The sequence below is a fragment of the Monodon monoceros genome, unplaced genomic scaffold, assembly GCF_005190385.1.
Source record: "Monodon monoceros isolate NGI ecotype Baffin Bay Population unplaced genomic scaffold, NGI_Narwhal_1 Super_Scaffold_1, whole genome shotgun sequence".
In the NCBI taxonomy this organism is placed as follows: domain Eukaryota; kingdom Metazoa; phylum Chordata; class Mammalia; order Artiodactyla; family Monodontidae; genus Monodon; species Monodon monoceros.
In genome coordinates, this window is record NW_021703765.1 from 60,290,749 (window position 1) to 60,356,693 (window position 65,945).

A 65,945-nucleotide genomic window follows, 5' to 3' on the forward strand; every position below is an offset into this window, starting at 1 on the left:
AGCCCCCCACCCTCTGGGCCATTCTCAAGCTCAGGGGCACTTCACAAGGACCACAGGGAGGGTGTGAGGAAGGTTTCAGGGTGTTGGGTTCTTCAGGGCTGGGCTGTGAGCCACCAGCAAACTTCCCAGATGGGGCGCAGCCAGGGTAAAGGTTGCATCCAGGAACATGGGGTTCCAGGCCGGGACACGGTGGGTGCGGCCAAGGCTCCTGTGTCATGGGGTGTCCCAAGCACCCCCTCCTGCAGCCCCGCCTGGGTGCCCTGCCTGGCTCCTGAGACTTGAGGCCTCTGCTAGCAGCTCCCGGGTTGCAGCCACTGTCCTTGCTGTTATTACAGGGGGTCCCCAGTCTCCATGAGGAGATCCCCTCTCCCCATTTAACGTTCCCAGGCACCTGCTGGCACCTGACAGGGCGCCGCTCCCCGCCCCACCCCAGAGGCCCCCTCTTCCCCTGGTGGCTAAGCAGAGTCTGCTCAGGGGAGAGCTCAGGGGACCGCTGATGCCTGAGTGGGGCTCCAGGCCCATCTTTCCCAGCCCATCCCCAGCCAGAGCCTGTTGCTAATGCTTCACAGATGCAACCCTAGAAACAGAGTGACCTCCTGGGGCTGGGCCACCTGTGTCCAGGTAGACACAGCCTGTGAGCTGTGCATGCCCCCTCCTCTGTGGGTGGCCCCCGTCCAGCAGCCCCTGTAGTGTATCTGTCCTACAAAGAGGACAGGAGTGAGACCATCAGCAGATAAGGGATTTTGACAGACTTCTTCAGACAGGAAGCAGGAAGCGGGGGCTGACATAGCAGGACAGGGGCTGACATCACCTGGGTGTGGACGAGGCAGGGCATAAAAACTGGGCTGGCTAGGAGACGGCTTGGGGTGGCCTCCAGCACGTGTGAGGGACGGCAGGTGACACGGGGACTGCCAGGCAAACTCCCCAAGCTGTCCCCTTCTCCAGACGTCTGCCCAGAGGCAGGAGGCCTTCCTTCCAGGGGACTGACTTTGGGACACCCCGGGTGCTAACGGGGAGAGAAACTCCTCAGCTCCATCCTGCCTCCCTATGCACAGGAGTAGAAAGGCCAGACATTTGAGGACAGGGACTAATAGGAAGTCCTACCAAACAGAAAAAAAGAACCACAAAGAGAAAAAGCAGGAAGCAAAAGTTCCCCTCCCTGCAAAATCCACGTTATCCCTAAAACAGAACAGGAAGCTCTGAAAAAAGAATAAGGGCACACAAAGAACAATGGAGATGTCTTGAAATTTTAAAGCACGATTGCAGCACGGCCTGCGGGCAGCAGCTCCAGGGACTGTGGAGCCCCTGAATTCCTGTGGGAAAATGCCCTCCGAGCTGACTCTGCCCAAACTCAGCCAACAAGCGTGAGGTCAGAGTAAGATGCTTTCAGACTTGTGAGGTGTCTCATGATCTAGTCACAAGGGGCAGATGGCTCCCAATCTCAGAGGCTAAAACAAGCACAAGTCAGTCGCGCCTCGGCGACTTGGCCGGCCCCACGTGGTGGGTCTCTGTGGTCTCGCTGGGCTCTTCAACCCAGCTCCTGGCAGCTGGGGACCCGCTGGGATGACCAGAGCCTCCCTCCCCACAACCTGGTATCTGAGAGCAAGGTCGTGCCCCCCTCCCACCACAGAGGGTCCCCAGAGCAGCAAGACAGTCACAGCCCAACACACAAGCACTGTTCAGGTCTCTGCTGGTAAGACTCCACTGGCCCTATCGAACCCCCAGGCTAGCCCAGAGCCCAGGGTCACATTGCAGAGGGCCAAGGACCCGGGGACAGGAGGGATTTGCGGCTGTTTCCACCACACAGGCACTCGGGTTTCCACCGACCCACCTTTCTGAGGACGCTGCTTGAGGATGTGCTTCCACAGAACAAGGGAGGGAACTGAGAAAGAGGAGGATGTGAGGCAGGGGCTCCAGGAGCAGCGGGGGTGCAGTGGGACAGATAGCACCACACGATGTTGTAGGAAGGGAGGAGAAACCATTGTGGGGCGGGGGCTGGATCTGTTTCCGCATGGGAGGCACGCTCTGCTGTCACTGAAAAGACCCCTAAAGTGGTGAAGAGCAGGCTGGACTCTGGTCCCATCACTGAATAGGCCATGGCCTCGGGCAAGTGTCTTCACACCTCAGTCCCCCGCCTACAGGGAGAGGATAATAATAGTCCTTGCAGGACCATCGAATGTTCAATAAATGATTTTTTTAAAAAAACTTGGAGATACGTTAGGTGAAAAGGCCAGGCTGTAGGATGATCTCTTCTGTGTGAAGAGAGACCATGAGACGTGCGGCCACCTCCAGAAAGGTCTCAGCCACGGGGATCACAGGCTGGGGACAGGGTCACACTGGACACTTCCTGTTGTTTGACTTTGTTCTAACCACATGTCTGCATGATCTGCTGTACATTTTAAGAAAATAGCTGAGGTGGGTGTGGTGGGGACGATGCAGAGGGGGTGACCCCCTGAGGTTACTTGAGGAACAGGGACATGGTGGGAGGGGCCCTGCCAGCCCTGCTCTGACCACCACCCCAGCCCATTATGACCTCCCTGGCCATGCCCAGGCCTTTGTGACAGGTGCCCCTGAGGCACCTGTGAGCCATGACACCCAGAGGGCCCTCAGACTTGTGAGGTGTCTCATGATCTAGCCCCAAGGGGCAGATGGCTCACAGGGCCATCTGTAAGAGGGTGGCAGCTCAGGCCAGGCCAAAGCCTAGACCTGGGGTCAGGAAGGGGTCACAGGGAGGTATGGAGGGGCCGAAAACCCTGGGACCCCGTGGCCACTCCCACCCCCAGTGCCCCCAACCCCCAGCTTTGAGCAGCCATGGAGGATGCCTGGACCCACCCTGCCAGGGGTTTGTAAGGTGGCCCTGCATGGTGCCTCTCAGCTCCACCCACTCAGTGGAGTCTGCCAGGCCTTTCCCAGCCCCGGGGACAGGGGGTGGGGGGCCCAGGGTTGGTGACGAGGTACCTGGGAACTTTATCACAGCTGAAGAGGGAGAGATGCAGCGACAGAGGCCACGAGACCACCCGGCGGGGGTGAGACAAGGACAAGTAGAGACGGGGCTGGGGTGGGGCTGGCCCCTGCACTCAGGCCGAGAGCAGGGGACACCCATGCAGGGGGCGGGGCCCAGCTCAGGGCCCAGACCCTGCCCTTGCCCGCCCCTGACCCCGGGGGCAGGGACCCCGGCCTCGCCCAGGGCAGCCCCCTCCCAGCTCCAGAGCGTGCTCCTGGGGCCTGCAGAGCAGTCCTTTCTCCAGCTGGAGCAGGAGAACCAGAATTTGGTGAGTGCGCTCCCAGCCCTCCCAGGCCCCAAGCCCTCCACCACCGCCCGCTTAGACCTCCTGCCTGCGAAGTGGCTGTTCCCATCTCTCTGCCCCCACCCCCAGAAAAGGCAGAACCAGGACCTGCGGGAGCAGCTGGGGGCCCTCCTGGGGCCGGGGCAGCAGTTCCTGCCCTTGTGCCCGGAGCACTTGAGCTGCACGGCCCTGACCTGGGTGAGTGCGTGGCGGGGTGCAGCCCCAGTAGGACAATGGGAGGCTCTGGGGAGCTCCCTGCCACTCCATGCGCTACCCCCACCCCACTCCTAAGCAGTCCTTGACCACGGATGCTGCTGATGGCCTTGGGGCTGAGCCGGTGGATCCTCTGCAGCCCCTTGAGCAGGCCAGCGCCCGGCCCCTGAAGGACAGGGCCCCTCCGCAGCTGCTGCAGCAGGAGCTGTGCCGGGGAAAAGAGTCCTTCGTGCAGCAGTCCCAGGTGGGCCCTGGAGGCCGGGGGCGTGCGGGGAGGAAGGAGCTGACCACCCGCCAGCCCTCCCTCTGCCCACACTGTGCCTTCCCCCAGAACGAGCTGCAGCAGATCCGACTGTCCTTTGAGAGGAAGAAGATGGCCATCACCGAGGTGCCCACCTGCAAGGGTGGGAGGGGGCGCTGGGGCAGCCACCTGTGACGTGCATCCTGCATGGGTCCTGCTCCTTGGGGCGTGACCCAGCCTCCACCCTTCACCAGGTGTGGGACGGCGTGGCCGAAGTACACATGGCCCTGAACAACCAGGCCACCGGGCTCCTGGTAGGTTCCTAAAGGCAACACACAGAGGATGAGGGGGCTGGGTGGGGGCAGTGGGGTTGGGGGACCAGCTTTACCCTTTCTGCCCCCCAGAACCTCAAGAAGGACATCCGGGGGGTGCTGAACCAGATGAAGGACATCCAGCTGGAGATTCTGGGGTGATGTGCAGGGTTGGGAGCCAGTGGGGCCTGGCTGAGCCGGGATAGGGGTAGGTGTCCAGGTCAGGATGGGGTGGACCAATCCCTGACCCCTCCCCAATTCCCCTGCACCAGACCAGGTGGCGCCAGGCTGAGGCGGGGGGTACATGTGGCGCTGACTGTGCGCTGTCCCCCCCCCACCCCCGCTAGGGAACGGGCCCAGTGCCGCAGCCAGGTCAGGAAGGAGCAGCAGATGGCGTGCATAGGGGTAAGTCCCCCACCCCACCCTCTCCCTGGAGGCCCCGCTTAGGGAGCTGGAGAGGATCCCTGTGACCAGAATCACCCTTGTCCTGGGGGAGAGCAGGAGCTCGCTCTGACTCAGCCCCTCTCCCGCAGAAGGCGCGGCCGCAGCTGGGATGTTCCGAGGGCCTCAAAGGCCAGCTCTGGTAGGTGGCCGTCCGAGCTCAGGGGCAGAGCCCAGTCCCCAGGGACTGTCCCCTGGGCGCCCCCGCCCCCTGACCACAGCCGTCCACAGGCTGCTGGCCCTGAGGTTGCTGCTGGGCGCCCTCCTAGCCTGCACCACCGCCTACGTGTACGTGGTGGACCCCGCGCCCTTCGAGGGGCTGGTGCCGCCCCTGCTGAGCCGCGCAACAGTCTGGAAGCTCCGGACCCTGCTGGGCCCATTCTTGCGCCTTGAGGTAGACGACTTCCTGCCCTTCTAGGCCAGAGGCCCAGCAGCCCCAGCGAGGAGGAAGCAAGGCGGCTGGTGTGGCCCAGGGTGCCCAGCGGCCGTGCCAGCCCCCACCCATGGCACTGCCACGCACCGTCCCAGCCCAGAGCCTTGGAGGAGGGTGGAGGTGGGGTCTGTCCTGAGGGCTGGGCCTGCGACTGGACATATAGTAGTGACACAAGGCCTGTGCACTTGTTTCCATGGAAATGGGGGCGGGGCACAGGAGGCTTTGCCGCCTTCTGAGGCGGATCTTGCAGTGAGGGTCCCTGCCTCATCCCTAGGGTCCCACTTGCAGTGGCGCCCCTGCCTCGTCCCCCAAGCCCCATCCACTGCCAGGGCAGCCTCTCCACAGGACGCCCCCAGACCGCCCTGGCCACCAGAAGGGCTCTGAGCAGAGGGTGTGCAGAAGGGGCTCCACTGAAAGTGAGGCCCTCAGGCCTCATCCCTGGGACTGGCGGACCTCGGAGATCAGGGACCCTTCACATAAGCCTGCGGCTCTGCTGTCCCTTCACATAAGCCACGTCCCTGTCTGGCTGACCACCCCCCTTCCCAAACCAGCCCAGCCACCACCCGTCCCCCGGCTCCTGTTCCCTCCCCACCCCAGGGTCCCTGTCCAGTCCAGCCTCCTGGCACTTCCCAGAGGCTTGGAGGACAGGGGGACCACGCTGGTGGACAGAGCCATGGAGGTAAACACCAAAAATTTTATTTAGTGCATTAAACTGGGGCAGGGCAATACCTTTTAGAACAATAGAGAATAGCTTTGTGGCTGCTCACCCCCAAGTGGGAGAAACAGAGCCGCTGCCCAGGCAGAGGGGACGGCCAGGGCCCAGCCCTGCCCCTGGGAGCGTCCAGGCCCAGCCGGCTGGGGGCTGCAAGGCTGGGGGTGGCAGGGCCCTCTGAGCTCGCCAGGTGCAACATCTCAGAGTGAAGGAGTGAAGACCACCGGGCAGGGCCGGTGGGCTGGGGTCTCCTCCAGCTGGCAGCTCCAGGAGCTTAAGGCATCTGTTCATGTGCTGGGTGCAGGGAGGGGGGAGTGTAGCGACCTGCAGGGGCGACCTGAGACCCCCACCCAGCCCAACCCACAGAGGCCGGGGCTCCCTGGGAGGAAGTGGCATGTAAAGTGCTTGGTCAGGCAGGGGGATCAGGTGATGGTGACACCCGGGAAGGCTGTGCTGGTCCCAGCAGCTCCAGGGCCCCCACCTAGGGTTTCGAACCCTCTGCAGCAGGTGGGGACTTCCTGAGCTGGGAGGGCACAGGGTCACGGGCCCTGGTGGGCTCGGGGTCAGTCAAGGTGCAGCTGGTGGAGAGGGGACGCCCAGCCCACACTCTAGGGTCCGCGGCAGCCTGGTCTCTTGGGCCCCGGAGTCTCCTACTTGGTGTCCCGCTCGGGCCCTGAGAGGCTGGGGAAGAGGCTGGAGGCGGCCAAGTGTAGACGGCACACGGCCCCTCGGGGGGGCGCCCCAGTGGCCGGGCTCCAGGGGACCCGCAGTGACGGGCGGTCCACCGGGAGGCCGAGGTGGCACAGGTGCAGGCCGGGGGGCACCCTGGGCTGGCCACGCCGCCCCCATCCACGGCTGCAGGTACCGATCCGCCCCCTGCGGGTTGCAGCGTCCCGTGAGAGAGAAGCAGAAAGGCGGAGGTCAGCAAGGGGCAGAGCTGCCCGGTTCAGGGTCTGAGGACCCACTGGCCTCCCACGCATGGCCAGCCCCTGCCCCGGTCCCCCAGCCCCTGAAAAGCTGTGGATTCCCGACGCCCCCACCCCGGACACTTGCAGGGGGGACGGGAGATGAGTTCCAGTCCGCGCAGCTGCAGGACGGGCGGGCACTCCCTGCTCCTGGGATCCCGGGGCCCCTGGGGCAACTGCAGTCCCAGCTTCTCTCCAAACGTCCTGTTACTGCCAGGGATGACGCAGACCCAGGGAAACCTCACGCTGGTCAGCCAGAGAACCGCCGGCCAGCCCCCACCCCCCAGGCCTCCAACTTGGCTTAAGTCCACGGAAATGCCCACGCAGAACGTCCACGCCCAGACTATCTGGCACCACCTCTCCCGGAGCCTGACCCCCTCTGCCCCCGCCCGGAGCCCCTGGCCTTGCTCAAGGAAAGGATCGAAATGACTCTTTTTCTTTTTTTAATAAAATTATAGATATATAGATGTAGATATAAAAACATAAAACAGACACAACGCAAGCGGACGCTGCCGTGTGCTTACTCTCGGGTCCCTGGCGCCAGACAAAACTCCGACCCCTCCCCGATGTGCTTTCCACGTGGGTGCCCAGGCTCCAGCAGGGCCTGGACTTTGCATGCCTCGGGTGGGGGTCTCCAGTTTGCAGGGAGGGGACTCGGGGTCGCGTGGGCCCCCTGTGGCGGCATCCGGCCTCCTGTGCCCACTCCCCCTGCCCCCGTCACCTCCCACAAGAGCATAAAGCAAAGATTAAGGCTTCAATTAAAGCGAGTTTCCGGGCAGTGGGGGCAGCGGGGGCCCGAGCGTGAACACATGGGACGTGGCATGGCAGCTCAGCGCACAGACACGGGGACGCGCCCACCAGCTGGGCGAGACGAGACACACGGAGCCAGGACCCCACCCACAGCTGGCTGTCCGTCCGTCTGTCCATTTGTGCACCTGTCCGTCAGAACCCAGAGCAGTCCCGAAGCTGGGTGCCTGTGGGCCGGGCCTGGACTCCCTGCAGAAGAGTGGGCCTTGCCAAGCTACAAGCTTCCAGCGGGTCCCTGAAAGGCAATGGTTAGGAGCAGCTGGGCGGTGGGGCCCTCGGTCTGGGAGGACGGCCAGGGGCCCAGGCCTCTCTGTCCATCTGTGGGCCACAGTGACCCATGTGTAAGGGAAGTGGGTAGGGACTGGCCTGGTGACAACCTGTGCAGTCCACGCCCCCTTGCTGCCCCAGCTCGCGGGAGCAGGGCCACCAACACGCAGATCCTGCAGCCTCATGGCCCTTGGCCCAGCCGTGCCCTGGTGAGCAGATGAGTGGATGCACGGGCTGAGGACGAGGGATAGGCCCGTGGAGGCGTAGTTCTCCTCCCGCGGATGCGTCCACACCAAGCCTGGGCCTCCTCTCCCGGGGTAGAGAAGTTGGGAGGGGGGGCAGCCGCTGTGGGGGGGGGTCCTGGCTCCCATGGCACCATGGCGACGGGTGGCAGTCAGTCCTCACACCGAGATCTCGTATGTGGTCCCACCCACGCCGGACACCTTCTTAACGAGCGTGTGCCGGGCGGGGCTGGCGGAGGGCCCTGGGGGGCCGGTGGCAGGCCCCAAGCGGGCCAGGCCCGGGGACTGCCCATTAAGCTTACTTGGGGGGGTCTTCAGCTGAGGGTGGTCCCTGCATCAAAACAAGCACACACACGCACACACACGGTGAACACGGGACCATGGCAGGACAGGGGCCAGCGGAGGCAAGAGGACAGAGGACACAGACACAGACGGAGCACTGGGCAGCCCCTGCCTCTGACCCTGGACGGTCCCACACGGAAGTGGGTGGGGGAGCAGAACCTGCCAGGGGAGGGCCGTGCTGTCACAGGACAGACAGATGTCAGAATGGCTGCCGTCCCCTCCCAGGCCTCTCGGCACAGACCACAGAACACAGGGAGGCCAGGTGGATGCTGGCCAGGCGAGTCCCTAGACCCTGCCCTGTCCTGGTGCCCTGAGCTGGGAAGCCCAGCAGTGACGATGTGGCCTCTTCCCTGCTCCCTCCAAGGGAAACGAGGGGCTGCCCTTCTGCCCTCCAGCCTGCCCAGCACTGACCAGTAGCATGGACCTCGCTGCCCAGCATTCATGCGGGCAGGAGCCCCTCCCTCCCTGGGCTGCCTCACAGCTGCCCCCTCTGGGCCTGTCACACGCACAACAGGAACCTCCTCGTCAACTGAGCCTGTGCTCACGGCAGCCAGGTGAAGCCCTGGTGAGCAAACGTGCCCAGCAGGTGCTCAGCTCTTGTACTTGGGCCTGGGACCAGCCTGTCCTTCTGAGACTCAGTTTGCCCATCTCTGAGCAGGGAAGCTCTTGCTTCCTGGGGCTGTGTGCCCCCCGAGGGCCAGGACCGTGGTGCCCAGAGTGGTATGTTTTGCTGTGGGAGGAGGGTCACCCAGACCTGGCCTTCTGGACATGGACAGTGGCACCCTCTCTAGAGGAAGAACCCTAGGGTCCCCCACATGCTGGGTCTGTGCCAGCCAGGGGAGAGTGTGGGTGTTGGGCTCAAGATGCAAATTCTCCTGCCCCTGGTCCCAGGACATGCCAAGGCGCCCTTGGAGCCGGGCTACCCTCACACTGGCCGCCAGGATCCTCCAAGGTGGGTGAGGCCCACCCCCCTAGGTAGCCTCAGGCCTCCTGGGCAGCCCCCATGTGCTTGGCCAAGAGGCCCTGCAGGCAGCCAGCCACCTGCCCTGTGCCCGGCAGCTGACCGCACCCTGAGCACCCACCTCTGCACAGACAGCGAGGGCGGCGGTTCTGGGAGCTCCGCTTGGATGAAGGCGACGGCTTTGGGGCCCACGTAGGAGGGCGAGCGGGGAGTGCTAGGTGGGGACGGAGGGACCTGGCGCACGGGCGACCTGTGCGAGCCGCTGGCAGGCCGGGCCCCTGGGGCGCCACTGTTGGCCAGGTCTGCCTGCAGGGAGGAAGAGGAGGTCCGCGGCGCTCGGCTCACGGCGCTGGACAGCGAGGACAGCGACGCCTGCAGTGCGGGGTTGCGGGCGCCCCCGAAGCCGGGCCCGGCCACCAGGTCGTCCCTGGAGCTGCAGCGCAGCGCGGGGCCGCGGGGGCCCTCGGACAGCACGCTGGCCTGCTGCAGGCTATAGGAGCTGGGTGCGTCGTAGACGCCCGAGTCGCCAAAGAGCGAGTCAGCCTGAGAGCGCAGCAGCCGCTCACGCTCCTCCCTGTCCTTGCGCTCCTGGATGGAGGCCATGATGGTCCTGGACAGGTTGTCGTAGCGCACAGGCGAGGGCTCCCGAGGCCGCAGGCCCAGCACGGGGCTGAAGCTGCGGGGCGGGGGCCGTGGTGGGTCGCCCGCTGCCCCCGCGTGCAGGTAGGGCGAGCGGTAGCTAGCTGTGCCAGCTGAGGGGTGGGCCGGGCACGTGTGGCCCCCAGGAGAGCCAGGGTTCAGCAGGCTGTCGTAGGACAGGCTGCCGTTGCGGTTGGGCAGTGCGTGGGGGGCAAAGAGGCCACGGTGGGGTGTGGGGGGCCCACCCTCAGAGCGCAGGGGCTGCAGGGCCACGTGGTCCCCGCCCCGCCGGCTGGCGGCTTTGAGGCTCAGGGAGCGCAAGGCGCCTGAGAAGGTGTCAGCAGCACTGAGTGGTGGGGATGGCGGGTAGGCCGCATGCAGGCCACTGGGCGGGTAGTCAGGGACGTCCAGGCTGGGCTCGGATGCAAAGTCCAGGCTGTGGATGCTGTCCTCCCCCAGCGTCAGGGAGTCAGTGCCTGTGACCTGCAGGGGGAGATGGCGCACATCCATCTTGGCCCACCCACCGTGCCCTGCCCGCTCACCAGGTGCTCTGTGCCCACTAGGAAGTTGCAATCCCGGTGGCATCAGGGATGGCGGCAGGTGCAACCGACGAGCTGTTCCCAGAAGCTCTCTATCCCCTGCGCCCCACGGAGGGAAGCGGGGACAGGGTGGAGCAGAGTGGGGGGCCCCAGTATCTCTCCAGGGAAGGCTGTGCATCTGCTCCAGCCCAACTCCCCAGGGAGAGGAAGGGGCCTTGGGGCAGCCTTGGGATCAGGACCTCAAAGAGGCTTAATAACCACACAGTGACCCAGGGCCTCTCCCAGGCAGCCCACAGCTGAGGGTCTGGGCGGGTAGTGCAAAGCAGACAGCAGGGCAGTGCCCTCAGAGCCCAGCAACCCAGGGGGTAGCCACAGTGACAGAGAGGAGCCTTTTTGATTCTCCGTGATTCCAGGCACACAGACTTGGACTGGGACAAGAGCCTGCAGAACCTCAAAACCCAGAAGGCGCATGGGTGGGGACAAATGTGGCCTCAGGGCACTTGGCCAACCAGCCGGACCCTTCATGGGATCCAGGACAATCCCAGGAAGGAGGCAACCCACCTAAGCCCCCTCATTCCAAGAAGGGCCACCGGACACTGGCCAGGGAGGCCCAGACTCACTGCCCTGACCAGCAGGCCCCAGAGGCAGGGTCAGGAAGGATATCAGTCCTGGAGGGAGTTCCCTGGGAGAGAGGGGCTGGTCCAAGTGTGCTGGCTCAGCCATGGGCCTGCCCTCTGGTGGCACGAAGGAGGCAGGCAGCCTGGGAACCTCAGGGGTCTGGGTGTCTGCTCAGGCCGCCCGCTGCTCCACGTGAACGCAGAGAATAAATGTGCTTCCTCAAACAATCTCAAATTCCTCTGAAGCCTTCCCGAGGGCCCTGAGGACCTTACAGAGTGACTAATTGTGGAATTCCAGGCATCCTGGCACACAGTGCCCCCGGGGGCAGCGCCTAGAGCCAGCAGGCAACACTGGCCAAGGGCCGGGTGTCTAGGGCTGCCTGCGCCAGCCCCTCCCAGGACACCTGGCCCTGCTCCCCTCTACCAGCCCCAGCTGGGATGCCCACACCCTCTGCGACCCAGGCGGGTCTTTCAGGGGTGAGACCTGGGGCGTGGCCTCTGATAGGATTCCTTGGGAAGTGGCCTCCAGGGTGTGGCGAAGTCTGGAGGCGGGGCTCTGGAGCTTCCCGGGCGGGGCCTCTTGGGTGGAGCCTGCGGGGCGGGACCTCGGGACCTCTGGGCAGGGCCAGGCCTCCTCACCTGCTCGCCCGGCCCACAGAAGGGCGCCTTGGTACCCGTGGAAAAGGCGGGCCGGAACTTGTACATGGCGGGTGTCGGGGGGCTGGTCCTCTGCGCCGACAGGGCGCTCTCTGGGGAAGATGGACCACTGTCAGACTGGGATCAGTCTGTGCCCCTCCCTCCGTTTGGCCGCCCCCGCCTCACCAGCACTGCCGGGGCGTGGGGTCTGCAGGTCGCTGCCAAATGTGCCAGCCTCCGCCTTGGGGGGCAGCGGCGGCCCCAGGTCCAGCGGCTTCTCATCCAGCCGGTCCAGGCTGCCCTTGGACTGGGAGGGGGCGCAGTCAGTGGTGTGTAGGGTACAGGCCACGGGCAGGGCTTAACTGGGGACTCCATCCTGAGGCCTGGGACCTAGACCCCTCCCCCATTCCACCCAGTCCTTCCCCCTTCTACTTTCAGGCCCCTCCAACCTGACCACTTCCCACCTCACCCCATCCCTTACCCCACCCCTGGGCCCCCACCTTGCTGTGGCCCAGGCCAGCCTTCAGCCCGTTGTCACTAAGCTTGACCTTGAGTGGTGCGGCTCGCTCCAGGAGCTCCGGCCGAAGGAAGGGCGGCTTCAGGCGAGCAGCGAGCGGCAGCCGGGGCGGCTCCACCACATACCTGCACCAGGGCCAGAGGGGTCAGTGGCCAGGGCAACCTGGCCTGAATGCATGCCAAGGGCAGGACCCCACCTGCCAAAAGCAGAAGTGGATCAGGCTGAGGGCCCATGGCTGCCCACCCCAAACCCCGAGGAGGCCCACTGGACACCCGCCGGGCCTCACCGGGGCGCCAGGGGGCTGCACAGCACGTGCTCCACGTTCCCATAGCAGCCGCGGGTGAAGGGGTTCACACCCCCACGGAACTTCCCCGTAACCTGTGGACATGGGACCCCTCAGCCAGCCTGGCCAGCCAGGGTCTGGCCAAGGAGGGCAGGGGGACAGGCAGGGACAGCAGGGGTTCCACAGAGGTGAGTTAGGCAGGGTTAGCCCAGGGGTGCCCCCAACCCAGGTCACCAGGGTCTGCCCCTGCTGTGGAATTTCTGGGCTCTGATTCACTGGTGGCTGCAGTGCCCACAGATGGGGGCAAGGAGGGGGACAGGGCAGGTGAGACCCCACATGCCAAACCCCACCTGGGGTCTCCAGGGCCAGAGCTTCCCCTACCCATCAGCCGAGGGCCCCGGCCCTGCCCTGCCCCACCCCACCCCAGTCCCTGTGCAGCCCTGGCTCCTCGCTCAGCCCATCGGGGACCCTCCCATGCCCAACCCCATCACTGCATGGCCCCACCCAGGGTCTGCACCTGCTCATTGGTGGTGCGGCCCCGAGTGACCAGCACCACGTGGAAGCCAGTGAGGCCGATGACAGGGATGAAGAAGAGGCCGGCCACACACATGACGGCCATGCTGGCCCGTTAAGGCCAACGGCCGTGGGTGAGGATGGAGCAGGCACCTGTGGACAGACTACCCGCCCCTCCCCACCGCCCACTCAGGGAAGGAGACCCACTCCCTGGGGACTTCTGGGCTGCCGACCCACCCCTCCAAGCCTCGACTTCCCCTGTGAGAAGCGTCCCCGGTCCACACCGCCTTTGTGGTCAGGCCAAGGATACGTGATGGTGGTGTGCGCAGCGCCCAGCCCCTCGGCGTGGTTCAGCACGTAGACCAGGCCGAAGGCTACGACGCCCACCATGTGCGCACTGAGCGACAGCAGGAACAGGAAGAAGTAGCGGTAGTTGCGGCGCCCAATGCAGTTGTTGACCCAGGGGCAGTGGTGGTCGAAGTCCTGGGCAGGAACAGCGCGTCAGGGCACACGGCGGGCAGGGGAGGAGGGCGTGGGCTGGGGGCGGGGCAGGCGGTCACCTCCACGCAGTTGTCGCAGACGCTGCAGTGGGAGCAGCGCGGCGGGCGGTAGAAGTGGCAGGTGGCGCACCATTTCATACGGACCTGGATGCCCCGCACATCCACGTTCTTGTACAGCGGGGCCCGGAAGTCATCCTCCTTATCCTCGTCCTCATCCGCTGTGGGCCGGGGGCAGCATGAAAGTGACTTCCCTGGCAGGAGAGCCCCTCTCTAGCCAGCCCTTCCCACCCACCCCCCACACCGCCCCCAGCCAGGCTCTCTTTTGTCAGCCACTCACACTCTAGCAAAAGTCAGCCAGATGAGCTGCCCCAGCACAGGGCCCTACCTCGGGGGAAGACGCCAGGGTCCATGAAGGTGGCCATGCTGAAGTTGGCCAGCACAAAGAGGAAGAGGATGCCATTGTAGACAGGAACGGCTGGGGACACAGCTCGTGTCAACCATGGGCACCTGTGTTGGACAGCAGTGCAGAGCTGGGTCTGGGGGTGTGGCAGGTGTGTGGGGAGGTGACGCGGGGCAGAGGAATTAGGCTTGGCCACACGCGTGCAGCGCTCAGCATGGCAGTCAGGGAGACCACTGTTGCCACGGGCCCACTGCTTCTCTGCTCAACCCTCAGGGGCTGTGCACAGGCTCCGTGTGTGCCAGCCCTGACCCAGACACCCCTGAGCACCTGTTAGGAGCTCAACCCCCAGTTGAGCAGACTGAGGCTCAGAGAGGCCCATAGGCCACAGCCAAGCCGCGTCCTCCTGCCCCAGCTGGGAATCGTTCCGGGTCCCCTGCCCTCGATGGGGAGATACAGACAGGAGGTGGGAGCCCAGGATGGGAAAGGAGCTGGCTCTGCCCATGTGCTCTGACGGGTAGAGGCCAGTGACCTGCCGGGCAGCTCAGGCCAGTCCTGGGCCTCACCCAGACCTGTCCCCAGCTTGGCAGGGTCCTGTTGCCAGGGAGATTCTGGGGTGTGGTGTGGGGAGCCCCAATCCTCGGTCGGTAAATGCGTGGGGGGTTCTGCCCTGCTTTTCCCTGAGGGGTGCAGTCTCAGGGCCTGGGACCTGGGTGCATCCCCACCCAGGCTGCCTCTTCTTTTTAGTTTGTCACCTTACTCTCCATAGGGCAGTGCAGAATATTTGGAGACTCTAAAAGCATGGCGCCTCCCACCCCTCCGCCATCTCTCATCACCCCTCGCCACTTGGCTCCAAGGCTGCCCCCTCTTCCATGAAGCCTTCTCAGACTGATGGCTCCCTGCAAAGGTCTCACACGCCTCCCTGGTGGACACTCTGGCACAGAGAGCATCTTCCTCAGGCCTCGCAGGACCTGACCAGAGCGCCCCCTCACTGGAGACTCGCCAGTCCTCAGGCACATGGCCTGTGACCCCCTGCCCCAACTCTGTGGTGGGTTTCTGCCCACTAGGCTACTACGAAGCCCCTCTGGCTTCAGGCTCACCATCTCTCCCATGGCTGCTGTGATAAGCAGGGGGCACCCAGTGGGTCTGCTTCCCTCCCCGCACTCAGGCCCTCTGTGTAGCTGGGGGGCTGGTGGGGATCCCCTACACCAGACCTGACCATGTGGACAGGGCATTGTGGCCACCTGCAGAGTGAGTCGTGCCCGTGGCCCTGCCCGCCCCCATGGCATACGCCGGCCACACTGGTGCCCACGCCTGCCTTGGCCAGGAGCCAGCCCTGCCACCCCAGCAACCACCTCCATGGTAGCGGAACTTCTCTATTTTTAGTGGAAAGCAAGAGGCTATTTAAAGATTCCGCTCCCACGGCAGGCAGCACACTCGGCAGGCTGGGAGCCATGAGTTGCCCCTACCTCTTCTCCAGAACCCGCCGTGGAAGTGATGCATAGTCTGAGGACACGGGGTCCTCTGCCAGGAGGCCTTCCTCCACCACCCCTGCCCAGGCGGCCCAGAGCAGATACCTTCCATACTCCCCACCCCTGCACGCTGGAGCCTGGCGTGCAGACAGCGCTCAATGTATGTTTGTGACCTCAGATCCAATGTCATTTGGCAGGATGACGGTGGGTCCCTGATGCATGGTCTGCCCAAATGGGCGGGAGGGGGCTAGGAGCCCAGATGCCGGTTAAGACAGGTGAGAGAGAGCCAGGCACAGCCAGAACCTGGGAGAGGTGGGCACCGCGGACCCACCCTGGTGCTGCGAGCCAGCTCCCCACGCGCCTGCTGGGAGGGCTGACCATGTAGTCTGTGCAAAAGGAAAACGTGGCTCTCAGGCACCTGCACTGTCGCACATTGGGAGCCAGCCTGCTCTCGAGAGGAAGGAACCGGCCGAGAACGGACAGACATGCAGACACGAAGTGCAGCAGGCAGGCGGGCGCTGAAGGCGGGAGGACGTGGGACGGGGGCCGAGCGCGGCCCTTCATCATTGCCCTCCAAGTTTTACCGGCGGATGTTGAGAGCCCACTGCCCACCGGCCTGCTCAGTGAACCATGCATCCCACCCTTCAGGCTGGGGGGCGGCGCTTCTGTCATCCCCATTTTACAATCAAGGGTATCTGAGGGCTTGTCACCCAAGGCAGGGACTGAACCCCCGCCCCGGAGGCCCACATTGTTTTGTCCTCCCTGGGCCTTGATGACCCTGAGTGACACGGTTGGGGCTGGGGAGAGCAGCAGCTGCAAGGTGATGGAGTAACGCTTGCAATGAGGCTCTAGACGGCCTCTACCCAGGGTGGACACTACACACCCACTGCATGCGTGGGCAGCACATACCGGGGAGGGCAGGGTGGGGCTTTAGCCGGTGCTGGGCAAGTCTGGGAGGGCACGGGTTCTCTGACTGGGACCTGAGCCACTGCACCCTCCACTCACCACCTCCAGCCCCCCAGGCTTCACTCAGACCCAGGATCAGGCACTGGCACGCATTCTGTCCCCCCATCCTCGCCCCAGGGGCCTCTACCCCCAGGCTGTGCCATAAGAGGGGCTGAGGCCTGGGTCATGCCCAACAAGGACTGGCTCACTAGCCAATGCTGCCAGGGCCCAGGAACGGCTAAGTAGGGGAGAAGACAAAAGAACACACGCACATCCACATGAACATGCAGGGACCCATGCATGCACACGTGTGTAGCACACATGCAGACACACACAATGCTCCAGGCGTACATGTGTGGATACTGCACAAGCATGCATACACACACGCACATGTGATCAACACAAAAGGCACGTGTGTGCTGACGTGTGTATGGATATGCACACTCGTGCACACAATGGCACATTTGTACCCTCATTCACACACAAACACAGATGCAGACTTGCCCCTCCTCCACTGACCCACACACCCCAGCCCTCTCTGGACATCTCTCAGCTCCCTGTGGGCTGGGTAAGTGTGAGGATGTGTGAGGACACACGAGCTCCGTGGGCGAGGCCTGGCAGGCAGCACTGCTCCGGCCGCCTGAGTCTGTGCCAGGCTCCAGGAGCACCTCTCTGCCCTCAGGGATGACACCCCACTCCCCTCCCAGGGAATGGTGTGTTCCAGGCTCGCCCTGCCAGGCAGGGGTTGTACACTGCCCACTGGTGGCAGACACACTGCAGGCCCCTCTCCCGGGCCGGCCCCCCTCCTGAGCCCCCACCACGGCCCCACCTGGGCCGGCGGGAGACACCGCCCAGCAGAATGGGGCTCTGCAGCGTAGCATGCCGCCTCGGCTAAGTGCAGAATGGAAAATTTTAACTCAGACGTTTTCACTTAAATCAGGTTCTTCATTATCATTGACTAATGAAGCTCACACACGGGACACCCAGAACCAGAGGGTCTGCGGCTACTCTGCCTGGTCCAGCCAGGCAGGGCCTCTGGCCACATGCACCCACCCTACAGACACCCAAGCGGATGGGGAAACTGAAGCTCAGGGGACCAGGGGTACACACAGCAAGTCCTGGCAGGGGGCTAACACCAAGTGTCCCCCTCCCCATATGGTCCCTGCCAGCGGCTCCATCCACCTAGGCCCGCCGCAGGCTGGCTTGGTCTTGGACTGGAACTCTCACTGTCCTAGGCTGGGCCTTGTGGCTGACTGGGCCTTTAAGCATAGGGAGGGCTCAGGCCCATCCTGGGGACCTGCCATGACATCCCAGAAGTCAGCCCACTGGCCCCAGACAGAGACAAGACAGCCCAGTGTGGGCCCCAGGCATGGGTATCCCACCAAGCAGCCCTGGTCCTCTGATGTTCACAGGGTCTCTGTCGTTCCGTAAGGTGGCTCCAGGAGGAGGAAGGGGAAGGGGCAGAGACCTGGCCTCAGCACTCTCGGACACCTCCCAGCACCTGACCCGGCCTGACACTGAGCCTTCTGGGGTCCAGGGGGACAGAACTGTACCAAGAACCCAGGAAGGCTTCCTGGAGGAGGAGGGCCACCAGGAACCTACCCTGAGGCATGCTACCCATCCTCGTGGGGGGACACCCCCAGCTCTGGGCCTCCTCCCCACACCCCAGCCTTTCCTGGTGACATGTCTGAATGTCCTGCTGGCCGAGCCCCTCAGAGAGCTGGCCCAAGGGAGGGGTCTTTGGTCCTCTAGGCCTGGGCTCCCCACCCTGAGTGACACCCGGAGCTGCTGCCTACGTGGACCTGTCTCAAAGGGGCAACTCATATTTACTGAGTATAGAGCGGGGGCCGGGGACCACTCAGCTTCCAGTGAAGTCCAAGGAGCAGAGCAGACAGAATCCTGTGGGGCCCCGAGGGCAGGGTAGGAAGGGCCCAGGAGCAGGTGTCTGAGTCTGCAGTGGGCCTGGGATCAGAAACAGGGCAGAGGTGTGGGTACCGGGGTGACGAGAGGCCTGTCCCAAGAAGGGGACTGCTTGGCCCCCTGCTTACCCGGAATCAGCCCACTGTGGGTGGTGTCATTGGGCCTGGGCTACCCAGCAGACCCCCTCAGGAACTACAACGCCAGCAGAACTGGGCTGGGCGCCAGCCAGGGTCCTCAATGGCCATTCAGCCAAGGAATGTGGCTGTGGGGTGCAGGGATCCCTGTTCCAGGGGGCGAGTGAGGGTCCCTTGGCAAGATGATTGCTGCACCTGGACGCCGGCTAGCACCCCTGCACTTCCATCTTCCGCATGGTCTCTCAGGCAGAGTGAGTCACTCAGGGCAGGATGCAGGGCACACCTGTGCTGCCCTGAGGCAACCCCGAACCTCTCAGCGCTGGATCACTGAACCCAGAACCCAGAACCCCAGCAGTGAGAGCAGAGGGAGGGTAGGCAGCCTCCATGCCCAGCCCCTGGGGCAGGTCGAGTTCACAGGACAGTAAGGACCCTCTGAGATCAAGGGAAGGCTCAGGACAAGCACCCTTCAGGGGGCCTGTGTGCACCTAAGGGGAGAGGAGGTGGGTGAGCTCCCTGGGGTGGGGTTGATCTCAGTTGCTTGTTGAACTTTTTCCCAGCGTTTCACAAGTTCTCATCAGAGAACACATATTCCTTTTAAAGTCAGGACAAATGCTGAATTGCATTTGGGGAGTGAGAAACCAGAACCAGCACGTGGAGGCCAGGCTGCAGGGAAGCAGGGCCCAGACTCCCGCAAGACCCCTGCCCAGGCCCCACCCTCCAGAAGCCTCAGCGGGACGCATCCCACTTCGGCCCGCACCCGCTGCCCACAGCCTCATAGCCAGCAGCATCTGAGTGACAAGAACAAGTCTGCTCGCCAAAGCCAGAAATAAGCCTGTCCACACAGGCCTTTTTTAAACACGCTGTTGGCAGCCTGTGGTGCCCACCCAGCCCAGCCTCCAGGTCGGGGCTCGCCTACCTCCAAGGTGCCCAATGCAGCCTTCCATCCTTGTGCTGCTGCCCTCGCCCCGGCTAAGGTGAAAGGGTACCCGGCTGGCTTCTGCCCACCCCCGCCTTGGAACAGATGCCCCACTGGCTGCGGCCACCCCAAGCCTCAGGTCCCCAGGAAGGCTAGAGTGGTTGTTACTCTGGTGACCTGGCTGTGTCCCAGCCTGGGACTTGTGGCAGGAGGTGGTCGCAGACCTGCATGGCTGAAGCCTGGGGTCCCCAACCCTTCCCTGTGCCTGAGGAGCCCTGGGGAGGGGGGTGGCACAACAATGCAGAGGGAACTGTGGTCAGCGCCTGCCCTGGTCTGCATGGGCCCGGGACCTACCTGCCCTCTGCCTCAAGGGTCCCAGTGCCCACTGAGGCCAGTGTCCCTGGGTGTGGCCTGACCTGGGCCCTCCAGCTGTGACCACTGGACCTTCCTGAGAAGGAGGTCAAGAGAAGGCAGAGGGCACTGCCAGGCCAGCGTCGGCGGTGGCCATGGGGCAGGCACGTGGCGGCCGGGCCAGGCCACACCTACGCGGGAACTTGGCTCTGGCCTGGGGCCGGACGGCTGGGAGGGCACTCAAGAGTCGTCCTTGGCTCCTAGCAAGGAGGGCTGGTGGCTCTGGGCGGCCCCCCTCCCCTCGTGGGGAGGGCAGGGCTGCAGCCACACCCTGGGTAGCCCCCGCACGCACTCCCTTGCCCGGGACGGCGCCTCGCACCCAGGGCCTGCCCGGTATGCTCACAGGGTGGCCATCGGACACCGGTGTCCTCACACCCAGGTCTCACCTGTCCCTGACACCCCAGGAAGGGCACGCTCGTGGCATCATCCTTGGCCCAGAGTGGGGTCTCACATTGCCCACGGCCCTGGTGCCCCCACCCAGCCCGGCCCGCCAGCCCAACCCCGGCCCTGGTCTCACCAGGCCGCGTCCACCGCTGTGCGCAGCCCTGCCCCTTCTGGCCCCAGCGCCGCGGCCGACTCACGTGAACACGAAGAACAGGGTGCTGGAGCCGACCAGCAGTGCGGCCGCCGTGGCCACCGGGATGTACTTGGCGGGTTTGAGGCGCGTCCCGGGGCTGCGGGGCATCCTGGGCACCGCGCCGCCGCATCCCTCCCCGGAGCCGGGCGGGCGGGGCCGGCTGGACGGGCAGGACCCAGGCAGCAGCGGTGGCAGCAGAGGAAATCCCACCTCCCGGGCGGCGGCGGAGACAGCGTGCTGATGTCAGCGCGCCCCTTAAGGTGGACCAGCGGTGAGGGGCCGTGGGGCCGGGCGGGGCCCCCTCGCGACAGCCGGCCCCTCCCACCTGCCGGGCCTGCAACCTCCCTCCTCCTCTTCCTCCTCCCTCTGAGCTCGGGGCAGAGCCGGCGGCGGACCTTCCCGCAGCGGGGCCTCTCCTCCAACTCCAGGCTGGGAGCCCGTGACCCTCAGAGGGCATGCGGCCGCCGCACACCTGAGGTCTTGCCCACCGGGGTACACACGGTGACCGCCAGGCCTCCTGTCCCCAGCCCAGAGGCCGCGGCGCTGGAGCATGTAGGTCCCTTCCGGGTCCCTGTTTGCACAGATCTTTCCCTAAACACCTCGGAGCTCTTCCTGGAGGGCCAGGCCCCTCCCATCTGGAGCAACACCCTGCCTGCCCCACCCCACCCGCAGCATTTATGAGGGTGGGGGATTGTGACACTGCAGGGGCACCTTGGTTGTTTATCCCCTGCCCACCTCACAGCCCTTGAGCCACAGGGCCAGCGGGCAGGGTAAGGAGGGCAGGTCTGCTGGTCCCTCTGCATCCCAGCCCAGGCTGCAGGCCTCCCAGGACCGAAAGGAGTGCCCCTCAGGAAGGGCCGGGCACCCTGCCCGTGCCTGGGATAGGCCCGCGGGCGGGCCCACCTCCTGCAGGAAATCCCACCCCGCCAGCACCGCCACTGCTGTCGCTTAAGGTGGACCAGCAGCCTCGCAGCGCTGGGCCGCGCGTGGGCAGACCACAACCTCCACAGTGAGGACCGGTCCCTGGGTCCTCTGTTCTGAAACCAAGACCCATCTGCCCCCTCCCCACGTCAGAATCCATGTGGGGCCCTCGCCCTCCCTGGCCCTGGCCATCTGCTTCTCTACAGCCAGAACCCCCGCGCAGGCCAGCGGCCACCTCCTCGGGCCACCTCCTTGGGCCACACTGCACAGGCCCTGGGACTCCTCAGACTGGAAGACCCCACCTCGCCTTAAGGTCCTAGCCCAGCAGGCAGGGCCGTGAGCTGTTAGAAAGGAACCTGGGCTTGGGGGCCAGAACAGAGGCATTAATGCAGCTGCTGGACAGCAGAGGTGGTAATGGGCTTCCTCCCACCACCCCAGTTACAGCCTCTGCCCATCGGGGAGCCCACCCACCCCAGGAGGCCCAGGGCCCAGAGGTGAGCGGAGAGCAGACACCTCCTTGCTCTGCCCGGGCTGCCTCAGCCTCTGGTGGCCTCAGGGCCTGAGGACACACTGTAGCCCTCCGCCACCCCCTGGGCCTGGCTGGCCCTGGCTCCGGCTCTTCTGTGGCCCGCACACGGAGGCCCCCAGAGGGCCTCCAGGTCTGTGAGGGGTGAGAGCTGTGCAGTGAGCACCTGTCGCTGGGCGTGGGCAGGAAGGGCACGTGTCCCCCTTGAAGAGGTCCCTGCCGACTGCCTGGGCAGAGGGGTCCCGGGTGGGGCGGACCCAGTGAGGCCATGGCCCAGGTGTCCTCTCCTGAGCACAGCAGAGAGTGCCTGAGCTGCAGGCCAGGGGACTGACCTGGAACAGAGTGGCCATTTCGCGCCCCACCCCCACCCCATCACACACCCTAGCCTCAGGGAGTCCACCTGGACATACACTGGCTGGGGGCTCAGAGGAGCCCCCACAGTGTCCCTGATCGTCCTGGCTGTCACACCTTGCAGTGCAGCCTGGTCACAGCCTGGCTGTGCCCCAGCCACCCTGAGGGGCCACCCCGCTCAGGGTTCCCCCCTTGGAGACACATCTCCTCACCCAAGAGGAGGGAAGTCAGTCTGGCGTTTTACAGCAAGTGGGATTCACCATGTACTACAGCCCAAAGCAGAGACGTTCCACGTCCCTTCTCTGCTGGCAGGGGTGTCTGACCACCCTTCCCTGGAGGACCACGGCCCAGCACCAGCCTTTCCGGTCAATGCATCGTGACCTCCACCAGCATCACGACTGAAATGGGGAGGTGCAAAAGCTTCCACGTCCCTCCCTGGGCCTCCCTGGGAGGCAAGGACCACCACAGGTGCCTGGTGGGCAAGCGAGGGCTTGGGATGCCAGCACGTGACCAAGGCCAGTGGTCTTCAGTTTGGCTTCCTTTGGAGGTGCCTCCACCAGAGATGCCAAGGAAGTGAGGTTTAAATGGGACACAGGGAAGACAGGCCAGGGCCGGGCCATGATGGAAGCCTCTGATAGATGCTCCAGGGTCGGCTCCTGCCAGGCTCCTTCCCCTCCCCTGTGGGAGCTCCTCCGAGCCCGGGTGGTCTCCCGGGACACAGGCCATTAGACCGTGTGCTTGGAGAACCTCTCTGCTGCTTAGGCCTACCTGCCTTACAGGACAAACTCCAAATGGCACTAACCCGCTTGCATCTCTGAAGTCCTCCCTTACTGAAAGCTCTTGCAGATGTCCCCAGCCTCCACCCAGACGGAGGGCCAGGAGCACGCAGACAGGTCTTCTCCGAGGATGGCTGTGGGGCTGAGCCCCGCCTGCACCCAGCACCAGGCCAGATGTGCGAGCTGTGGACGGGTGGCTCTGCCAGGACTGAGGGCCAACGAAAGATGCCCAGCCGAAGGCAGGGGACCCACTAGGTCTCTTTGTGCTACAGCCAAGGGGACCTGGTGGGCTTCCTCTCTCCCCCAAAGGCCAGGAAAAAACCTCCCTGCTCCTGGCCATGGGGCAAAGCAGGGCTGTTTAGGTCTCCAGGACAGCACTGGCTTCCCCAGGCCACCTGCCCCACCAGCACCAGCTCAGACGCACCGCGGCCCAAAGGCCACACAGCAGAGCGTGTGTGACAGCCAACGGGGCAGGAACCCACTGTCCCAGGATGGGGCCGACGCACACATGGTCCTGCCTCCATGCAAGTTTCAAACGTGTTGTTTATTTGCTATTTTGATGACTATAAATAAGTGTTTCCACTATGGAAAAGAAAGTTAGCACAGTACATTCTCACGACTGGGTAATGGATTTTCTGAAGTCGTCTTCATTAGGGCAAAAACTTAGAAAAAAACAACCTGAATGTTGGAAGTCAGTTCTTTATATAAAGTCCCTTGTAAAAACAAAACAGAATAAAAACAAACCAAAAAGAAGGGTGCAGGGCAAAATTTAAAAAAAGAAAAAGGGAAAAGACAGGAAGAAAGAATACAACGGGAGCCGACTCATTGCTCCTCCTCAGCCACCTCCTTGGTCTCGTTCTCAGGCTCCTTGCCCTCCTTCACCGAAAGAGCTTCTAGCTTCTCAGCTACTTTCTCGGCACTATCATTTTTGCCAGATCCTGCCAAGACACAGGAACGCAGTAAGAAAGAATCACCGCTCTGCCCAGCCCCGTGGCAGCGGACAGACCACTTCCCTGTGTGCCTCCAGGTAAACACGTGCTCACGCCTGGGACCCCGCTCAGGATGCTTGGCGACCAGCATGGGGCCCTGAGTAAGCAGGTGACCACGAGGACCTCTCCAAGCCTCTGCAGCCCCTGGGAGAGTCCAGGAGACGTCGTGACTTGGCTGCTAGGCCAGGCCAGAAAGCACATGCACGGGGCCCCAGTGGCCGGCTTGCCCCTCAGAAAGCACCCATGTACCGGGGTGGCTGCATTGCCCTTAACAGGTCAAAGTGGTCACAGCCTCCCGGAATGCTGCTGTGGCAGACAGAAAAAGCACCCGCCTGGGGCTGCAGTCAGGTGCAGAGTGAGTCTGCAGAGCCCCCCCGGGCGCCCGCCACCCCATGGGCATCTGGCACCTTTCTTTTCTCTCTCTTCAATCTCTTTCCTGCATTCTTCAAACTTCGTTTTGAATTTCTGTGCATCTGCAGAGGTGAGAAAAGATACCCCCTTAAGGTCCCTGAGCAGTGAGGAGTACGTGTCCTGGTGGGTCTGAAACTCCAAGATTCATAAGGCCTTTCCCAGGCTGCCCCAACCCTCCACCTCCCTGCCTGACTTGGCACCCATCTGGGCAGGGCAGGGTAGTCTTGCTCCTGCCAGGCGCTCTGCTCTCTGCTCCTGCAGGCCCCATTCCCAGAAAAGAGGCGAGGTCCACTCAGCACTGGATGTTCAGTTACTGGGGTGCTGAGCCCCAGCACCCAACCAACCCCCCAGGGCCCACTGGGTGCTGCTTTTGACAACCCGAGCTGGAAAGATGTCCCAGCAGGGGAGAGGTCTGCCTGGGCACTGCCCTTGCTGGCACTCAGGCCATGGTGAGAGAACAGGTCGGCCCTGGGCAGACTGCCAGCACAGGCCTCTGTGAACTCAGCAAAGGAACCACACTGTCATGGACTCAAGAGTCTGGGCAAGACCTCGAGGGCACCGAGATCCCTTCCCCGAGGGCCCATCAGGCAGGGCAGGAACAGTCCCCACCACACGCTTCCCAGCTGCCGTCAACTCTCCCAGGAAAGCAACAGCACTGGCGTCTGCAACCAAACCGCTACACCATTAAGAAGCAGCGGCAGGCTGGCCCAGGCCTGCTTACTCTCGGCGTTAAGGAAGCGGATGGCCAGCAACTCCTGCTTGGGGCACTCGTCAGCGAAGTCTGCGTGGGTATTCCAGACCCAGGCACGGTCACTGCCTGCGTTCGGCTTCAGCTCCATCATTGGCGTGACTGGAGAGAGAAGCCCCATGAGGATGGTGCAGCTATCAAGCTGGCCCACCCACCCTGACCCCTGAAGGCCCGAATTGGGGCAAAACAGGCCTGGTTTGGGGTTTGCCAACCAGGCTCAGACAAAGTCCTGTGGGGTCTGGATTTTACCCAAACCTCTGAAAACATCCTATGTTCACTTAAAACCAGGACCGCCCTGAATCTGGGAACAGGGTGGCCCATTCCCTGACCACGAGGACACCTCAGCGAGGGTTTCCAATCCCAACTCAGCCAAGGCCTCCAATGCCACCATGGTTGCTCACGCCCAGCCCCACGGCCCTGCCCCTGTCTGAGCAGCCCCCAGACCCAGCGCAGACATGGGCCACAAGGCCTGGTGCGCCCAGCCCTTCCAGTGAAGGGCACCCACCACGTGGCTGTGTCCATGCTTGGCCGCTCCATCTGGGACCTGGCCCACAGAAAGTGGGGAGCGGCAGAGGAGCGGAAGCCAGGAAGTGGAGTGATCACTCAGGAAGGCCATGGTCAGACCAGGGCAACCACTCTCAGCCTTGCACTGTCCAGGGACACCACAGGGAACGAGGCCACCAGAAGTGGACACTGAGGGCCTCGTGACCTGCTCGTACGTCACAGAAGGTTGAGCCACGGCCGGGAATAAGCACAGCTGTCCATCTCCTCAGACCTCGCACAGACTCAAGGGGGACGAGCTCCCCAAGAAACAGGAGCACCCCAGAGCCACGCTCACCCCACGGCCCTGGCAGAAGCCTCCTGAGATACAGGACATGCCCAGCCTCAGGAATACGTCACATTCTAAACCGAGAGCGTCATCCCAGCCCACAGACACCCAGTGATCCCGCATTCCTACAGGGCACCAGGCCTGGGACCCACCTGCAGCTCACAGCAAACAACCCAGTGACTGGCCTGGCTCTGAGAAAAGCAGGGGGTCAGGGAAAACCCCCGGGGAAACACCTCAAATTGGGTTGGAAGACAAGGACCAGGCCAGAGCCGATGGCCTGGGCAGGGTGGGAGGACCATGGGGCAGGGACATGGAGTCTGGCCCGTGAAGGCCAGGGGGACTGTGGTGCCAGGAGGCCCCTCCCTGCTCATCTGGCCACATCACCCTCCAGGGCTGCTCCCTCTGGTTCCTGCCAGGGTCACCTGTGTGCCCAGAGGAGGGGCCCTGCCCCGCCGGACACTTTTGCTTCCAGACACACACTCGCGGCTCCAGAGCAGCCCAGTAACCAAGGGACTGAAATGGGGGGAATCTTACTGTCACCCCTTCGCCAGCCAAGCTGCAGGTGGCTTTCCCTGGACGCCCCACACTGTGCCCGGGGCCACCTACTGTAGTGGTTGGCGCAGATCTTGAGGGTCTTGTCCCTGCGCATGAGGAGGCGGATGGTCCCCTTCTCCTTGTGCTTCAGCAGTTTGACGTCCCCAGTGCCCCGCTCCTTCCACTCCGGGAGGTCGTTCTCTGAAGCGAACCGGAACAGCTTGGCCCGCCTTTGAGGAAAGCCATTGAGCGAGGGGTTAGGCAAGCACGGAAGGGGACGAATGAGCCTGCGCCCGCGGTGTCACGAGACACCCTTGCCTTTCTTTTTACTCCCAGAACCACAAGTCAAGACGTCAACAAAAGAGTGAGGCGGCTCAACAAACTCCAGGTTTTTACTTCACAATAAAAAAATTTCCTAGAAGTTGCAACATATTCCAACAGAAAGACCTGACCTCTCAGAGAGCCCACCACGTCCTGGGCAAGGCTGCAATCACGGGACGGGGGGCTCCCTGGCGTCCCCGGCGCCACAAGGGCAGCACGAAAGTAGGCAGGAGCCGAGGAGCCTTCCCTCTGCTGGGAAGACAGGGCTGCAGGCCTCTGCTCAGGCTGCCAGGCTCTGGCCCAACAGCCCGCCTTCCTGTCCAGAGCAGCCCTGCCCTTTGCTTCCCCACAGGACCCCAGCTCAGCCGGTCCCTTTCCTGTGGAAGACTCTGCTCTCCGAACTCAACTCTGTCAAGGGAGATGCATCCTCAGGAAGAAGTCCCAGGCCCATCATGAGGGCCCCGACCCCCTCAGGATGCCAGGAGGTGCAGCAGCATTTCTATGCAGATCAGAGACCCAGAAAACCAGTATCTTTATGGAGCCGCCCAGCACCCTCTGAGACCCAAGGGGTGCAGACAGCTTCTCCTTCCCCAGACCCTTGGGAGTGGTGGGGAGGGGCTGGTCTCTCCAGCCTCCCTGTCTTAGAGGGAGGAGTCGCAGTGCTGGGATCCCCTCTGCTTCCCTCCCCTGACCCACAGCAAAGCACTCAAACCATAACCTGGCATCTTGGACAGAATTTGAATGGGTGGAGAGTTTGCTTCCCCCTGATTTCCACTAACTTGTAGCTACATTAGCGTCTCCTGCGATCCTGCGTGTCCGCGCGGTGCCGTCACTTTGTTGCACACATCTGGATGCACGGCTTCTGTGACCACTGCTTCAAAGTGACACGGCCACCGTAGCTTCTTGTTGAAAGCACCAAGAATCACGTATGATTTTTAAAGAGTAACTTTAATGACTATAGCACCGCCCACTCTCATTTGTAATTCCAAGCATTGTTTTGTATACTAAAAGTATTGAATTGGAAATTCATAAACTTCAAAGTACGCCCACACTTAAGGAAAAAAGATAATAGTAAAGACCCGATGCTCAACCAGCGGCAGGGGGCTGAGAGAGTCTTAGAGGCAAGGACAGGGGTCTTGGGGAGATGTCCCTTGTGGACAGAGCAGTGGTAACATGACACCTGGGAGTGCCCATGCCCTCCCCAGGACTGGCCTCAGGGCAGCAGGAACACCCAGGACCTAGGAATGAGTTGATTCTAACAACAGCCTTGATTTCCACGTGGGAGTAGCCATCACAAAACTCTCCGTGTGGTTAAAGGTCAAGCCAAGACCTTGACACCCGTAAAAACCAGTTACTATCTTATACTAAAAATGCCTACTTCTGAAAAGACACCAACTTACTTACATTTTAAAAAGCTCCTCTTCATCTTCTTCCAGCGTTTTAATTTCTTGCTCAGGAAGAGAAACTATTGGTTCAAACTGGGGGTCATGGTTGGACTCGTCGGCATTCTCGGTGGAGGTGTCGTGGTCCTCGTGAGTGTCCTGTGGAGGAGGGTGGAGATATGACCCTACTGGCCACGCCAGAGCTCACCAGTGGCCACAGCCATCATCCCCACTAGTGAAGGGCCTCACCACAAAGCAAGGGATTAAAAAAGCCTTTCAACCCAAAGCTTTTCTCCGGGATCTGCAGTGAGACACCAGACTCCGACACCCTCCCCCAGATGCAACAACCACACCTGCACAAACTGACTGGTCTCCCTAAACCCTGAAGCTCCCAGTGCCGGGGAGAAACTGCCCCAGGCTCCTCATCTGCAAGATGCAGATGCTGGTACTGCCACGCACAGACTACGGACACGATGATGGAGGAAAGAGGGCCTAGAAAGAAACACTACCGCTAAAACAAAGCAACCCTTTGAGCTTTTGCTGGTTGAGAAAAATCTGTGTTCTTGCTTAAGAGGAGAAAAAGTTGTGATGGGTCTGCTAGCGTTTATACAGGACTCACATTTCTGCCGGCAGTTATACCTAGGTTGGGAAAATTACGTTTAAAATTCAAAAGAATTCACACAAGAGCCACAGAATTCTAATCCAGTACAAAGAACTAACTGTAGAGCACAAAGGATCATGTTTTAGGTTGTCTCACGGAGCACGTGGCTTGGCAATCCATAGCCCGGGAGGATAAGACACCCAGACTTAGCTCCCGGGCTCTGCCCAGAAACGCAGGCCTTCGCCGACTCCTCGGCCGGATCGCACCGGGCCGCACGGCCACCCCCGGGCCCCCGCTGCCACAGGCCACCCGCCGGGTCGCGCGGGAGCGGAGGCCGGTGGCGGCTCGGGGACCAGCACCGGATGAATGGGGCTTTGCGCGGGCCGCGGGCGGGCGGGGGCCGTCTCGGTGTGGGGCCCTCGGGGATCGAGCGGGAGGCCTGCGCCTGCCCGCGGCCCGGCGGCCAGGAGTGAGAGCGAGGCCCGGCCGCCCCAAGGTCACGCGGCCCCGCGCCTGAGCCCGCTGGCCGGCGGGGGTTGGCGGCGGCACGGGCCTCCCACGTGGCCGCCGGCAGCGGCCCCGGCCCGCCCGGCCCCCGGCCCAGTCCGCCCAGCCCGGCCCACCTTGGCGGCCGCCATGGGCGCGGCGGCGGCGGCGGCTCGGCTGACTCGGTCGTCGCGGGCTCCGCGGCCTCTCGGCGACTGGTCGCAGCTCCTTCCTCCGCGTCTGGCGCCGGCACCTCCCGCCCGCCCTCTCTTCCCTCCGCCCCGCGACCCGAACCCCGACCCCTGACCCCGGCGGCGGGAAACGCGCCGCGATTCAAAACCAGCGCAGCTTTATTGGCTCAGGAGGCGGACACTCTCATTGTCCAGCCCGCCCCGCGCTTCCCGCCAAAACGCCCGCAGCGCATGCCCGGCCCGCCCGGAGGCCGGGGAGCGCGCACTCCCGGCGGCCCTCGCGCGCACTTCCGTCCGCGGCCGCGCGCGCCCCTAGAGCTCGCGGACAGTGCTGGGGGTCCTAGCGGCGCGTGGCGATGACGTCGGCGGAAGCGGGGACGATAGAGACGCGCCGCCTCAGCTGCGCGCGCCGGCTGACGAGAGAGCGGCAGGCGAGGAGAGTGGTGAGCGCGGGACCCTGCCTGTCTGGCTGCGCAGCCCGTGCCTGAGACCCGGACCTGAGCGCAGAGGGTACGAGTCCCGCCCCTGCCCGGGCCGGAGCAGGGCCGGCCTCGCCGAGTCGCAGCCGCTCTCCGCGCGCCGCCCGTGTGCCAGGCCCCGAGCGAGGCGGCGGACGGAGCGGACGATGGGTGACGAGCTCGACGGCGAAGTACGGTGAAGGGAGACCCTGGCGGAGCCGGGGGCGGGTGGTGAGATGGGACGGGGAGGGAGAAGCTCGGAGCGCGCGGGCCCCAGCCAGCCCGCCTGTCTGCTGTCTCCACGCAGGGCCGGGCGTGCGTGGGGGGCCCCGGCCAGGACGGCCCCAGCGTGCCGGGCAGCCCCGCGGCCCCGGGCCCCCATCAGGGGGAGGAGCAGGCCACGGGGGCCGGGGCCGCGGGACCGGGTGCTCAGCCGGGGCCCTACGGCTACATCCGGGCTGGCCTGTTCACCTCGGAGATCTTCAAGCTGGAGCTTCAGAACGTGCCGCGCCACGCCAGCTTTAGCGACGTCCGGCGCTTCCTGGGCCGCTTCGGGCTGCAGCCCCACAAGACGAAGCTGTTCGGGCAGCCTCCCTGCGCCTTCGTGACCTTTCGCAGCGCCGCCGAGCGCGACAAAGCCCTGTGTGTGCTGCACGGCGCCCTGTGGAAGGGCCGGCCGCTCAGCGTGCGCCTGGCCAGGCCCAAGGCTGACCCCTTGGCCCGGAAGAGGCAACGGGAGGACCAAGGGGAGCCACCTGCCACCCCCGCCACGTGCATTGCTGATGTGGTGACCCCTCTTTGGACGATGCCCTACGCGGAGCAACTTGAACGGAAGCGGTTGGAGTGTGAGCAGGTGCTGCAGAAGCTTGCCAAGTGAGTGTGGGTGCAGGCACTCCTGGGCAGAGCGCCCATCGGCGGCTCCCTGTGCGCTCAGCCTGCGCAGATACCCCTTTGGGGAGCCAACCAGTAAAAACCCTGTGTTACCCGGTCGGGACAGTGAGGTCCCAAAAAGGGGCCCAGGTGCTTGGGCAATTGGAGCCTGACCTCTGCCCCTCCTTTGCCCCGCAGGGAAATCGGGAGCACCAACCGCGCCCTGCTCCCTTGGCTGCTCTTACAGAGGCACAAACACAACAAGGCCTGCTGCCCACTGGAGGGGGTCCGGCCATCACCTCAGCAGGTCAGGGCCTCTGCTCTCACAGAAGCTCCTCCCTCCTGGCTCTTCCATCTCTCTTCCTGCTGCGCATCTGCTTATGGTTCTCATCAAGTGCTTGTTGGTTGTAAGCCTTTTGCTCGGGGCTGCCAGGGCCTGCAGGGGAACCAGGGCCTTGGTCACTGCTGTCTTTTGCTGTGCACCCTCCATGCACGAGTGCTGGACCGCTGGGGTAAGGGTGGGCATCTCTGTTTCCTTCTCCTCTCCTTGCAGACCGAGTATCGGAACAAATGTGAGTTTCTTGTTGGCGTTGGGGTGGATGGGGAAGACAACACAGTCGGCTGCCGGCTTGGCAAGTACAAGGGCGGGACGTGTGCTGTGGCAGCCCCCTTCGACACCGTGCATATCCCTGGGGCCACCAAGCAGGTGGTGAAGGCTTTCCAGGAGTTCATCCGGTGAGGACACGTGGCTGGGCTGGTGGCTCCGGGACATCCCGAGGCAGTCTGGGAGCAGAAGACCTGGGTCCTATCTGGGGGGTCTGGTGGGTGTGGCTGGAGGAGAGAGCAGGGACGCTGCTCACCCTATCTTGGTTGGCAGATGTCAGGGACTTAGGGCCATCTGTGGCTCCCACAGGTCCACTCCCTACTCGGCGTATGACCCGGAGACATACTCGGGTCACTGGAAGCAGCTGACCGTGCGCATCAGCCGCCGTGGCCAAGCCATGGCCATTGCCTACTTCCACCCGCAGGTCTCAAGCGGGTGGCTTGCTGGGGGAGGGGTGTCTGGGCCAGAGCAGACTTCGACACAGTCTCATGGGCTTTTTCTACTGCCTGCTCCAGAATCTGAGCCCTGAGGAGCTGGAGGGGCTGAAGGCTTCTTTGGCACAGCACTTCATGGAGGGGTCAGGCAAGACCAGCGGGGTGACTTGCCTCTACTTCGTGGAGGAGGGACAGCGGTTAGTAGTCCAGGTGGGGCTGGGCGGGTTTCTCCGAGGACTGGTGACACCAATAGACCCACCTTCCCGCCCACAGAAAGACCCCCAGCCAAGAGGGCCTGCCTCTGGAGCACGTGGCCGGGGACGAGTGCATCCGCGAGGACCTGCTGGGGCTGACCTTCCGGATTTCCCCTCACGCCTTCTTCCAGGTGACCAGATCCCTGGGCTCCGGGCTGGTGCAGCAGAGAGGGGAGAGCATCCAGGCAGGGAGCTGCCAGGGCTGTGAGGTCGGCCACCTGGAAGAAGGGCTACTAACCGTGGCCACTCGCTAGACCCTGGTGACCACCCTGTGGGAGGGTGGCTTGTGGGCACGACACCAGGCTCTGGCACTGGTGGGGTCTGGTATCTGCTGCTGCAGGGGTCTCATGGGTCCAGCTTTCAAGGAGGTGGGAGGGGGGCAGCATTGAGTTGCTTTCTTGGGCCGGGAGACTGGGTGTGGACGGAGGGGCCCTGGGGCCCTCAGGCAGTTAGAGGTGGAGAAGGGAGTCGGGGGGGGGGCGACCAAGAGCACAAGCGCCTGGGGATGCAGACACTGGGGGGCTGGTGGGCAGCGGATAGGCTGCTCTGATGCGTAACCCACGCCCAGGTGAACACCCCCGCGGCTGAGGTGCTCTACACGCTCATCCAGGACTGGGCCCAGCTGGACGCAGGGAGCACGGTGCTGGACGTGTGCTGCGGCACCGGCACCATCGGCCTGGCTCTGGCCCGGGTGAGCCCTCCTACCCCGGTCAAGAGCATGCTCTCCCCCACCCCACCCTTGTGTCATCACCCGTCCTGTCTGTCATGATCCCCCTAAGATGACTTCAGACTGTTCCAGGTCCTCTTCCGCTGCCCCCCAGAAGGTCCAGGGGTGGGGAGGGGTGCCATCAGTCTGCCCTGTTTTTGCTCCAGAAGGTAAAGAGAGTCGTGGGGATCGAGCTGTGCCAGGAGGCTGTGGAGGACGCCCGGGTGAATGCCCTGGACAACGGTGAGAGCTAGCGGGCCTCACAGTGGGTGGCAGGCCCTGTGTGTCCCTCCACAGGGCACCTGGGACCCACCCAGTGGCTCCTAGGGCTCATGGGGTGGGGGCAGAAAGGGCCCCTACTGCGCGGACCTATTGGGCGCCCACGATGCCTGGGGCTGCCCCGCAGGGAAGGGTTTTCTTGAGGTGTCTTCTGGGGGCTTCTGGACATGGCTGGGCAGATCTCTGGGGGGTGTCCCGGGCCTCATGGCAGGGCTGCTGCTCTGTCACCTCCAGAGTTGAGCAACGTTGAGTTCCATTGTGGGAGGGCCGAGGACCTGGTGCCTGCACTGGTGAGCAGACTGGCATCCCAGCAGCTCATGGCCATCCTGGACCCACCCCGCGCCGGTCTACGTGAGTGGTGTCCACCTGAGGGGTGGTGTGGGGAGGCAGAGGGTGGCCCACTAGGCTGCCTGGTCTCGGGCCCCTGTCTGCTCCTTGAGGGGGAGCCATTGGGGACTCTCCCTTGAGGGGTCTGTGCCTCCCCAGATTCCAAAGTGATCCTGGCTGTCCGCAGAGCTGAGAACCTCAAGCGACTCCTATATGTCTCCTGCAACCCCCGAGCAGCCATGGGCAACTTTGTGGAGTGAGTGTGGGGCATGGGTGGACGGGGCCTCACCCCAGGAGACCCGGCTGTACCCACGCAGTTGACCATGGCACTCCCTCCCATACAGTCTCTGCAGGGCCCCGTCGAACCGGGTGAAGGGCAGTCCCTTCCGGCCAGTTAAGGCTGTGGCCGTGGACCTGTTCCCACAGACCCCACACTGTGAGATGCTCATCCTGTTTGAGAGAGTGGAGCACCCCAATGGTATGGGGGCCCTGGAGCCCCAGGATCCTCCAGTCCAGCCCCCACCAGGGCCCCCAGGTGACACCCCACCAGAAACCAGGGCCTCCCCTGCTTCTTAGTCCTCTGGGGCAGCAGAAACCAGCCTTTCCAGAACAGCACCCAGACTGCATCATGGGCAGAATCCTGGGGCTCCCCAAGTCCTTGCCCTGCCCGGCCTGGCATACTCAGGCAGTAGCCACAGAGGGTACAAGACCCGTGTCCCCGTGGGCTCCTGTGGCCTGCTCTCCCCTCACCCCCAAAATGGGCCGCAAGGGCTGGAATAAACAAGTGCTGAACTACCAATGTTTGTGATAAGAACTCAGAGCCTGGCACACAGGGACTCTCCTCTACCCTCACCACAGGTGCAACGGGGCAGGGCCAGAAGCGCTCATAAGAATTGGCCCAGTTGGAACAGTTCTCCCAGCTCTTCGCGTGGCCAAAAGTCCCGGTGTCCCAGCAGAGAGCCTGCTGTCTGACAAGAGACACAGGCCTTGCGGCCAAAGGCCAACTGTACACATGGTGTGGGGAGCACAGAACGAGATGCTGCCCTACTGCCCTTCCCCACCCTCATTGCAGTCCCATCCCCAAAGGGACATACCTCCCAGTGACCACAAGAGCTAGGGGTGGGGTTGGGACACCACTCAGCTGCTCTGGCCTTCAGGGCAGCTCTAGCCAATTACGGACCACCTCATGGCCAGAAGAAAGACAGACCAGCCATTTCCTTTTGGACATTTTGCTTTATGCGTTCAGACAATCAAGGCTCACCCCTATAGCCATGGCCCAGCTGCCACCTGGGAGGTACACGAAGGGTGGTGGCCACCCAGAAGTGGCCTCAGCATAGGCTCCCCCTGCCCTCTGCCCCCTCAGTACGGCTGTGTTCACAGGATACTTGCACCCATACACGGGACAGAGGAAGGACTCGGGGAGACCTCAGTGAGGCTCACCTGCCTCCAGTGTGCACAAAGCTTTGGTTCGAGGTGGTGCATCTAACTGTTTTAAGGGCAAACAGTTATAGTCAAATGGTTATTCACAACTGCAGACAGGGCAGGACAGAAGCAAGTGTGTAATTATAGCAACTCGATTTGCGGACTCTCTTTTACAAAGGTCGGCACAGGCGCCAACCTCAGTCACGGGGGGTGGCAGGGCATAGAGAATACTGTCCTGTAAAAACACCACCCATAGGGGAGGTGTCAAGCACTGTGCCATGAGCACACGGTGCCCTGAACAGGTGCCGGGGGCGGGGAGCCAACGGCTCACAACCAACTTGGACTGCTGGGACTCAGTGGGAACAAATCTACCCCACACCTGTCCATAGGGGCCACCTAGTCACCTGGCTGCACCAGACGGCTGCTCTCAAGACCCAGTGCCGCCCCAACATGCTCGCACCAGCTCTGGACAAGAGCACCAGCATGTGAACACACTGCACTGAGGGTCATCGTTTCCTCTCAAGTCCACAAGCTAAAATGCATTAACTGTTCACATCTGCTACGTGATTCCAAATCTATCTTCTACTCTCACTGTAAAAGTTTCTTTCCAAACGCTAAAATATCATAAAAGCTTTAAAAATTGATGGGTGGACAGACTTGACTGTGCAAAAATTTAGTAAAAAATTGCCAGAGGCCAGCGAAGGTGAGGGGCCTCAGTGTCTAAGAAGGCATGTTTTGGGGGCATTAAGACTTACTCAGAAGAATGGACTGCACCCCCCAGCCCAGGCAGGGGCAGCAAGCTGGGCAGGGACAGGTGCCTTCATCCACGTCACGGGCAATGCATTTCAAGGCAAAGAATGATCACCTTGGTGGTTTGCCTACAGCCTCTGAAAAATAGTTCTGATACTAAGTTGTGTTTATTTTAAACCAAAGAGGTCTGAAATACTCCTTCCTCTTCCTAACTATAACTTTTTTGGAGAAAAAAGGAAAACCCAGGAGGCGGGGAAGGGGATGGGGTGCCAGCGTGCATCTTCTGGCCAGGTCCCTGCGGTGCCCGCGGGAGCACCAGGCACAGGGCTTTCTCATTTCATGTCATCCAACTATCATTTCTTGTCAGCGCCTGTTACATACTAAAATTCATGAAAACCTTCATAACACCAGTCTGCAGCATGTCCACACAAGCAGAGGTCCATGGCGACCTCCCACCTTTCTGTGTCCACCTGTGTGGCAGGCTGAGTCGATGCTTTAACATGGCCACCCAGACCTGTGGGTGGCCCCCAAGGAAGAGCTGCGTGGACCTGGCTGTCAGACACGCAGTGGCAGGGGACCGTGGACTGGAGACCCGGGGCTGCAGAGTGAGGGCAGGTCTCCCCCGCAGCAGAGCTGGCAGCCCCTGAGCCCGGACCACCAGCCATCACACGTCCACAGTGCACAGGGGCTCGCCGCCAGGCTGCGCAGATGCCACAATGGACATCTTGGGCTTCTTCCGCGTCTCCTCCTGGAAGAACAGCCAAGGTCAGGGATGTGGGCGACATGGGAACCTGCAGCCCAACCTCGGTGAAAGGCCGGTGGCGGGGCTGCAGAATGTGCGCGATCGCAAGGCACCGCGTGCTGGCACTTCTGTGGGCATCAAGACGCATGCTCGGGAGTGGAGGGTCAAGGAGGTCACAGCCACCAGGGGTTTGAAGCTGCCCCGACAAGCCCTACAGGGACCCCACATCAGTGCACAGGAGGCCAGGGCCACCAGCTCTCCAGCACTGCCACAGCCTGAGGGCATGCGGACAGGCCTCACCCTCTCCTCCGCCAGCCTCCGCATCTCCTCCTGCAGTTTGCTCAGGATGTGCAGGTTGGGCTTGTTCTTCCGGGCAAACTGCTGCAGCTCGATCACACTCTTGTCCGACGTCTCCTGGGGAGCAGAGTCCGCTCGCAGGACCGTCTGGGGTCACCCCTCCCTTGACCCGCCTGGCTGGCTGCCTGCCAGCTGTTCCCCACTTCCGCCACTGCCTCTTGCGCAGGGTGCTCCCCCGGCCCCCTTGGCCTCTGACATAGCCACTGGCCAGGCACTTGACATGCCCAGAGCCCTCAGGCAGGAGCAACCAGGACACAGCCTCAGCCGGGGGGACAGCACACTGCAGGACAGGACTCGCCCCGGCACTGCGGCCCCTGGGAGCCTGTGGGGCCCAGACGCTGAGCTCCCTGCAGGCCCATCGAGGGTGAAGAAGCCATATCTGAGGATGCCTGCTGGCCGTGGGTGCCACACTCCCCTGCCTCTGGATGGACCCCTCGCCCGCCAGCTCCAGGGGGCTCCCACCACGGGCCCAAGCAGGCTTTCTCCCCTCACTCACAGCCCAGCACAATGCACAGAAGTAGAGCACAGACACGAAGGCAGAGGCTCAGCAACACAGGGCCAAGCACCTCGGGGCCCAGTGTCCCCTCCCCTCACCCACCCTGTCAGGCCGAGAGCAAGGAGCTCTTCACAGACGGCCTGGGGGTCACCACCCACAGTCCCCACCCTCCACACCCACCACTCACAGGGGTGCTGGTGACCCAGACCGTTTCTGTAAACGTCAGGGAAAAAGTCAACATAAACCTCGCTTCCCTGTACTTCTCTCCACCCCAAACACAAAAACCTAAGGGTATTGGCTAAAATCTTGAGATCTTGGCCCAAAGAGCAGAAACAAAACAGATGACACACATGGGCTGTTGAAAGTTGGTGGCCAGGGAGAGCTGTCTGTGTGTGGTCTGCTCGCTCTCCCTCTAGCCCTGGCCCGCACCCCATCCCCTCCCCATGCAGCCAGAGCCTGACTCTGCCCCCGGCCCCCTGTGCCAGTGGGGGACCCCATTACCTGTTTGACCATCTTGCTGCTTTCACGGCCATACATGCGCAGCAAGGACCCCCAGTTCTTGACGTGTGGGTGCAGCAGCTGAAGGATCTTCTGAGAAGCTAACTGTTTCCCAACTCGCTTATTCTTGCCTGAGAGGAAATGTAGAGAGAGGGAGTCACAGATACCAGCCATCCACAAGGCCACCTCGTCCAGACAGGGGTACTCCCGACGGGAGGGGGCAGAAGGTGCAGCCGCTGCACTGGGCACAGCACCTCAGCCCTGCCCATCCTGCAGAACAGCCCATCAGAAGCTCGGGGAGGTCAGGACACACCCAAGGCCATAGCTTATGAGGCCTCCCGGCCCCCAGCCCACATCTGCCGACACAGAGGACGCACCTGCAGGGCAGACACAGGGGTGGGGGAGCATCCAGAGGGCATCCTGTGCTGGGGACGTTTCTAGATGGAGAGAAGGTGGGGCCAGGGTGCAGAACAGGCCTGGAGAGCAGCAAGGGCCTCTGGCTCAGATGGGGGATCTATCCTATGCCCTGCCCACCTGCTCAGGGCTGGCCTCAGCAAGGAATGGTGTCTGCAGGACACAGGGCACACCCAGGGCCTGCTTGGTCACGACCTTCTCACTTACCCAGTGCTGGTCTGTGTTTACAGTAGTTACACAAAGTTCAAGTAAGGTTATATCCAAACACCAGATTAGGTGAAGAGCACAGTTGGTGCCCAGCAACAGCAGAGGGCCCTGCGGGGGCTCTGCTGCTGTCTTAGGAGGCTCCTGCTCCCTTTACAGGGACCGAGGGCTGGACAGGGGCAGTGGTGGCAGCCGCAGGGGAGCAACACAGCCCAGCCAAAATGACCAGCCCGGGGACGGGACACCCACAGCTGCACTCAGGTCAGCTGTGACTCAGACGTGGACATGGGATGCTGTGGGCACAACCGTGGGCAGTCAGCAAACAACTGAGGCTCGGCTGATGCCAGGGCAGTGGTCCTCGGGATCACTGAAAGCCTGTGTGTGGGTGTATTGGGGGAGGGGTGTGTGTCTTACACCAGCCGCGCACTGTGTGCTTGCCACACGCCATGACATATTCACTCTTCTGGTTTTTACCAGGAACCACTTCAAACTTGATGGAGGTGTCCCCCATCCCATGGTTTCTGTAGGAGAAAACAGACAGTAGGTGACATCAACTGAGGGGGAGGAAACGGCTGCTTCCAGAAAGCCCTCCAAGGGCCCATCAAGACAGAACCAACCCTTCTCCCCAAACCGCTGCTCCAAGGAGGGACTCTCCCACCACACGCCATCCGGCCCCTTGGGTGGAAGGGTGCTGGGCACCCAAGAGAGGCTCCCATGCCCGATGGCCAGGGAAGCGCCCCCCTCCCCTTACCTTTTAAGGCACTCATGGAGGATCTGGTAGGGAGATAGCAGTCCAGCCTTGCTGGTCAGCTCGTAGACTCGCGAGTCCTCGATACTGATGTGGTTAAAATACTACAAAATGAAGCAGCCGGTCATAGTGCTGGCCACTCCCGCGGCCCCGTGAAGCGGCTCCCGTGCTGCCGCCTCCCCTGGGGCCTCCTGCCCCCACCACTACCTCTCGGAGACATTGCATCCCACATCCCACACCTCCCCACCCAGATGCCCGAGACACAAACGAGGAATGGCAAGGGCCGGGCTGCCTGCCGCTGGCCTGGGGAGCCCATCCTGAATCAGAGGCTGATCAGACGACCGGTCAGAAGTCTAAAGACACACAACCTTCGGAAAAAAGCTTGAAAACCATCATAAGTGAGGTTATAGAAGAGAGAAAGTGACCAGACATGGCAGAACAGAAACGTGACCAAGGTTCTTAAGAGGCGACGCCCAACTGGTTCAGGGAAGAAAAAGGAAGCTGGTGACAGGGGCGTTGCCAGCCCAGAGGTGGCTCTGACCCCATGGCCCCCGGCTCCCACTCAGGAGTGTGGGCCCCCTCCCGGGTTGGCCATAACGGAGAACCACATGCTCCTTTGAGGCCTCTCAGAGAGGTCCCTTCCCAGACTGTCCAGCTTCTAGGGCCCCTCGGCTTGTAGCAGCATCAACCCCAGCCCTGCCCTCTTCATATAGAAGCCTTGGAACCTGCTGCTCTGGCAGAGAGGGGGCTTCCTCCTCACCCAGCATCAGGAGGAGGCCCTGGTTCCAGCAAGCAGGAAATCATCCCCCTCTAAGCACAACCCCGCGCCCCCAGCACCTCAATGGGTCCGCCAGCCAGAGGCACCCCGAGCCCCTTAGTCAGGGTGTCTGCAGAGGCATCGCTGTGTGAGCCAGGCTGCTCAGACCCCTGGCCACGAGGGATGAACCCAACCCCCAGCACCACCCCTCCCCGGGCACTGGGGGAGGCAGAGGACAAGGCTGGAAGTCCAACCTCCGACTACATGATGGTTCCCCTGGCAACCAACCCCCATCCTCGGGGCTTCCAAAATTCACCTCCTGAACATGAACTCAGGCGTAGTTGAAGGGGTTAGAATAGAACGTTCCCTTCACTTTTATCAACTGGAACTATTTCAGGAACTGGAGACAAAAACCAAACGTTAATTTATTTACTACGTTAGAAGGTCCCACCAGGAACCAAGGACAAAGACCAAACGTGTATTTTATATCACAATACCACAAACACATACACACCTAACAGCCCCAAAATACATGAAACAAAACCTGACAAGTGAAGAAAGCAATAAACAATTAAACAGTAACAGCTGGGGACTCAACACCAGTCCGGACAGAAGACCCACCAAGAACGAGAACAGCAAACCCCACACCAGCTCAACCCACAGACGCCTGTTCACTCCACTCAGAAACACACAATGCACATCCTCTCAGGCGGTCACAACACAAGCCTCAGTAAACTTAGAAGGACTGACTGAAATCACAAAAACTATGTTTTTGAACCACAATGGAATTAAGTTAGAAATCAATAACCAAAGGAAATTTGGGAGATTCACAAATATATGAAAAGTAAATGCTCCTAAAATAACCACTAGTTTAAAGAAAAAAATGACAAGAGAAATCAGGAAAATACCTTGAGACAAATGACAAAAGAAACACAACACATATTAAAGCAAAATTATGGGATGCAAAATAGTACACAGAAGAAAATTTATAGCTGTAAACTCCATATTTAAAAAGAAGACCCCAAATCAATACCTTAATCTTAAGACACTAGAAAAAGACGAACAAACTAAACCCAAGGCTGGCAGAAAAAAAGAATAATAAAGGCAAGAGCAGAAATAAATAGAGAATAAAAAACCAATAGGAAAAAATCAACAAAACCAGAAGTTGGATATTTGAAAAGAAGAACAACATTGACAAACCTTTAGTCAGACCAACCAAGAGAAAGGAAAGACTCAAACTGCTAAAAATCAGGAATAAGGGACTTCCCTGGTGGCGCAGTGGTTAAGAATCCACCTGCTAATGCAGGAGACACGGGTTCGAGCCCTGGTTCGGGGAGATCCCACATGCCGCGGAGCAACTAAGCCCATGTGCCACAACTACTGAGCCTGTGATCTAGAGCCCATGAGCCACAACTACTGAGCCTGCGTGCCACAACTACTGAAGCCCACGTGCCTAGAGCCCATGCTCTGCAACAAGAGAAGCCACCACAATGAGAAACTCGCGCACCCCAATGAAGAGCAGCCCCTGCTGGCTGCAACTAGAGAAAGCCTGCGTGCAGCAATGAAGACACAATGCAGCCAAAAATAAAAATAAATAAAATAAATTTATTTTTAAAAAGTTTAAACAAAAGGATCATAACGGAATACTATGAATGTGTATTTGCCAAGAAATTAGATAACCTAGATCAAGTGGGAAAACTCCTAGAGAGACACAAAATCCCAAAAGTGTCTCAAGAAGGAGTAGAAAATCTGAAGATGTATAACAAGCAAAAACATTGAATCAGTAAATAAATAACTTCAAAACCAAGCAAAGTCTAGGCTTGGACTGTTTCACTGGTGAATTCTACCAAGTGTTTAAAAAATTAATACCGGGACCTCCCAGGTGGTCCAGTGGTTAAGTAGTTAAGTATCTGCCTTCCAATGCAGGGGACGTGTGTTTGATCCCTGGTCAGGGAACTAAGATCCCACATGCCGCGGAGCAACTAAGACCGTGTGCTGAAACCTCAGAGCCTGCACGCCACAACTAGAGAAGCCTGTGTGCTGCAGTGAAGACCCAGTGCAGCCAATAAATAAATAAATAAATAAATGAAGGAATAAATATTGTGCTTGCATGGTATATCTTTTTATTTTTGGCTGTGTTGGGTCTTCGTTGCTGCGTGCGGGCTTTCTCTAGTTGTGGCAAGCGGGGGCTACTCTTCACTGCAGTGTGCGGGCTTCTCATTGAGGTGGCTTCTCTTGTGGTGGAGCACGGGCTCTAGGCTCACAGGCTTCAGTAGTTGTGGCACACAGGCTCAGTAGTTGTGGCGCAGGGCTTAGCTGCTCCACAGTATGTGGGATCTTCCTGGATCAGGGCTCGAACCCATGTCCCCTGCATTGGCAAGCAGATTCTTAACCACTGTACCACCAAGGAAGCGTGTGGTTTATCTTTAAAAAAAAAAATTAAGGGCTTCCCTGGTGGCGCAGTGGTTGGGAGTCCGCCTGCCGATGCAGGGGACACGGGTTCGTGCACCGGTCCGGGAGGGTCCCGCATGCCGCGGGGCGGCTGGGCCCGTGAGACATGGCCGCTGGGCCTCTGCGTCTGGAGCCTGTGCTCTGCAACGGGAGAGGCCACAACAGTGAGAGGCCCGCGTACCGTAAAGAAAAAAAAAAAACTAATACAAATCCTTCGCAAACTATTCCACACAATGAAAGAGGAAGCAACACTTTCCAACTCATCCTATGAGGCAAGTATTACGCTGATACCAACACCAAAGACATCATGAGAAAAGAAAATACAGAACAGTACCCCTTATAAGTACAGCTGCAAAAATCCTTAACAAATACCAGTGAGCCAAACCTATCAACGCATAAAAATGATTATACACCACGACTGAGTGGAATTTATCCCAGGAATGCAAGGTGTGTTTACCATTCAAAAGTCAATGAAACACCCCCCCCCCATCAGTAAAGTCAAAGACAAAAACCACGAGATCATCTCAACAGGAACAGAAAAAACAAAATCCAACACCCATTCTTGACAAAAACTGTCAACAAACCAGGAGTGGAAGAAACGTCCTCAATCTGATAATACTCACAGCTCACACAGCACGTGAAGTGGAAGAGGCCAGTCGCAAAGGAACATACATCGTATGATTCCACTGACAGAAGACGTCAGAATTGGCAAATCCAGGGACAGAAAGTAAATGAGTGGCTGCTGGGGGTTGAGGGGCTGGGAACGGGGAGAATGGGGGTGGCTGCTAATGGGGACAAAGTTTTTTTTTGGAGTGATGAAAATATTCTGAATGTACAAAAATCCACTGTACTGTGTAGTTTAAAAGGGAAAAATTTATGGTGTTATAAAAAAGAATGCATTCTTCAGAATGAGAAGCCCTTGCTACAAATAACCATAGGACCATACTTACCCAAAAAAACTTTACAAATAGTTTTAAATGGTTCTTAACATAAAGAACAATCTAGGTTTTGCAGCCTCTGCCTCAAAGGCTCACTCCACTTTGGATCTGCTGTCAGCGGAGCATGGCTTCCTTCCGAAACATTTACCCGCAGCTTCTCACGACCCTCGGCAAGACACAAGGACAGAAATCTCTGACAAGAACATTTCCTCTGCTTGCAAAGACAAGCAGGTCTCCTCTTTGATGAAATACAAGAGACGGAGCACCTGGCACCTGGGCAATTAAACCCAAGCACAGCCTGACACCAGCGTGGGCTCACGACCCTCACCTCCAGCTCCTCGCTGTCTTTGGGCTTCTCCTCAGAGGTCTGTTTAACAAAGTCTGGGATGAGGATTTCCAGCGTGGCCCGGGCTGTGGAAAGAGGAACACTGAGGGTGAGGGTGGGGTCCCCACGGCCGAGGGAGCCTGGGCCCCGGGTACAGAGCCCCAAGGGCCTGCACGTGAGGCACAGGCAAAGGGTGTGGTGGGGAGCAGCAGCTGGGCCAAAAGGACACTCTGGGGAGGCGCCTGCAGGCCCGAGCGTAGGGGTGGCGAGAAGCCGAGTGCAGGCACCCCATGAACAGGGGTGCAAAACGAAGAGCACGTGGGGAGGAGCATGGGGTGGGGGTGGGAGGCGAGGCGCCAGCGCCATGAGGATGGCCCCACCCACTATGGGACCCTCACAGGCTTCTGCTCCGAGACCCCAGGAACGCCCCACTTGTGAAGCAGAAGAGCCTTTGGAGAGAATCTCTCTAAAATTGACAGGAGACTTCCTGGGGACCGGGCAGAGCTTGTGAACCCAGCACAGCTTCACACGGGGTCAGCCAGACAGTAAGGTGGGGTCCCATCACCCTCGACATTCACCACCAGAGGAGAGCAAGGCCCAGGGGCACTCTGAGCCCCGGAGCACAGACACTCCACCAACCCGAGACTCGGTGAGACTGCGATAAACGCTCCGCACTCTGTAAGAGGCAGAGCTGCTCTGAAGACAATGCGGCGATGGGGGTGCCAGGGCCCGGGGTGCATCCATCACGTGCCTGCGATGTGGGCCACTCCCCAGAAGAGGCCAAATAACCCTGGTGCTGGGGCTAAGCGGCTTCTGGAAAAGCACGCCAACAACAAGGAGTGCCGGGAATATAGCCAGCAGCAGGCCACGGGCAGGAGGAGCATCAGACTTCCACCAAAAACCACCAGCTTTCCCAAGGGCCTGCTTGGCTGTGTTCCAGGAGTGGCAGTCCCAAGTCTGGAGCTGGAAGGACTTGGAAAATGGTCCTCATGGACATCAAAACCACCTGAGGAAGATGCCGCCTGTTCTCCTTCTCAGCACACCCCTGCCTTGCTGGGTTTAAACAGACGGTGCCCTGGGCTCAGGCAGCACAGAGCAACCAGCATCTGTGAGTGCTGGGGACGGGGCGAGAGGCGCTGGCCCAGCCATCTGAGTGGAAAAGGGCCTTCTACTTTCATTTCTCACGTTTTACTTTTTCTATTTGAATCTTTTCCAGTGAGTACATAATTTAAAAAGATCCAAGTAGATGATTACATAAATAAAACAGACTTGCCCCATCCACAGCCTTCCCTAGCCATTGGTGGGCCAACACGGGTCTCTGACACCAAGCAGGCACATTACCAGCTTTATTCTTCGCGAGTTTTTTGCTGCTTGCCGTTCCAGATCCATAGGTCACACCATCGATGGTCACCGAGGCACCAAAAGGCTCACTTGGGTTCTCTTAAAATTAAAATTACCATTTTAAAACACACTTGCCAAGACGTTAAAAGCATACGTGCACACACACAATCTGCTCGCGCTGACAGACAGACGAGGTGGGGTAGGGCTGCTGCTGAAGGCAGAGGCCTGCGGGGGGGTCCCTGAGGCACTGGGGTGGGGCTGAGGGACAGTCAGCAGGCAGAGAGCATGGCCAGGAAGTCGAGGGGGACAGGGACCAACGTCTGAGAAAGATGGACGGAGGAGTGCAAGGGGTGGGATGCAGACATTGTGAGCCAGAGAAGCAGGAAGACAATAGCGGACGCTGAGCTTCTGGTTTTCACTAAGGAGTGATGCGGGCGGCCAGAGGACAGCTTGTGGCCATTGCAGGGCTGCAGCCCCTCCACCCTCGGAGGCGCAGTGGGAAGGGGGTGCGGGGAGGTGACCATCTGATCCCCCTCGACCTCCCCTCTCGTTCCTACCCAGCAGAGGGGAATGACAGTCAGCTCCCACCTCCCCAGCAATGACCCCAGTGACGTGCTTGATGCTTTAGGAGTGAGATGGGGAAGGTCACACTCACCACATTCAAAGAAGTTGTATACAGGGCGGACCTTGAGGACGCGCTGCATGTACTCATGCAGGATGCAGACCTCCGACTTCCCATTGGGGTTGATGACAAACTCTGTGACAAGAGGGGCCGTCTCAGCAACAGCGGGGGCTGCAGCGACCACACCCCAGCCCGCGGGGAGAGGACCTCTGCGCCGCAGGGCAGACACAGGCCGATGCAGCACCCTTGGAACACACATCCCAGAAACATCAGACCTGCGAGTCCCGTTCACCTTTCTTCGTGGGCGCGTCCTGCACAGACAGAGTGATGAGCTTCTGATTGGCCGGCAGGATGGGCCTCTCTGACTCAGCCTGTTTTCGCTTCATTTCTCGGTTGAACTGCCGACGCTCAGCCCATGTCCTGAACTTCTTCACGGTAACTTGCTCGAAATCAAAGCGCTTCTCCAGGTAGTTCCGAAACTCCTCGAGGTCTATACGGGATTCACCAGAGACCCAAGTCACGGGTGGAGGTCACGCCCTCCACCCGGTGAGCAGGACAGGTCCCAGCCACACGACACCCCCTTCCCCTTTCCTCTCCAAGGGCGAGGGAAGTAAAGAATCACGTCCCTTCATTCTGCCAGCTCAAATTACCCTGCCAGGTCCCCTAGGGACAAATTTCTGGCATGTCCTTTAGTTTATTTAGAACAAGAATAAGAATACAAAAATAAAAAAACAAAAACGAATCTAAAAAAAAAAAGCCAACCGCAACCAGCCTTTGGGACCTTTCTCCCCATATGGAAACAGGTGCTGGACGGCCAGCAGCAGCCGAGGCACCACGTGCCCACCATGGCCGCCCCCACGCCCTGCAGCAAGTAGGCAGCTCAGGGCCATGGCACTTGTTCCACCTCTCCCCCAGGACCCCAGGGCTTCCCATCAGTCTTGCTGGCGCCCTGCCTGCACCCCTCCTCCCACCAGGCAGATGCCTGAGATTCCACGTGAGCTACAGAACAACGTGCTTGCACACTTAGTGACAAACCAAAACCACATAGTTCTTTACACATGAGTGCAGAGAAGCGAGTCTGGAAACAAGCGCCATGAGGTCAGAGGTGGGAGGCAGTTGTTTTCAGAAAAACAGGAGCACACTCAGGTGTGTCCTGCATGTGCGGAAGGACGGTGTGAAGAGGCAGACCGTCAAGATAGAGTCTTATAGGGAGGGCTCCCTTCCAGCTGTGTCCCGAGAACAGCCCACCCGCTGACAGAGCTAGCCGGGACGGGGAGCCAGACACCACTGTCCCCCTCCTCAGCAGCAGCCCCAGCCCCTCACATGCAGGAGTTCCAGACAGGCCGGGCAGTAGCACAGAGTGAGAGACCCCGAAAACGCATGGGGGCTAAGACAGCCTGCCACCATGGAAGAGATGCAGGAGGGACAGGGAGGAACGCCCCACACCTGAGAGCAACTGAGGGTCTGAGAAGGGGGCGGCATCCACACCACGTGGTGGAGACGCCCACTCTGCGCACTGGTACACCAGGACTCCATGCGAGCATGTCCCATTTTCATGAAAAGCAAGACTTGAGGAAAGATCGCGAACATGACCAAAGAAAAAGGCCATCTGCAGGGCAGCACCAGTGTGCGGGTCGGGAGCAAGAGGTCAGCAGGCAGAATCTCCTAAGCTCAGGGAGACGGCCTCTCCAGCCATGCGGGAGTGGACAGGCAAGCACGGACAGGTCCCTTCCTCCTCAGGGACCAAGTTCACTCTGGAAACTTACCAACTGATTCATCTTTGCACACTTCCACCTTGGCCTTCACTTGCCCCAGGGCCCCGGGGGCGGCCTCGGCCGCCAGTGGATCCTTCTCATCTGGGGGCCCCAAGTCAGCCCCCAAGGAGTCGGGCTCTTCCAGGGGGAGCTCCAGCTCTGCAGATCGGCTCAGGGGCTTGGCGGGAGACACCTCCCCACAGGGGGCGAGCTCGCTGTTTTGCTCCCTTTCCTCATTGTCTTTCATTTTCTTGTAATGCAGACAGGGGATACTACTCAGAGGAGGGTCATGTTTCTGTGGACAGTGAAATTGCAACACAGATTACAAGGATGGCCCCAAACATCTGAACGTCCGATGCCTTTCACCTGCCTGTCTGGCTGCAATGCAACGTGGGCAGACATGCATGCTCCTCCTGCAACTTACGAGACTAAATTCATGACTGATGTGTCCCCTACCCGTATGCTTCCCGTTCCCAAGAAGTATGGCCTGGACCAGGTGACCACCCGAGACTCTCGGTGCAGGTACACGGGGACTCCGGAGTTATGGAACGTCATGATCCACCCGTCCGGCAGTGGTTCCGTAGGTGGACGGCCACGACCTGCACAGAAGACAAGAACACCCTGCAATCACTTAAAGACACTTGTAACTGAGTAAGAACTGTCAGGACGTTTCCAAAGTTACAACCCGTGTCAGAAACAACAGCAAGGTGGACCCAACGTTACAGAGAACCTCTAAAAAGTAGGAGGGGGGAACACCCCGCCCTCCACTAGAGAAAGCCCCACCCAGCCCCACCTGCAAAACTCTGCTCTCCCTCTGCTGCTGTGCCTGTCCCTCTGGGTGTGACCCACAGGCTCCAAGTCCCTCCGTGCAGCAGGAAGCTGTCCACCCTGCTCACTGCTATACTCCCCAGCCTAGAACGGCACAGGCACGCCACGGAGCCTAGAGCAGGGTTCTGCAAGACACAGGGCCTCGCCACAGCTCTGCCTCCACGGCTGGCAAGCACCGTGGACACTGACTCCCCGCCCGCCTCCCACAGGTGTGGCCAGAGGCACCGCAGGGCCTGGGTAGGCTTCGCTAGTAACTGCACATCTGTGGATCACTGGTCCCTGTGACCAGGTGACAAGCCTGTGCTGTTCAAGCTGCTACTGACAGCCCTGGCTGCTGAAAAAAGCACATGGCAAAGACTGAAGTAAAACTTATTTTTCTTACGGGTATTGGGAACAAGTTAAAAATTCAGAAATGGAAGTGAAAAACCAAGTGAAATCTAAAAAGACACATACGAGTTGAAAACAGCACCAGCTATTCTCACAGAAAAGGGAATGACACCCTTGTGCCAGGTCTGACACCCACACGTGGCCAACACCAGCAGACACCTGTGTCAGGACAGCCCTGGGAGGGAATGTGAGGTTGGACACGCACAGACCCCGTCAGGCACCCCCATGCCCACCGCGGGCTGGGCTGGGAGCTGTCTGCAACCAGCTATGGGCTAAGTAAGGAGAAGGAGGCACTCACACAGCTCAAGCTGAGCACATCATGGGACAAGGCATGTCTGCGATAGTGAGCTGTCACAGAGTTGGCCCAGCTGCCCGGAGAGCTCGCGTGCATCTCATAGTCTGTTACTGTTCCTGTTGCGGCCCACTTGGCAGACGCGCGGCCCAGCACTGCCAACATGTCCGCTCCGCAGCCAGGAGACTGTACGTCGGCCACCCTCGGTTTCCTCCCATCACGCTGGCCACCTGCGCTGGTGCTCAGCAGAAGATGTAACCTGTGTGCCTGAGTCCTGTGTCCCTCCAGCCCCTTTCCACCGCCCACCTGACACCTCCACCTAGACACTGAGAGGTGCCTCCAGGCCAAGACAGAAACAGACACGGAGACCCCTCAGACCTCTCCGCATCAGCAGGGGGGCTGCACGGGCCAGCTCTGGGCACCCCCTGACCGCTCCCCACCGCGTCTCCGACCCCTCCACCTCTGCCCACTCAAAGTGCAGGAGTCACACGTGCACCGCGAGCCGTGCTTTCAGACCAGACTGTGGAACGAGTCCTGCTTGCTTCCAGTGGCTCCCCCGATACTTGGCACAGAATCTAGAACCCGGACTGCAACCATCACCAGCCACCATGCCGAGCAACCGCCTCTGGGCCCAGCATCCATACCCCTGGATGCCCCCTCCCCAGGGATCTGCCCAACCCCCTCAGAAGGCCTCTCCCCACCACGCCGCACAAGCCCAGCTGCTCTGGTTTCCACAGCACCTGCACCACCTGCAGCTGGGCCATCATGCATCTGGGTGTGTCCTCACATCTTGTCTGTTTCCTATCACCAGACAGGGCCCTCCTGGCCTCAGACACACACCTGCTGCCTGACACCGAGGGCTCTCATGCCCATACATGCAAAGCCCCGTGAACACTCGCTACTTCCTGGCCCGACTTACTTTTGAGCACTGTTTTAATCTTGGTCATCATTGGCTGCACACTTGTCTCTCCGTCTGATGGGTGGTCGCTGTCTCCTCCATATTTCTCCTCCATCCGCCTCTTTTTGGGAGCACAGAGGCCCTCTTCCAGCAGAGCATCAACATCGTTGTCAAAATCATCCTGCAAAATATGCTGTTCAGACACCACAGCCCCCCGGTGCCCTCCAGGCAAGTGTCACAGTGTCACTGACAACGACACAGAAAGGAGGCGCTCTCGGGGGCCTAGGTGTGCCTCTATGTTGCGTGATCATCTGAAAAACAAATGGAATGAAACCGCCAGCTGAAGCACACGCTCAGGCAGGTGTGCGTGCCACCAGGGAGCGTGGCCAGCAGCTCCTTCCAACTCAGTTGGGACAAGGGTACGAGGCAGACCTGTCAGCCAAACTTTTCATTAGCAAAGTTTGAAAACCTGGACTCCTGATGGCTTTCTCTTTTCACATTTACGTTTCCACCTCCTGTGGGTGTTCTTTCCTCTGCAACATCAGCTTTACAGAGATGCTGCGATTCCCAAACACCTCTCTTTGGGTTTTGCTAAGAGTGCTCCAAAGGAGGGGACACCGACATACCTCGTAGGAGAACTTCAAGGCCTCTTCGTCCACTCTGTCTCTCTGCACGATCGCTTTAGCCGTGAGCCCGCCTGCTCCTTCTTCATCTAGCTCCAAATTGTCAGTAAAATCTTCTAACTCATCCAGCACTGCGTACTCCACTCTCTTTTCCTGATCCAGCTCATTCTCCTCATCCTTCTTATCCGCACTCTCACCCCCTACGCCTACCCCGTTACCAACACTCCCGCCAAAGGGACAAGCATGCATGTCTCCACTGACAGGGCTAAGGGCCAGACCGCACTCTGCCCGCGCGTCGCGCTCCGCTCCCGTGTACAGCACCTTCCTGTCCTTACTCCTGCAGCTCTCGGTAAAGCTCACGCTAATCTTTACATCCTTAAGCAACTTAAGGTCAGGGGAGAACTTCCGGACCGCAGGTGCGTGCCGGGCGGTGCGCGGGCTGTGGCCACTACAGTTCGGGTCTACGAGGAGGCGGGCCTTAGAGAAGGATCCTTTGGAGAGAAGAGAAGCTCCGTAGAAGTTGAGCGGGTCCTCAGCAGGGGGTTCGGCCTGTCCATCACCACCAGAGCCAACGTCCATTACCTCTGCATCACTGGACGTTTGCAGGGGAGGTGGTGGAGACTGTCCACGGGGCAGCGCTCGGAGGGGGCAAGCTTGGTTCTCCATCACCGCTCCTCCTGCGGGCTCACGCGGGAGAGGAGAGGGGCTCTCACATGTCTCCATAGTAAAAGTGATTAAGACTATTTTAAAAGACCAGAGTTTTAAAAAACCTTACATAAATCTATACAGCTAACATGCACAAGTCCGTCGAGACCCGGGTGCCGTCCTGCCCGCGCTGCACACGCTGGCGGCTTAGTCAAGCTGGCCACATTGCTCTTTTCATTAATGTAGACAGCTTTTAGAACCACTGCCTCAATTATTGGAAATCACAATGCACTCAGCTTAAATGACTGACGACTAAGCGAGTCTGTCCTCAAGCCGGAGGGGCACCCGTCTTCCTCCACCTGCAAAGAGACGTAAAGGCGCCGTCACAACGCAACAGAGCCCTCCGCGTCCTGGTATCAAGAGCCCAGTGCTATTGACAGAGCAGTGAAAACTTAAAAGAATGCTGCCCAAAAAGAGAACCTTCTATGCTTCAAAACAATCGAACTTTACTTTTTTCTTCAGAACCTAAATTGTACCTTAAGTCCCAAATTAAATACTTTATTAATTGTCCACTGTAATTCCAACTTGAGAAACACAAAAACCATATTATGTTTAGGCTCAAAAAGGATTAAAAAAAAAATCCTCCACTAAACTTCACCGCAGCACCCCCTAACTCAGTTTACAAGGCAAGCCAGCATGCAATGCAAGGCTGCCCTTTCCAGAACACACAGAAGATGTGCGGCTTCCCTCCAGCACCAGAGCGACATGGATCCACTCACCTGCGAGGGCCGGGTCAGTCAGAGGGCAAGCGGGAGACCCTCGGCTCAACTCTGCGGCACTAGGGCCAGGGGTTCTGTCACCCGGGACCCTGGGGCACGTGGATGGGGACAGTGATGCAGCGGGCTGGGGGAGCCAGAGGTGGCGTGGTTCTGTTCCCGGGAGAGGTAGGGGTGGTGGCCGCAGGGAAGGGAGCCCAGCCAGGGTGGGTCAGGGGAGCCGCAGGAGACAGCTGGAGCCAAGGCACGGGGAGTCCTGGGAGCCGCCCGGAGCCTGGCTCCATCCTGGGGGGCAACAAGAAGCCACCGGGAGTGAAGGGACCCTCAGGCCACAATTCAGTCCCTACTTGAGAAGGGAGGCCAACAGCTGCGCCAGGCATGGTGCCCGTGCCCTCGAGAACAGCAGAGACACAGAGTTGACCGCACTGCTGAGTGGGCAGAGGTGGAGAGCTGGGACAAGGGGGCCCTGACGACCAACGAGGCCTCTCCCCGGAGGGACAGTCAAGCAGCGCCCGCAGAGGAGGGCGCCCCGAGCCTCTGGGCAGACCTGGCCAACGGGGCTGAGGCCGCCAGGACACATCAGCCAGGCGGTCACCCAAACCGCAGGAGAGGCCGCCCAGAGAGGGAATGCAGACCGAGAAGAGGGCTGAGGACGCAACTCTGGAGAAGCACAACGGAAGGAAGACACAAGGCTGAGAAGGCAGGGCAGGGGGCCATCCAAACACAGGGGCCTGCAGGAGGGAGGGCACCCACCAGAGCAGAAGCACGTGCAGAAACGCACGCATGTGCTCACATGTACACCCCCACACCGTGCAGACACACGCACAAACATGCCATATGCACGCGGATGCAGACACATGTGCGTGCCCACGCCCACTCGGGGCAGCTTGCTGGTTGCAGACAGAACAGTAAACAGCAGACACCACATGTTTAAGAAGTTTACAGTGAAGGGACAGAGTGTGGTGGTTGAACTTTGAAGGGGACATAACATAAAAACCAGAGACTTGTTCAGATTTGATTAATTCATCCAACAACTACCCAAAGACTACCTACTCTGATGGGGGCACTACCATGAACTACAGGGCAACGACCACTGACTGTCAATCTATTTCCTAGATTCTAAGATGTCTTCACATTTCTGATTTCAGTGGGAATTTAACATAATACCTCCCCCACAGGTATGTCTGTCAAAGGTGCTAAGGACCAAGGAAACATAGCACACAAATGATGACAGACTCAGAACCGCAGTGATCGCTGAGGAGGCTGTAGCCAGACACACACGAGGAACACTGAGTGGAGATGGGCCAGTCTCCTGGCACCAAGAAAGATCATTTCAGAGAAGGACAGAAGGTCAGCATACCCAGTGCTACAGAACACAGATGTGACCAGGACCAAACCCCTTGGCACCAGGCAGGTCTGCAGAGACCCTAGCAAGAGCCAACTCGTGATTCTGGGGCTAAAAAGGCTAACATGAAGAGATGTGAGGAGACGGGGGGCACTGAAGACACACTCGGCACAGGACAGGGACACCTGCTACCACGTTCAAAGGCTAAGGGCAGCACGAAGCCAGGATGAGAATGATAAAAACTGAAGAATGGAAGCCTTGAAGAGCTGCACAGAGTGGAGTCTCCAAGAAGCCATGGAAAGTGTGGTCCTTGGAGCTCAGGGAAGCTGCCCAGCCCCAGGGGCAGCAGCTCATGCTGAGGGCTCCACAGCAGGCCATCCTAAGCAAGCTCCTTACCATCCCTGTTGCCTGTCGGTACCTATCAATACCTTCCAGGTGGCACACACATACCATTTTAGATGCTGAGGGCATGAGACAGACAAAACCCCTGGCCACAGAGCTCACGTTTTAGCAGAGAGACTGACAAGTAACAACTAAGAAAAACTGAGAACCGTTCAAGAAAAAACAAAGCAAGGAGTTGGGGAAGGGGAGGCAGCTTCAAAATGGGTAGGCAGCAAAGGCCTCACAGCCAACGTCCACCTGAAGGTAGAGGAGTGGGCCGGGTGGGTAGCTGGGGTGGGAGGAGGGGACATTTCAGGCAACAGCGAGAAGAGCAAAGGCCTCCGGGTAGGAGCGTGGGGTGGCAGGTGACAGCAGTATGCCCAGTGGGGAGAGAGGAGGCCAGATCAATGAGGGCAAGGGAAAGCAGGACTCTGGCTCTTATCTTGAGAGATGGGCCACTGGACAGGAGGGTCCAAGCGGTGAGGTCACATGATCCAAGGTCAGCAGTGGCAACCAACCCTCAGGCAAGCCCTGTTCTAAGCACTTTAGGTACTGTCACTCACCAGCTCTCACACAGCACTGTGAGAAAAAGTTAAGGATAGAGAAGTGAAGCAACTTGCTCGAGGTCACACAGCTAGAAAGTGGTGGAGCTGCTTTACCACCCAGGTAAGCTGGCTCCAGTCTGTATTGCCTCGGGATTACAATCTTGCAGTTTAAAAGAAACACTGTAGGTCCAGAAAAACCCCAGGTGGGTGGACAGTAGGAGGAGCAAGGGTGAGAGCAAAGAAAAGAATAAAGAGGCTCACCGGGAGCTTGGACCAGCATGTCACGCTGGAGGTGGTGAGAAACTGTCCTGAGGGTTGCATGGAGGCCTAGGAGTGACTCCATACTCAAGGACAGAGATGTCACGTGCAGAGGTGGTGAAGGCAGCATGGGGAGTGTTTGGGGTGAGTGAAGATCACAGTTTAGGTTTACACATGGCTACTTGGCATCAAAGTAACGCGGGGGGATGTGGAAGAGGCAGCCACAGGCATAAGGCTGCAGCTCAGAAGGGAGGCGAGGGCTGGAGATGGAGATGCAGATGTCAAGGAGAGACGGCATTAAAGCCAGGAGACTGCACGAGATCACCAAGGAGTAGAGGGCAGCTCCAACCTGAAGCCGAGACTGGGCAAACCAGTCAGACTCACTTCCGTACCCCCAAGGTCACGGTTGGATTATAAAACCCCTGGGAAGTGCCCTGCACAGTGGCTGGCCACAAAGGGTGGCTCTCCTGCCATCGGCCTCACTACTGCTTCAGCTGACTGCACACACGGATGCAAACCTTGCTTGCCAAGTGGACCATAAGCCAGCAGCAGACTTGCAGCAGGCTCCCCTGGATCCCGACACAGGGTAAAACCGAGACGCTTGGACAGTGCCCTTCACTGGAGTCCGCTTGCTGGGCTGGCATGGAGGTGCCGTCTGTGATGGTCCAGCGCTGTGGCTGCTGCCTTTCGCTCAAGCCTCTCGGCGCTGCAGCCTCCCGCCCAACCCAGCAGCAGTATGACCTCATCCCGTCCTTTTGTCATCCTCCATCGGCCTCACATCCCGCACTTACAGGCGGCACTGCCGACTGGCCATTCACTCCCTCTGGTGGGTGACCGCCTGTGGCAGGGTTTGGCCCACTCTACCGCCGCCAGGAAACAGGATCCCCGCCTAGCGGTTGGCCTGGCACAGTCCCCAGCCCCAGAATGGACTGTCGTGCACCGGGTAACAAGGTACATGCAAGCATGCAAACGACAAATCAAGTTCCTACCCTGAGCAACCCAAGTCCATCGGACGACACCTGACAGGTACCACTGTCAACAGGTTGCCACCTTCCACTTATTTCTATCATGGTCATTGTTACGACAAAACCACATCCTGATCACCTACGTGACACTCAGTCCGTGAGCATTTGGTGAAGACGGGCGACTTCTCAGATTTCCCAAACTGTGTTACACCCGGCAGGGTCCTGGGCGAGCGCCGCCCCTGTTGGTACCTTTCCCGCCTGAAAGCCATCTACGGCTTCGGGCCCGCGGGACGAGGGGCCTCCTCACACCCCGGTGTCTGCCCGGGCGGAAAGCGACCGGCGCGGCGCCCCCCGGTCCGGGGCCCGCCCCCGCCCCCGGCTCCAGCCCAGACCCCGGCCCCCGCGGGCCCCCCGCCCGCGCTCCGAGGCCCGTGGCCATGATGCTTCACAAAGGCCGGGACTCGGAGAGGCCAGGCCCGCCCGCGGCCCCCCGCCCGCTCGACCCCGGCCCGCGGCCTCGGCCCGGGAGGGAGGGAGGGGAAGGGCGCGCCTCACGCAGGCCGCAGCGCCGCCCGCCCGCCCGCTCGGCCGCGGGGCGCCCCTCGCGCCCCGCACCTACCTCCGGCGCCCGCGGCCGGCGCGAGCTGCCCGCAGCCCAACTGCAGCGGAGATCCCTACTGCCCGGCCGCCGCCGCCGCCGCCGCCGCCCTCCAGAAGGGCCGCGCGGGCGCTCTCTAGTCGGCGGGACCCGCCTGCCGCGCGGGGCGAGCGGAGGGCGGACCTTGGCGCGCGCGGCCAATCCTGCGCGCGGCCGCCCCGCATTGGGGGAACCGCAGAGCGGGCTGCAGAGGCAGCCAATAGGCGGCGCGCGGCGCTCCCGGCCACAGCGCGCGGCCCAATGGCGCGGCCACGTGGGCGGGACCAGGCGCTGAGGCCGCGGCCGCGCTAACGGGCGCCGCCGGGGCGGGGCTCGTGGCGCGGAGGACGGCGGCCGCGAGGGGCGCCGGGAACGGGGAGCGCGGGTGACGCCGGGAACGGGGAAGCGCGGAGGACGCCGGGAACTGGGAGTAGAGGGTGCCTCTCCCGTGTGCTCGGTGAGGACGAGACCGTACACATAGAGACATCACCCGTTTTCCATTTAAAAGCATTAAACGTAACCACTAGGGGAAAAAAGACAAGTGTGCGCAAGTGTCTGGCACTTTTCCATTTGCTGATCCTGCGCGAGGAACCTTGACAAAGGTGCTGAGCCGTGGAGCAGGGACCGCTCTTGCTGAGGCGGGAATTCCCAGGAACGCCGGGAACACGCTCTGCCGTCTGCAGCCGGCACGGTGGCTGCTGCAGACAAAAGCTAGGGGTGCTAGACAGAGGGCAAAGAATGAGAAACAGACGGGGCTTGTCAGTTTGGCAGAGTTGCAGAGTTCCCACCCGCCCCAGACTCTAACGGCAAAGTGAATACAGTGATTTTTCAAGAAATAACCTGGGAGACCCCTTCACCAGGTGACCGAAGGTGCACACGACCAACATCAGAGGATGCACTTGAAAGTCGTGTGTTGCTTTGTGTGTTAATGATGCCTCGATAAAAATGAAAAAAGCACCAGTAAAGGGACATATGGACGGCTTCCTGAGAGGGACATATATCCACATTAAAGCCCCAAAGGCAAAACCTGAATGTAATCGTGAAGAAAGATCCAGCAAACCCATAGGAGGGCCCTTCTACCCAAAATACGGGCCAGTGCTTTTCAGAAAGTGTCAGGATTGTTCAAGTCAAAGACAGACTGAGGAGCTGTCTTGGACTGAAGGAGAGACAACTAAGTGGGATGAGGGGTCTGAACTCAGACAAGGGTTATTAGCAGGACAGTTGGTAAAATTCAGAAAAGGTCAATGCTAATTTCATGGTTGTAATACAGTTTACTGTGGTTAGGTAAAGTTACAGTCGGGAGGAATTGTGCAAAGGATATTGGATTCTTTGTTCTATTTTTTTCAAGTTTGTGGCAAGTTGAAATCATTTCCTACAAAAAAGCGGGGCAGGGGTGCTGCAGGTGACTAAGCTGGAGGCCTACCCAGGCCCTTCCCTCCCTGCTTGCCCCTCTGCTTGTCAGGCTGTGCCAGGGGACAGCACCAGGAACCCCAGTGGACACCGAGCCCTGTAAGGGTCTGGCTCCTGGACTCAGCCAGCTGCTGACTTTGTCCGGTGCAGTCAGAGCCCATGGGAACCCTCAGCACACCACCCTCCAACTAGCCACCTCGCCACGCTTTGTTGCTTGGTGAGGTGGGGGCCCCGCCTACCCCAGTCAGACCTGAAACCTCAGCCCTGCACACTACAGCCAACTTCCACTCGGCCTAGCACCAACTGGGTGATGGACAAGGACCTTACCACGGGACCGCCCCACCATCCCCACCTGGCTCCAGCCTTGGAGTCACAAAGATCAACACCTGGAAGTTGGAACTCCAGCCCAAGCTGGGGGAGGAAACCTTTCCCTCTGGAGAGCCTGGATGATGCCATCTGCTGGCAGATGAGACCAAAAGATGGGATGATGGGGGGGTGGGGGGGGGCGGTCTCTGTGGGCAGAAGGCCAGGAGCCCAGGCCCGATGGGATTAGACCCAAGGTCTCCTGTGTCCCTAGGCTGGCCATGTGTGCTCGTAGACATGCCTCTGCCTCGCTCAGCTCCACGCCTCCAGCCTCTGTGCCTGCACACCTCCGCTTGGCCATCCTGGAGCCGGAGAACAGAAGCAGCTCATCTGGGAAGGGGCAGAGTCTCTGCCCAGGAGAAGAGACCCATGTTGGGGACTCAGGGATCAGATGCATCTGGTGACAAGTACAGAGGCCTTTCTGGGCATGTCAAAAGCAATTCTAGGAGACAGCTTCCCAGGGTCCCAAACCCACCTACAGCACCGACCTCACTTCCAGACACTGGCCTGAGCCAATGGGGCCTGGGAAGGGCCAGCACTGTCATCCTCAGCTCTAACATCTACCTGGCCTGGGCATCAGGATACAGGGGTAGACAAGAGAGGAAAGGTCCCGACTTCCTGGAGCTCTTGTTCCGACAGGAAGACACACAAGAAACAGTCAATCAAAATGCACAGCACATCAGACAGCGCTTTCTGTTACAGAGCAATGCAGAGCAGGGACCAAGGGAGGGAAGACTGCCTTAGACAGGTCGACTGCCCGGGATTTCAGCAAAGACCTGCGGGACACGAGGGGGAGTGCGGTTTGGGTGTCTGGGGAAGGAGCCCTTCAGGCAGAGGGGACAGCGAGAGCAAAGGCCCTGGAGCAGGAGCAGTGGCAAGAGCCAGGGCAAGTGAGGCGAAGGCAGGGGTGCCAGGCAGCAGGGTGAGACGGGTGTGGCAGGACCCTGAGGACCACCTCACCCTCATCCTCTTCCCTTCTGGCCTCGTGGCTCTGCCTCCCCACCCACCTGGGGACTGAGGGGCTGTTACTGTGTCTCCCCAAGCCTCAGCTTCCTTGTGTGTAAAGCAAGGTCACAATTTTTTAATCTTGCTTGGGCTGCCATAACAAAGTACGACAAGTGAGGGGCTTAAACAACAGAAATTTATTCTCACAGTTCTGGAGGCTGGACGTCTGAGAGCAGGGTGTCACAGGGCCCTGCTCCCTCTGAGGGCTCCAGGGGAGGACGTGCCCCGGCCTCTCTCCCAGCTTCTGGGGTTCCTTGGCGTGAGGCAGCCCAGCTCCAGTCTTCACAGACGTCTGCCTGGGTGCCTGTCTGTCCCTGTGTCCACGTTTCCCCCTTTTTATAAGGACACCACTCATATTGGATTAGGGCCACCCTAACGATCCCATTTTATTGATTACCTCAGGAAAGACCCTAACAAGATCACATTCTGAGGTATTGGTTGCTGGGGTCCAACATATCCCTTGGAGGGCACACAACTCAGCCCATAACAATAGAAACAAGTCTTGGGCTGCCCCTTCCTCAGGGGCTCCAAGCTGCTAGGGAGCCCAGGGCAGGCAGGGGCAGAGGGGACCATGACAAGTGTGGGGAAGCTCTTCCTGTGCAGGCCAGGGCAGGCAGGGGCAGAGGGGACCATGACAAGTGTGGGGAAGCTTTTCCTGTGCAGGCCCGTCCCTGGGGCAGCGGCAAACATCTGAAAGGCTCTTCAGATGGCTTTGTACCCAGTCCAGCGGCGCCCCACGAGGGCAGACCTGCCTGGCCAGGGCAGGCGCTGATGTGGGGACCTGGTCCATTCCATGGTGCGGGGTGGCCTGCTGAAGCAGACAGAGGGTGTTGGCAGTGCTGGAGCTGGGAGCCTGGCTAGCCATGGCTCAGCTGGACACGTGGGTGGGGGGCACAGGCTGCATCATACTGGGAGCCCCTTCATGCCTGGCTGTGAGGTGGTGAGCAGGAAGGGAGAAGGGACGGAGAGGCAGGTTGGGCCCAGTCAAGGTCTACAGCCCACCCGAGCTGTCACTGCACTGAGAAGGCCAAGTTGGGTCGACCGCCAAGGCGGAGGGAAGCCTGAGTGTCAGCACTGGACACAGGACCCCCGAATGCCCGGCCCCAGCTGGGGACAGGAGCTCCAGGTGCTTGCCCAAAACAAGGGCCCTGGGGTAGGACAGACTCCACCTGCTCTGTTACCTGAAGCCCAGCCCTTCCTGCCATCCCCTGGCCTCCACGGTCCAGCCCGTGTGCACGGCTCCCCGGGGCTCCCACCTGCACCCGGATGAACTCCTGGCTTCCGTCACAGTGCTCAGGAGGCCATGAGCAAAAGGGAAATGTGGAAGAGCCCTGCACCGAGGTCTGGGCCCCAGGAGCTCCTGGGGGCTCCCGCACAGCAGCTCTGGTCATCCTGTCACAGAGTCAAGGGCCTGGAATGCACTGGCTCACCACGGCCTCAGAGTTTTATTATCAGCATCTCACATTCAAGTACAGAGTCTTATTATGAAGTTTAACTCCCTAGGAGAAGGGAAATGGCAGGGGCAACTGTGTCCCCTCCCTGAGATGGGCCTGCCCGGAACCCATGACCCCCCTGCACAGGTGGAGGCCTGAGAGCCTGCCGAGGCGGCCCATTGCACATGGATGCTCCCTCACAGGATAGCTCCACGCACAGGACCCCTCAGCACCCACAGAACCACCGGATCCACCCAGCAGCCTGTGCCTCTGCTATGGAGGAGGTTTTCCTCATTCAAATGTGGCCTGTGTCCTCTCCAAGAGCAGGGCTGGTGGTCAGGAACTGGCTACGCCCAGGAGAGGAGGGGCCGCTTTGAAACAGACATCCACTCTTGTTGTCGGGATCACAGCAAGACTCACTGGCCAGAAGCACGTGTGGGTGTTGAGAGGCACAGCTCTGCGTGTCTGGCTCTCATGGGGGGTGCATGCCTGGAGCGTGTGCGTGTCTGAGCATGTGTGCACACATCTACTGCCTGTAACGTGTGCGCGCATGCATGATGGGTGTCACGTGTGCCTTGTGTGAGCTTCTGTGCATGGGCCGGGGGAGGCACAGCACACCTGGGCCTGCCGCACACCTGGCCATGGGCCTCTGTCATGAGGCTGGACCCCGAGCTTGACATGGGGATGCAAACAGTTCACACACATCAGAGGGCTCTGGCCCTGGGGGACGCTGGCCGAGTCACAGGCAGTACCTGTGACAGGGCCTCCCGGAAGCCCCGGCCACACCCGGGTGGGGGTTAGCTCTGCAGCCTGAACTCGTGGGTGCTGGTCTCCCAGCAAGAGGGGTCCGTGCCCAGCATGCTTCGCTCTGTGAAGGTCACGTGCCCATCTGCATCCACAAGGATGACCGTGTTGGTTCTGAAAGAGAGCATGGGGCCTGTGTTCAGCCCGCTGCCCCTGGACCCCTGCACGCCAGTCAGAGCCCCAAATGGATCAGACCAGAGGTGCGAGGGGCCTTGCTGGGCACTGGCCTGGCTCGAGATGGGTCACAAAGAGCAGCAGCCTCTGTCTTGGCGAGCAAAGGGTCCCCTGTGAGGCATCAGGGCCTTGAGCCGCAGGTCCTGCAGGCCCCTGCCCACAAGTCCTATCACCTCCCCTCTGAAACACCCCCAGGCCGCCCTGCCCACCCTCTGCAGCACGAGCCCTGATCGCCCACCACTCTCAGCAGGGTAGGCCCTGGGCTGATCAGGCACTTCCCTGCTCAGAACCCCCAGGGCTCCCAGCACCACCACCGGGGACTGCCCAGACACCTGCAGTGGCTTCTAGACAGGGTGGACGTGGGGAGGAGCTGGGGAAGGTGGGCTCCTCCAGGGACAGGAGGGCGCACCAGCAGCCCATCCGTCGTACCTGGTGCCGTAGTCCGGGCAGCGCACACACACAGCTGCGTACTTGCTAAGTATGGGCTGCACGTACTCCCTGCCCTGGTCCTCAATGGCTGGGTCTGGCAGCTGCCTGAAGGACAGAGGAGGGGTCACCACTGGCCGCCCCAAACCTATCCCCGCCAACGCTCAGCCACAGCCCTGCAGCGCCTGAGGAGCCCACCAGCCTCAGAGAGGGGCTGGGGGAACCACAGGGGTCGTTCCGGGCACTTTCCAGGTCAAGGCCTCGAACCTCCATCTAGCCTTTCACTCAGGGCTCCATTGTGGGGGCCAGTCCCTGTGCTGGGGCCACCAGGAGCTTCCCAAGGCCCAGGGACACGAGCTCATGGGCTCTGTCCGGTCAGAGCCGTGCAGGCCCTGTGGAAGGACAGTAGCCACCTCTCAGAGCTGGGGGGGGGTGGGGGTGGGGGCGGGGGGGGGGGTGGGGGGGGGCGGGCGTGTGTGTGTGTGTGTGTGTGTGTGTGTGTGGCACAGCACTCACGCCTCTTCGTTGTTGAGCACGTCCAGAAGCTGGGCGGCCAGGGCGTCCTTGGGGAGTGCCTGGCCCCGCTCCACGGCCTCCAGGAAGAGCCGCTTTCCGAAGCACAGCTTCCTCCAGGGCGTCTCCAGCAGCGCGTTGCTTAGCCCGTAGGTCCCTGCAGGAGGGGTTGGCTCGGCCAGGCCAGCGTGGGACGTGGGGGGGACTGTGGCTGGAACTCCACCCACCCGCCCCTTCTCTACATGCGTCCAGGAACTCGCCAGGCCTTGGGGGTGGGTGATCGGAATCAACAGCAGAGGAAGGTCCGTCCATAAGTGGGGGAGCCCGATGTGGGGGTCCACCTGAGAAGGTCAAGGCTGGGAGCACCACAGCCTGAGGCCAGGAGGCGGCCCACCAGGGTCAGCCGGGGTCAGGGAGCCCACTGACCTTGGCAGGCCCGAGGCGTAGGCCAGGTCCCTGGCTGGGGGCGCTGTAGGGGCTTAGAGCAAGTTTCTCAGGACAAGTTCTCAAGAAGAGGCCCAGTCTCAAGGTGGAAAGGCCCCCAGAGCCTCTTCTCGAAAGAGGCAGCAGGGGCAGCCAACCCAGAGCCATGCGGCCTGAAAAGATGCACCAAGGACAGAGAGCCACCACCCTCTGCTGCTACCGGACTCTGGGCCAACTCTGACACGACTACTGCCACTTGGCACTGTGGGGCCCATAGTCACACCGCCAGCCACGGCATCACCGCACTGTATCCATCAGGCACCTGGCAGCCACATGCAAAGAACAGAGCAGGACCCCCACTGCGCACCACACACAAGAGTCCATTGAAAACGTCTCAAAGACCTGAACATGAGAGCTAAAACCAAATAGGGGAAAAGCTACACAACCTTAGATTAGGAAATGACTTCCTAGATGTGACACCAAAAGCATGAGCAACAACAACAAACCCCCATAAAACTGGACTTCATCAAAATTTAAAATGATGTACTTCAAAAGAGACCAACGAGAAAGGGGAAAAACCCACAGGATGGGAGAAAATATTTGCAAATCATGTAACTGATGAGAGACTTGTATTTAGAATATATAAAACAATTCTTACAATTCAATAACAAAAACACAACCCAATTTAAAAACAAGCATAGGACTTGAACAGACATTTCTCCAAACAAGATACACAAATGACCAACAAGCACATGAAAAGCTGCTCAACGTCATTAACCATCAGGGAAATGCAAATCAAGGCCACAGTGAGACTGCATCATACCCCAGAACAGCTGCAATCAAAAAGTCAGACAGTAACAAGTCTTGGCGAGGATGGGGAGAGACTGGAACCTCATAAGTTGCTGCTGGGAATATAAAATGGCACAGCTGCTTTGGAAAACAGTCTGGCAATTCCTCAAAAGGTTAAATAGTTACCTTATGATCCAGCAACTCCACTCCTAGGTCCACACACAAGAGAAATGAAAACGTTTCCCCACAAAAACATATAACAAACGTTCACAGCAGCATTTTCCACAATAGCCAAAAGGTGGATACAACCAAGTGTCCTTCAGTGGATGATGGATAAACAAAAGGCAGAAAATCCACACGATGGAATATTATTCAGCCATAAAAAGGAATGGAGCCCTCACTCACGCTACAGCATGGATGAACCTTGAAAACATTACACAAAGGGAAAGAAACCAGACACAAAAGGCCACATATTGTCTGCATCTGTTTATGTAAAATGTGCAGGATGGGCAAATCCACAGAGACAGAAAGGAGACTAGTGGTTTCTAGGGGCCGGGGACAGTGCCAGTGGGTGTGGTTTCTTGGTGAGGTGATGAAAATGTTCTGGAGTTAGATTTTGGTGATGGTTGCACCACTTTGTAGATAGAGTAAAAACAACTGAAGGCACACTCTAATGAGTGAACTGTATGACATGCGGTTATGTCTCAATGGAGCTGTTGTTTATTTTTTTAAGGGACATGGATCAGGCGCGGCTGGCTCAGGGATGAAATAGGACGGAGTTCAAAAGAATTCCTTCTAAGCAGCAATTTAGCAGAAAAGAAGCATCTCTAGTCACAGTTGAGGGCATCATGGTGTGGTTTCCAGATGCTTCCACAAAGGCCACAGAATTGCGGGGGAAGGTCTCTGCGTCCTTTTGTGCCTTTTAGCTTCCAATTCTCTCCAGACAGCCAGGGACTCGGTACAGGGGGAAGGCAACCTAACCTGTGTGCAGCCTCATGTGGACCGGGTGAGGCCATGGCCACTACTGGGCACAAGGTACACGAACGGCCGAAAAACAGCACCAGGAGGGAAATCAGCAGGGACCCGGTTCCTGAAAGTACTGGGGTCCCCACAGGAGCAGCCCCACCCTGTGCCACCTGCCAGAGCAGCCTCACCTGGTGCCAGGGCAACAGGCTCACGCTCCCCCCGGTTTCCATAGTAGCAAATGACATCTCCCTTCTCTGTGCTGCAGACCAGAGGGGAGACAGGGTCAGACAGGAGCCACAGGGCGTCCCCAACCCTCGCCGCCTGGCAAGCCCCACAGCCCGGGCCCCAGCATTCGGGTGGCACCATCCGTGCAGGCACCGCTGTTGCCGAGCTATCTGCCCCCCACCCTGCCCAGCATCTCTGTGTGTGCCAACATGGGCCTGGCCACACCCCAACTGCCACTTCCCCACGTGGCCCCAGCCTCCTGCAGAGCCCCAGCAACCTGACTCCTGAATCTCACAGCCAGCGCAGGCGCCCTAGACTCGAGGGCCTGCACCTCCCTGGGCGACCTGCTCCTCCCGCCTCTAGGACAGGCCCCTCTGCCCCTGCTCCTGCCCTGCTCCCAGCTGGTCTGCCCCACCCCGGGCGGAGAAAGCTCCCGGCCACCATATCCTCTGGCGACAGGGCCCATGGGTGGCATGGACAGTGTCATTGCCCCAGGAGCCGTCTGCTGAGCCCCTTGCAGAACCCGACGTGAGCCTTGCCACCCACTCTGCCCAGCACTTGGCAGTGCCCGACAACCATGGGGCCCGGGGTCTCTGTACCCAGCTGTGCCTGCACCGCCTTCTCCACCGGGGCACCTCTGCCACCAGACCACAGGGCAAGTGAGGTATGGCTCAAAAACGGGCTCCTCAGCCACAGAAGCGGGGAGGAGACGAGACGGAGGGGCCGATCTGGCCCGTGTGCACCCCCGGCCCTACTCCAGCTCCCACAGCAGGAGCTGGCGGCCCTCACACTGCCCCAGCTTGGATCCCTGAGTCCCCAGGACAGTGGATCTGGGAGGGGCTCGGCCCTCAGGACGCTCCCTGAGCCCACCAGGTGTAATATCCCCAGAGAGGCTGCCACAGATGCCCCGGCTCCCGCTGCCTGCCAAGCCTGCAACCCAGCCCTGTGCGGCACCTGGGGGCTGCGTCCCCAGCCGGTAGACCCACCTTAGGTCGGCCGCTATGAGGTTGAAGCCGTTGTACAGGTGGCCCTCTGCGGAGACCTTCTTCAGGTAGGACAAGCTATCCACGTCTGAGGTCAGAAACTGAGCCACGAGTTCACCTGCGTCAGGGGACACACGCCCATGGCCGGGGCGGTAGGACTGAGCCCCTCTCCTGGGGAGACTGACGGTCCCCCACGGGACGGCCACACCTCAGCGACCCGGCAGCCAAGGAGGTCGGCACCAAGAACTCTGATTTTGAAACTTTTTCCTGTTGTGCCCCGATGTGGAAGTCCAGCATGAGGGGAAACGTCTTCAGTGGGGACAGTATATGTCCACCAGATGGGCAGTGACAACACGGCAGTCGGGAGCCATGCCATGGCCACAAGTGGGAGCCATATGGCCAGGCCGAGGGTGGCTCCCGGCATTGCCAGCCAGGGGGCTTCAGGGCCCCTCCTTTCGTCACTCCTCCCGTCCCTCCAGGTGCCCAGGAAGCCCTGCCCCCCGCCCCGTACCTCGGCCCCGGGCGTCCCGGTCCAGCCGTGGCTGCAGGTAGTTGGTAAGTGCCGCCAGCTTGCCCCGCGTGTTGATGCCCAGCCACGTGCCGCCTTCCTTGCCTTCCTCCATGTCCAGCCCTGCAGCAACAACAGTGTCACCACCAGCCCAGCAGCCCTTGTGGTGAAACGGGGGCTGGAACACAGCAGTCTGAGGCAGCCCCTGGGGACCATGGGTATGTGGGAGAGACCCTCGCCCGGGACAACACCTGATGCCCCTGGGAACCCCCGGCCCCTGCACAACAC

At 60.3% G+C, this 65,945-nt stretch overlaps 7 protein-coding genes and 1 non-coding gene across 23 annotated transcripts in view; 3 read left to right on the forward strand and 5 right to left on the reverse strand.

The window, feature by feature from the left end:
* Positions 1–2,735: 2,735 nt before the first annotated feature.
* Positions 2,736–4,911, forward strand: CCDC188 (coiled-coil domain containing 188). Its single transcript, XM_029221059.1, has 9 exons — positions 2,736–3,272; positions 3,378–3,485; positions 3,640–3,744; positions 3,832–3,888; positions 3,996–4,055; positions 4,146–4,210; positions 4,400–4,457; positions 4,586–4,635; positions 4,725–4,911. Exons 1-9 carry the CDS (start codon positions 2,736–2,738, stop codon positions 4,909–4,911), a joined length of 1,227 nt encoding a protein of 408 aa, XP_029076892.1.
* Positions 4,912–5,644: 733 nt separating this feature from the next.
* On the reverse strand, positions 5,645–20,682 carry ZDHHC8 (zinc finger DHHC-type containing 8). 4 transcript variants are annotated; one of them, XM_029231501.1, is made up of 11 exons: positions 20,243–20,682; positions 13,852–13,973; positions 13,611–13,684; positions 13,277–13,449; positions 12,971–13,073; positions 12,457–12,548; positions 12,154–12,295; positions 11,840–11,960; positions 11,657–11,766; positions 9,344–10,344; positions 5,645–6,514 (listed from the first exon to the last, which is right to left on the reverse strand). In XM_029231501.1, the coding sequence occupies exons 1-11, from the start codon at positions 20,344–20,346 to the stop codon at positions 6,289–6,291; spliced, it is 2,268 nt and encodes a 755-aa protein (XP_029087334.1). In that variant the 5' UTR covers positions 20,347–20,682; the 3' UTR covers positions 5,645–6,288. The 4 variants fall into 4 exon arrangements, with proteins under 4 accessions (XP_029087334.1, XP_029087314.1, XP_029087320.1 ...); XM_029231481.1 differs by having other exon boundaries at positions 13,527–13,684; XM_029231495.1 differs by lacking the exon at positions 5,645–6,514 and adding an exon at positions 6,752–8,250 and having other exon boundaries at positions 13,527–13,684.
* Positions 20,683–23,337: 2,655 nt separating this feature from the next.
* On the reverse strand, positions 23,338–29,523 carry RANBP1 (RAN binding protein 1). The gene is made up of 6 exons (XM_029222627.1): positions 29,251–29,523; positions 28,049–28,185; positions 26,396–26,553; positions 24,934–25,062; positions 24,209–24,274; positions 23,338–23,750 (listed from the first exon to the last, which is right to left on the reverse strand). The coding sequence occupies exons 1-6, from the start codon at positions 29,263–29,265 to the stop codon at positions 23,635–23,637; spliced, it is 621 nt and encodes a 206-aa protein (XP_029078460.1). The 5' UTR covers positions 29,266–29,523; the 3' UTR covers positions 23,338–23,634.
* On the reverse strand, positions 24,041–24,166 carry LOC114902227. Its single transcript, XR_003795423.1, has one exon. It is a non-coding gene; the product is annotated as a small nucleolar RNA SNORA77 (small nucleolar RNA).
* Positions 29,524–29,685: 162 nt separating the features above from the next.
* Positions 29,686–34,744, forward strand: TRMT2A (tRNA methyltransferase 2 homolog A). The gene is made up of 12 exons (XM_029222616.1): positions 29,686–29,953; positions 30,070–30,635; positions 30,831–30,939; positions 31,186–31,367; positions 31,546–31,660; positions 31,752–31,867; positions 31,944–32,055; positions 32,493–32,615; positions 32,798–32,873; positions 33,144–33,260; positions 33,396–33,492; positions 33,581–34,744. Exons 1-12 carry the CDS (start codon positions 29,930–29,932, stop codon positions 33,810–33,812), a joined length of 1,869 nt encoding a protein of 622 aa, XP_029078449.1. The 5' UTR covers positions 29,686–29,929; the 3' UTR covers positions 33,813–34,744.
* A 256-nt stretch (positions 34,745–35,000) lies between these two features.
* Positions 35,001–55,741, reverse strand: DGCR8 (DGCR8 microprocessor complex subunit). Of its 5 annotated transcripts, XM_029222601.1 has the most exons (14): positions 50,859–51,023; positions 50,087–50,767; positions 49,482–49,641; positions 47,512–47,654; positions 47,068–47,350; positions 45,594–45,791; positions 45,335–45,436; positions 44,680–44,778; positions 43,342–43,424; positions 38,871–38,971; positions 38,534–38,640; positions 37,505–37,632; positions 36,451–36,564; positions 35,001–36,156 (listed from the first exon to the last, which is right to left on the reverse strand). In XM_029222601.1, exons 2-14 carry the CDS (start codon positions 50,747–50,749, stop codon positions 36,073–36,075), a joined length of 2,265 nt encoding a protein of 754 aa, XP_029078434.1. In that variant the 5' UTR covers positions 50,750–50,767; positions 50,859–51,023; the 3' UTR covers positions 35,001–36,072. The 5 variants fall into 5 exon arrangements, with proteins under 5 accessions (XP_029078434.1, XP_029078427.1, XP_029078416.1 ...); XM_029222594.1 differs by having other exon boundaries at positions 36,451–36,561; positions 50,087–51,082; XM_029222583.1 differs by having other exon boundaries at positions 50,087–51,082.
* LOC114892818 (proline-rich protein 2-like) lies at positions 51,494–55,947 on the forward strand. Its single transcript, XM_029218130.1, has 2 exons — positions 51,494–51,520; positions 55,264–55,947. Exons 1-2 carry the CDS (start codon positions 51,494–51,496, stop codon positions 55,945–55,947), a joined length of 711 nt encoding a protein of 236 aa, XP_029073963.1.
* A 2,196-nt stretch (positions 55,948–58,143) lies between these two features.
* The window catches only part of TANGO2 (transport and golgi organization 2 homolog), a 25,928-nt gene continuing 18,126 nt past the window's right edge, over positions 58,144–65,945 (reverse strand). Inside the window, exons 1-7 of one of the 9 annotated variants that reach the window (XM_029230332.1) lie at positions 65,661–65,945; positions 65,153–65,267; positions 64,130–64,200; positions 61,767–62,104; positions 61,254–61,354; positions 60,599–60,764; positions 58,144–59,221 (exon numbers count right to left, since the gene is read on the reverse strand). The exon at positions 65,661–65,945 is cut by the window's right edge and continues 263 nt beyond it. In XM_029230332.1, the coding sequence (XP_029086165.1) occupies positions 60,644–60,764; positions 61,254–61,354; positions 61,767–62,104; positions 64,130–64,200; positions 65,153–65,267; positions 65,661–65,945 (1,031 nt within the window). In that variant the 3' untranslated portion in view covers positions 58,144–59,221; positions 60,599–60,643. The other 8 variants (XR_003794599.1, XM_029230343.1, XM_029230391.1 and 5 more) reach the window with 8 other exon arrangements.

Excerpts from the sequence above, each read along its gene's own strand:
- LOC114892818 (XM_029218130.1), top strand. The coding sequence starts at position 51,494 with ATGGATCCACTCACCTGCGAGGGCCGG. Across the intron at positions 51,521-55,263 it reads CACTCACCTGCGAGGGCCGG|CCATCTACGGCTTCGGGCCC; the intron begins GTCAGTCAGAGG and ends CCCGCCTGAAAG.
- RANBP1 (XM_029222627.1), bottom strand. Across the intron at positions 25,063-26,395 it reads GATCTGCGCCAACCACTACA|TCACGCCAATGATGGAGCTG; the intron begins GTAGGTGGCCCC and ends TTCTCTCTCCAG. Across the intron at positions 23,751-24,208 it reads TGAAGAGAGAGAAAAGAAAG|GATCTGGCAAAAATGATAGT; the intron begins GTGCCAGATGCC and ends GTGTCTTGGCAG.
- CCDC188 (XM_029221059.1), top strand. The coding sequence starts at position 2,736 with ATGGAGGGGCCGAAAACCCTGGGACCCCGTGGCCACTCCCACCCCCAG. Across the intron at positions 4,211-4,399 it reads ATCCAGCTGGAGATTCTGGG|GGAACGGGCCCAGTGCCGCA; the intron begins GTGATGTGCAGG and ends CACCCCCGCTAG. Across the intron at positions 4,458-4,585 it reads AGCAGATGGCGTGCATAGGG|AAGGCGCGGCCGCAGCTGGG; the intron begins GTAAGTCCCCCA and ends CCTCTCCCGCAG.
- DGCR8 (XM_029222574.1), bottom strand. The coding sequence starts at position 50,806 with ATGGAGACATGTGAGAGCCCCTCTCCTCTCCCGCGTGAGCCCGCAGGA. Across the intron at positions 47,655-49,481 it reads GATTAAAACAGTGCTCAAAA|GTCGTGGCCGTCCACCTACG; the intron begins GTAAGTCGGGCC and ends TCTTCTGTGCAG. Across the intron at positions 45,792-47,067 it reads GTGCAAAGATGAATCAGTTG|ACCTCGAGGAGTTTCGGAAC; the intron begins GTAAGTTTCCAG and ends AATCCCGTATAG.
- TRMT2A (XM_029222616.1), top strand. The coding sequence starts at position 29,930 with ATGGGTGACGAGCTCGACGGCGAA. Across the intron at positions 30,636-30,830 it reads GTGCTGCAGAAGCTTGCCAA|GGAAATCGGGAGCACCAACC; the intron begins GTGAGTGTGGGT and ends TTTGCCCCGCAG. Across the intron at positions 32,056-32,492 it reads CCCCTCACGCCTTCTTCCAG|GTGAACACCCCCGCGGCTGA; the intron begins GTGACCAGATCC and ends ACCCACGCCCAG.
- ZDHHC8 (XM_029231481.1), bottom strand. The coding sequence starts at position 20,346 with ATGCCCCGCAGCCCCGGGACGCGCCTCAAACCCGCCAAGTACATCCCG. Across the intron at positions 13,685-13,851 it reads CCCTGGCGTCTTCCCCCGAG|CGGATGAGGACGAGGATAAG; the intron begins GTAGGGCCCTGT and ends CCCGGCCCACAG. Across the intron at positions 10,345-11,656 it reads TCTGTGGGCCGGGCGAGCAG|GTCACAGGCACTGACTCCCT; the intron begins GTGAGGAGGCCT and ends CTCCCCCTGCAG.